The sequence below is a fragment of the Triplophysa dalaica genome, chromosome 8, assembly GCF_015846415.1.
Source record: "Triplophysa dalaica isolate WHDGS20190420 chromosome 8, ASM1584641v1, whole genome shotgun sequence".
Classification (NCBI taxonomy): domain Eukaryota; kingdom Metazoa; phylum Chordata; class Actinopteri; order Cypriniformes; family Nemacheilidae; genus Triplophysa; species Triplophysa dalaica.
This window is the reverse complement of record NC_079549.1, coordinates 14,596,023-14,668,111: the sequence shown is the minus strand read 5'-3', so window position 1 is coordinate 14,668,111 and position 72,089 is coordinate 14,596,023. Positions and strand designations below refer to the sequence as shown.

Here is a 72,089-nt window from a genome sequence, read left to right as displayed (position 1 = left end):
TGGATAAAATATGAAAATATTTAGAGGTTTTCTTAACCATACACCCATAAAAAAAACATTGATTTTGAGGCAATTTGAACCGGAAGTGCTGAAATGCTAACTTGTTTCCAATACGATATCTCTGCTATAATCTATAAACAGTTATCACATTCCAGGAATTCTTACCAGATTTAGAGCATTGTAAACTTTACTGTTAATGTGTGGGCTTTTTGCTTTATTATGCAAAACACAGTTTAAGAGGGCACAGCATAGCATTACGAGATAGAAGCCAATTTCATATAGGCTTTCCTTTTTAAATATACAGTAGGCTTTACTTTAGCTTCAAAAGATTCACTCGCAGTGGTGAAAGGTAACACAGAAAACATTGTTTTTGTGAAGTGAAAGTAGGTGAAAGAGAAGGGTATTTTGAAAGGAGAATATACAACTGCCTTTCTGTTTTCCGCAGTATTCCATATGGCATGCATGTTGTAATTTTCTACTGAACCAGGGTTCAGATTCAGTCAACTTCTGTATTCTCACCCCTTCATGACTCAGGAAAGCTACAGTAACACTTTAAATGTTAATTACCATCTGTTAATGCCCAACAAACTTTTCTTGCTTTTGTTTTTAATTGTATAACAAATTGTTGGATTTGCTCAGACAGGTCTTAAAGAGACTCCAAAGATGCATTTTAAAATAAAATGCCACCCTACAACATATTTTACAGATAAATAGATAGGAAGAGCAATACATTTTAAAAGAGTTTTATCCCCTGACAGGCACGTCTAATGACAGGCACATCTCCCACCGTGTTCCATCTATATTCTAGAGAACAGACAGATTTGGGTAGTAAAGTGATTGAATGTAAATTAACTGAAAAATCCATTCTATGAAAGTCATTACTGACTAAATCAAATGGTCACGGCAACAAATGCCAAATATTAAACCAATATGTTATGGTAGCTGTAATCTGTAATATTTTCCAAATATAATCATCCATCTGTTACTGAAAAGTGCACAATATAACTACAGACATGCAGGCCAAAATTCTGAGGCATGGTGAGCCGGAAAACACAACACAATATGGGATAAACTATAAATGAAGTTACAAATGGCTCTTCTGGCACTGAATAATAGCTTTCCTGTAGCTCAGTGGTAAGAACATTGCGTTAAGGTTGTGGGTTCAATCCCAGGGGATTGCAAATACCTATGTAAAATGTATAGGATAATACAATGTAAGTCGCTTTGGATAAAAGCGTCTGCCAAATGCCTAAAATGTAAATGTAAATAATAGTGATGGCTTTAACATGCAGTCAAGCAAGAGGAAAAGTGAACAATACACAAAAATGACATGATTTTAAACATGAAATCTGAAGAGTTTAGTGTGTGCATTTTAACACCTTCCCTCTAGATCAAATAATTGATGTGCGATGACATATTTAGGAAACATCATACATTGTTGTAACATCCAAGTGGGTGCCGAACACCACAGGTAGGTAACATCCAACAACAGGTCTCATCCACTGGTGAGTATGTCTTAACAACACGTCACATCCAGCGGTAGGCAAGTACGTCTAAACAACAGACAAGTGCGTAACAGGCAAGTGCGTAACAGGCAAGTGCGTCTACACAACAGGCAAGTGCGTCTACACAACAGGCAAGTGCGTCTACACAACAGGCAAGTGCGTCTACACAACAGGCAAGTGCGTCTACACAACAGGCAAGTGCGTCTACACAACAGGCAAGTGCGTCTACACAACAGGCAAGTGCGTCTACACAACAGGCAAGTGCGTCTACACAACAGGCAAGTGCGTCTACACAACAGGCAAGTACGTCTACACAACAGGCAAGTACGTCTACACAACAGGCAAGTACGTCTACACAACAGGCAAGTACGTCTACACAACAGGCAAGTACGTCTACACAACAGGCAAGTACGTCTACACAACAGGCAAGTACGTCTACACAACAGGCAAGTACGTCTACACAACAGGCAAGTACGTCTACACAACAGGCAAGTACGTCTACACAACAGGCAAGTACGTCTACACAACAGGCAAGTACGTCTACACAACAGGCAAGTACGTCTACACAACAGGCAAGTACGTCTACACAACAGGCAAGTATATCCGCGGCAAAGCATAATGCAACTAGACTTAACCAACAACACAAGAATTGACATGGAATATATAGTGCCCTGGGGATGAGGTACAGGTGTGAGTGCAATCATGGGATGATCGGTTACAGGGGATTATGGGGAGTGTAGTCTGTAGTGTTAATTATTTCATCATTTAGGCCTACTCATGTCATTCAAAACCTGTATGACCTTCTTACTTCTGTAGAACTCAAAAAAATATTTTAAAGAATGTTGGTTACCAAACTACACTGACACTTCTCTTATGTTCCACAGAAATATCATAATTTGAATGACATGAGGGTGAACAAATGATACTTTATTTGTGGTGAACTGTCCCTTGAAATTTACACTCTTATGGCCAAATGTGAAAACTTTTAAGTGAATATCTCACTTTAGGGTATTGATGAGATTTGGCCATGCCTCTCTATATCTCTGTGACTCTCATTTAATGGAGAGTATTAAAGTCATTTAACATGAAATAATCCCATTTTCCCTTTGTGCAAAAAACAAAAGTTTCAAACAAAAGACCACGAGAAAAGCCTTTCTGGGGTTTCTGCCAGGGTTTGTTTGGCACAGGTCATCACAGTGACACAGAATGTCTTGCTTGAGAAACTACAATGAAACAGCATCACTAGACCAGCGCCCAGCGCACCTCCTAACTGCAACTCCAGTTGGCCGTAACCCAGCTAACATCTGTAAGGAACTCCTGTGAGGGAACTGAGATTAATGGACCTGACTGCACAGGCAGGAATAATGGTAATCCAGCTCCCATGTGTAGCTCGTAGCTTTGTTGATTTGGCAACACCAGCATACCAAGAAGAGAGCGTTTTTGCGCGATGATGTGTGTGTCTGAAAATAACAGATGGAAAAATAAGATCATGATGGAACCCAAAGGCTTGTAGTCATGATCCCTGCACAGTTGCTGCTCTTCTATACAAGCCAGAGGCCCGGGTTCACATATGAGCCAATTCATCTGCAGTGTTGCTAAAATGTGAGGAACAGTAACATGATGATGAAACAACACCTGTTTAAATAAAATCCATTATTCACCTGATGGAAACAAGAAAGAAAACCCTGAACTAATGCCTTCAGTTTAGACCCATAAATTAGTAATGCAGTGCACATTATCAATCAGCTTTCCATCGGCACAATAGTGTCATATATCACTGTTAGCGATAGAGGTGAGCAGCGTTGTGATAAATATTCATGTATGTTATTTGGTCCAAAAACAGGCCAGAGACCTCCCTATTGAGTTTCATATCAAAGTCTCAACAGGTACTCCAACTCATGCGGTTTCACATATAAAGTCCTATGCAAACAGGAAGAGAAGAAACCACCGATGTGGTTATGTTTTCATGTTTTCATGTACCATTTATTTCTTTTGTATATACACCAGAATTATATGATATGAAGTTTTCCTTTGTCCTTTTGTGTTTGTGTTATACATCGATTATAATATAAAGCTGAAATAATATCTCAAATGGTAATTTCATATCTGTATTTACTCTAAAAGATACAATATGATTATGTGAAGTACCAAACATTTCATGGTGTGTAAATTTTGTTAATCCTTCAGTACTATGATGTTAGTTATTTATGCCATCAGACAACAATGATACCTTTGCATTACTTTTTTGTAAGCCTAGAATAATCATAGAACTATGGCTTCCTGCAGCTGGTAGAGTGTAAAACTGTAGGAGCAGCCAAGGTCATGGTATTAAGTGCCAGAAAATTGACATACTGAGCAAACTTACTATGCACAGTATAAAATCAGCAACTAATTACTTTTAATTAGCTAAATATTTTTGCTAAAAAGTTACCGTAATAAACACCTGTACTAAGCCAAATACCAACTGGAATACAGCCAGCAACTCTCTGTAAGCATCTTTCCCCAGTGACGGACAACACAAATGTACAAGTGAGTTGTGATAAGTTTTTCGCAACCTGATGCAGAACGTATCATAATATTGCGCATGGAACTTCAAAAAACAAGTAACAAAGACCCAAGGGAACAACCTTATGCAGTACAGCATATTTAAAAGCCAGTTTCAGTCTTCTGAAAACAAAGGGAACAAGCAAAAGAAAGTAAATTCTCAAACACAATTATTATTACGAAATTGTTATTATTTTACCTTACACCATACCTGCATACTTTGTACACACATCTTAGTTCAATACATTTACCTCATTCATGCTTTTTTTGTACATCTACTTGTTCTGCAACCTGCGCTCACAAAAGCATTTCAATGTATACTGTCACTGACATCTGTACATGTGACAAATAAACATGAAACTTGAACTTGATAATACATACAGTACACTGCTATTTAGCATGTTTACCCTATGACCCAATACAAAAGCACCCAGGTTTGTACAAACTTCTTTTTAAAGGGTCATGAGAACAATTAATTACCTTGTAGTTTATAGTTTGCACAAGTGCATTCATTTTCCATATTGAACAAAAGAGGAATAGAGAATGAATAATGAGCAAAGACCATTGAAGCTTTTATGTGGGAGGAAATGCGAGCCAAAGGCAGAACCGTTGTGTGGCTTCTGTTTGATGAAACAATAGAGGAGGTCAAGGGTAGTTTTTATACTGTAGAACAACAAAGGTATAAAGGTGGATGCATTCGCTGCAAAGTAAAGCAGATGAGATTACCTCCAGCTTCTCTTGAAAGTATAAAAAGAGATCAAATTTTACGTTAATAAGTAATTTGTCTTATTTAAATAAACTAAAATTGACAACATACCTTTAGTTATAAAAATGATTTTACACCACATTTCACAATACGCACTGTTTTAAGGCAGCTTCACAAAGATAAGACTAGCTGCATATAAAGTTGCATAAGTAAAAATGTGATGACATCTTAGAGCTGTGTCAGCCATCTGTGTTAGCCATCCAAGTGCTTTGAAAGGGAGAGATGGAGTGAGCCAATGGTTCGAAATCTCAGCTCTAGATGCCGCTAAATTTCATGAACTAGACCTTTGAGTGTTTTTTTTATATTGTATCGGCGGACAAAATGGTATCTTTTCTAAACCATATTTATAAAAACAATTTATTCACAAATGCCTTTGCTTGTTAAAAGATCATTCAATAAAATCAATGAATGTGAGTGCTAATGAAGAATAATGTGTTTGTTAACTTATGCTGATAAATCCACTCACATACACATTAAACGCAAGCCTACAATATTCTCCAAATGAGTAAACAATCTCCTTCGATTTGTGGATACATAGATTTAAACAGGTTAGTGTGAAGTCTGTATTGAGCATTGAGAGCCGCTCGATGGTGAGAAATGCATCAACACAGATATGAAGTGGGAGTCGAGGTGAGAAGGACAGAAAGTTGACTGAGCGATGAGAGTTATCTATTTCCGTTCTAGACAGCAGCTGTCAGAAAGACAATATTGCAGAGCATTTCCTGATTACCTGCTGATACACGATACAAGTCTCATCAGGAGACAGGCTATCAACCATGAAAGAAATAAACAATTGCCCAAACAAACCATGTATGGGGGATGATCCATGCGTGTGTGTGTCATCCAGAATTTCATAATGCTTTATTGATTTTATTGACTGCTTGCGATTCACATATATTTTATTTATTTTTAATTAAGCAAATATACTTTATTTGAATTAAAGCAATAGAGAATGATAAGGGTGTATTCATGTTTTATAGAAAGGGCACCGGAAGCTATATTGGTATGTTGTTATTGTGCTAAAATGTGAGGGTTTTCACATTCCAGTTCATAATATAATGTTATATATATATATATGTATATATATATATATATATATATATATGTATATATATATATATATATATATATATATATATATTCATCTATAATTGCCTATCGTCTCTGTCCTCTCGAATCCTCGTATCTGATTTCGTAAATATGTAATCTCCTTCAGCAAAGAAGCAAAAACACGATGACATCTTTGTCCTGTGTAAGCCGTCGTAGTCCTTTGAAAGGGAGGGGTGCGCGGCGTGAGCCATTGGTTGCTATTCGCAACCTTACCGCTAGATGTTGCTAAAATCTCCACGTTGTTCCCATTTCCTGAAAAACAGCAAATTTGGACATGGTTTCAGTTTCGGAACACAAGATGCTCTAACACAGATCTACAAAGGCAACACCACTGTCTGTCCACAATGCAGTGAAAACCACTCGAGAACTGCATGCACAAGGACTGGATTATATAAACACCAGCAAGAGCACCTGACAACTAACTATGTGAGGTACCACGTTATTGAGAGGGTCTCTCACCCATTACTAGTGTTGACAGTATGGCAAATCGTCAAGGTTCCCCCGACAGCAGCCTGCATTGACAGTGCCACTGTGATGGTCCCCGAGCACACGCATTTAAATGCATGAAATCCCCACTCTAAATCTCACTGAGCCGTTGGCAGGTCTTCAGAGATGTGGCAGCTCTTAGGGAACCGTAATGAGGCGTCTGTGTGTAGAGACCTCAATTATTCATTGGTGGAGTGTTAAAATGCAATAGCAATCGTGCATAAAGAGTTCTTTGAAAGGAGGGAGATAGAATCACATCAAGAGACATCACAGCGCATCTGTACCTGTGTGTTATGACAGCCTTTACCACAATGTCATACTATAAACTCTAAATTCTAACCTAATTCTGTTATTCCAACGATAACACCTGCAAAATAAGCTAAACCGAACAAGATGAAATGCAATTTTCTTATAGCTTAATGGTTATTGAGCCATGCTGCTTATGTGAGGGTCGCCAGTTCCAACCCGTTCAGGGAAAACCTTTGATATATAAGGGGTTAAAGAGATTCCACTACTATGCTACAGTAATCCAAGAGTGCCATAGCACTTATGTAACTGTTCAAATGCATGCAACGGAAATAGGCCAGGTAAGAAAATACAATGTTGGCGCTTGGCAGCACAAGAAGTTCAGCATTAAACAGCAGAATCTCCCTAACATGACATTGCAATTAGAGGTTTTCTTGACATGTTTTTTTTCTAATGAAGAAGAACAAGAAACCTGTGAAATGAAAAGAAAGACACTAATCTTCTGTAAGACGAGTGAGACGGAAAGGAGTGGGTATTTAAACACACTCTTCTTGAAGATGCAAATCCAGACATAAATCAAATATTAACTAACTGGTTTCAGTCTCATTTAACTGTTATCATGACCGTTTTTGATCTAAAGAGTAGTAAAGAGTGTATAAACAGTATAAAAATAAATTCTTTCATTGTTTATTCACGCTCGTGTCATTCCAAATCTTTATCACTTTCCTTCTTCTGCAGAAAACAAAAGAAGATATTTTGATGAACATTGGTGATCGTGTTACACATTTTGTTTGAGACGTTTTAAAATTTCATAAACATGTGTACAATATAACTTTGTGTCGATTATTTACATAATTTACAGACATGCGTTAGATATTTTTCAAAACGTAGATACACTTCTATCACTGTACTGTAGGGATGGAAAAAAACGCGTCATTTGCCATATGTGATTTTGCCAACATGTCACACAGGACCACCACTGCAGAACCAATCCCCAGGGAGAAAATTATCGCAGTAAAGATGGTGGGGAATATTGTAAGAAAGAGCACACAGAAAACTGAACTGAAAGAGCGTGTTACCACAGCACACAGTACAAACACGTAAAGACAAAGATCTGAGAATCAACCCACTACAGACAGAAAACTGCACGGTGGGACAGTTATGAGAGTTAATACCAGTAAAAAACGCATATGGCCACCTAATGTACTGAATTTTCACAAGAGCTTAAATTAATTTAATACTAAACAGTACTTAATGAGGTGTGAAACATGATTTATTTTCCTTTATCCACAATATGCTGATTATACTGTAAGAATGTAAGGACAGTGGGGTCGGCCAATAATTCTGCAACCTCTGCATAATAACAAAAGCGAGAGAGAGGAATTACATTACAAAGACTCTGGAAGGTGTGGATTTAGGAGGACTATAATAACAATGGACATAAGAGGGTATACGTCTGTAAACACTCACTTTATAGCTGGTTGGATTACTATTTTTTGCTTATGAAGAACACAGTTGCTAATCTTTATTATTCAGATGTTTCTATACAATTAAAAGAATTCCCGTTTGGGTTTATTTTATGATATTGACTAGACTTTCAGTTTCAGCAATAATAAAGTTCAGGAGAAAAATGCCAAAGCCTAAAGTTAACAAATACACATACTCTGAAAAAAAGGTTGCCTTCTCATGTTTTATTTAAAAGTACATAGATCAGTACTGAAATTTGGTAAACAAAAGTTGACAGCTCACTGGGGTGTGCAAGCCTCCCTGAAACTATCACATTTTGTGGAACAAACCTCAGTCAGCGGGTGCCTCTCGAGACGATTTGAATGTTTAGATGTCTGCTGTAAACAACCTTAGCATAAGCAGCATATGTTGTAAAACCTGACCCAGCAAAGACCCCCTCGGGAGGAAACAGTGTCAAGAGAGTTTCTTACTATAAGACAATCGATGACCCAGGAGTCCCACATTGTGTTCCACCCTATGGCGATGAAGGTGAGCCATATAATGTTTTGTTCAATAAAGTCCCTTATTGTTATAAAGTACACTCTTACATACATATAAAACATTTTCTAGGAAATGAAAAAAACAAATGCTATAATCAAATGCCACATCAGTGAAAATCTCTAGAGCCTGCAGGCAAAACATATGACTGGTCCACAAGATTTGCATTCCCTTGGCCTTTCAGATACAGGCTTAGTAAAAATACTCATAAGACTTCATATTAATGTACTTCTGGACTCTGGGTGGAAATAATGGCATATGTGAAAAATATTTGCTGAAAACAGGCAGATGTGAATATCAAAGAGGTTACAGAAAAAATGTACAAACGTTCATCATTGAACTCCCCCAAACTAAACTTTATACAACTAAACACTGTGGCATGAACAGCATTATCGGAGAAAAGATCATGAATTATTTAGTGCCAGGCTGAGGAGTTACAATTTACTGAATAAACATTTTGAATAATAATTTTCAGCTGCAAATCCTTTTCAATCAAGACGGCATCCAGGAAACCAGTCCTGAAGACTTTGAAAATCTGACAGAGAAAACTTCACAGATATAACACAACCCAGAACACACAACAAAGCAAAGGTGGCAAAAGAATCAGCTGGAAATGTGAAAGGACATCTTGTCAAGACATAGACACTGAACTAGATGTTGTCATGCCAAGTGATAAGAGCAGATTTAATCGGGGAGTGAGATAAGAAAGACAGACACCGGCATATCATATAATATCTGAACTTTAATTAGCTATACAATTTATTGAATTCCAAGAAACTATTTTAATTCTTGCTAGTAAAAAATGTGTTCTCCTGTTTTTTTCCTCACGACGTTTGCATCTGCTAACTAGAAATCCATGACCAGAATAAGAAATAAGAAATAGAAGAGGGATCAAAGGCACAGGGCAACCATCTCGCCGTGCAGTCCTTCCTTATAGTCTTGTTATGAGGAGACATTGCGAGATGAGATCTCAATAAAACAACTGTAGAAGATGTAAGAAGTATCTTCTTTCTGAATGCGACTCCATCCAGGAATCCATTTAACTGCTACCTGCTTTTTTGCCACTAGAACAATTTTACTACGTCCTTTAAACAAGATTTAGGTTTAAATTGCTTGTCTTGTAAACTTGGCAAGACATGGAGAGAGTGTAAAACGTGATCAAATAATCCTTTGTCCAGGACAAAGTGCAATTTGAGCTCCAACTATGAAAGCGTTACCTCCTGCAGTGATGTTTATTGAAGTATTTTTGAAGCTTTTCTGGCCGCAGATGTGCTGGTTAAAATGCTGACACTGCGGAAATATGCACATGAGATGAAAGTTTTTAATATGGAAATATGAAACTTGTTGAAATTGCCTAAAGACGTAAAGAGTGTCACAAAAACTCTTGTCACTGAAAAGAGCCTGACATCTCTAGGAGATATTCATGTGTGAAAGCTTCATCCATTATCAGTTTATGAAACAGTATAACAGCACAGACTACAAAACTACACATTTTCTGGTCATTTCATCTCAGTTTTAACAACAAACAACTTACTGCTCTAAATTAAGCTGAAAAATCTTATGGTACATTAAGCTCATCAGGTAATTGACCTTTTTTGCAACTAAATAAAATGTAAGTTCTGAAACCTGGTGAAAACACTGCCCAGCCAATACAATAAAAAGTATAATAAACTTTACGTTGACTTTATTTATCTGGCAATCATTAACAGATGCAGACCAGATTTCATATAGGCCCACCATACAAACTATACTGTAGTTGTGTTCCAAATTACATATTATGCACTTAAACTATGCAGTCTACCATCTACTGTATAAACAAATTGTCCCAAATGGAAAACTTAATGGTTTCATACTAACCAGAGGTACAGGTGATTTCCCAGACAAGGGCAAATTACATCTATTAGGTCTACATAACACAATGCACATCAGTAAAAAGAAATATGAACATCGTACTTTAAATGTTATTTTTATCTGTTTTGACTGAAAAGACCTCAGTCACCATCAGACTGAAGCGTAATCGTTTAAAGCGGAGGAATCACACACAGTTTCGTTTCTGCCAATCACTTGTTAATCTTGAGTACCTATAGAGAAGTGTTGCACTCATTTATTCATAGAGTCATAATACATTTATTACCGAAACGCCGTGAACAAAAATAAAACACTCGCATAGCTGAACTTCCGTAACCTGAACAAAGCACATTGATGGGTGTGCTCTTTCTCTCGCTCTCGTTCTGGTTGATGTGTGTGCTGTTTCGGGGGAAATCTGTTACGTAACTAAGATCCACATTTGAAAAAAAACGCTTTGAACTTGTATGAAAGCTGAGGGGTGTATTTGGCATAGAAATACTATGTTATGCGTCCATTTCGATTTATGACACTTTGCCCATGTGAAAATCCAACACGTTTAACAATGTAAAGAAGTCAGAATGCATGAAACAGCATTTCACCCCCACCCCTTTAAACAACCATACAGATCTCAAGGGATTTTGTAACTGTTTTTCGAGGTTGCTAATTTGTACGTTGTGAATCATACAAATTGAACGATTACTAGAAAAAAAGCATCACTGAAGCCCCACCCCTAACCCTGCCCCTAAACCTGACGTCAGTGGCGCAAAAGCAAATCGTACCAATGAGATTGTACGAATTCATACGGATTAACCAAAATTAGTCAATTCATAAAATATTAATGTTTATGCCTCTGATTTTAGGGAAAAGTTATGGTTAGGGTTGATGTTTGGTGTGGGTTTAGGTTTTATTTATAAAATATTGTTCTTAGGTCAACAAAATATGTTGTTCTAAGGACATCAATCACTTGGCAGAATCAGAGTGTAAGAAACTGCATCAGTTGAGTGTGTAAAGTGTTCCAAACTTCATATTTTTTCGTTATTTTCTTTATCCAGGTAGGCTACTTGGACTTTTCAATATAAACACACTACTAAACTTGCACTATTTACAGAATAGTGAATGAATGTGAACCAAGCTTCAATTAATGCTTTGATTCAATGTTTTAAAATCTGTAATCGCATACTGTTGTTAAAGCTACAAGTCACAAAGGAACCTATTCACAATAAAGGTACATTCTGGAAAAACCTTCTACAAAAATCATTTCTGAGAGATGTTGCACAACATACAAACAACGAGCGTCAACCTCTCTTCAAAATTTCATCTATAGTTCATTGTATAAAAACAAAGTTTTTCAGGGTAAGAAATGTAAATCAATACAAATCGATATCAACAGATTTTTTATTATTGGGTGGCCTAACCTGCCTAATGTGGAACAATAAAAAAAGGAAGGCCATGCATTTCTTGGCAAACTGCATCGTTGGGTCATGTACTGGAAACCCTGACTGAACTCTACCAGACAGTGTGAGGAAAAATGAGGCCAATGGACAAAGACGAGTAGCTCTTAACAAAAGCTTGATTAACTGTCACCATGTTTGTTACCCCACAAAAGTTCATGCACCCACCAGCACACAAAAAAACTAGTATGTTTATGAAATAAAATTAAAGTTAACAGAAGGTCACACGCAGAGCAGCAACAGAATGTAAGTGTTGCTATACGTTTCTGACAAGCACACAATAATGTGTTTGTGTAGCACTGGGTGTGAGAATTCTGCATCAATGTGTCATTATTATCTAGTACTAGAGCTTTTGTCTCATCTGCCACTGGAGATTAGGTTATTTTTAAAGACATAAACAACTGTAGACAAACAATACAAACAAATTCGTAGTGTTGTCGGTTCACAGAAAGTTGAAAGTTTTTCTTACTCAACACATCGTTATCGCTTGGTCAAAAATTACCTCAGCCGTATGAGAGTGGAAGTGGCTTAGCTGGCTGAGATTTTAGCGAAAGAACATCATCGCCCTGTGTGCATATACCTCATTGTTGGTTGCCAAGGAACTCAACTAATTGGTAATTTTGTTCATATCATATTGAGACTTTCATTTAGCCTAATGCATCATTAATCTTCTTCAGAGTCAAACTTCATAATTAAGTCTGGCTGATTTGATAGCCCCCTGATTGGTTAAATTAATCAGACTACAAAAACAGACATAATAACATTATAATGTTAACGTTATAACCCCTGCCAATTGACAAATTATAAACGTTGCTTAATCTGAGCAAAATGCTTGTGCTGTAAACTGCCTAGATTCCTCCAAAAACAATGCTACTTTTGTTTTATATTTGTTAATAAAATTATTTTTATCTACTGACACCTTCTCTAGATACTACAGACTAAATGTGGCAACTCCAGGGGCGTTGAAGGCCTTGCTGGTAGAATCTTCAACATCTGTGTAAGGTGAGGGGAAACCTCCTCGTGACCTTACTGTTATGAGTCATCCAGTAAGAAGCACTGCCTCTCGGGGTCAGTAAGAACGAAATGGAATGAGAGTTACTGTACGTATGTAACTACGGTTCTATGAGTTCTGGATCACCACTAGAGTGCTCTGTCACTGAGTCTTGAGAGCAGTTTGCCGGATGTCACGGGATAAATGGGTTTGATCCCAATGTTATTCTGGGTCATGTATGACGTTGTTGATATAAGCATGGAGCTGTGCATGAGCAAAGAGAGAAAAGATTCAGTATGAATCACTGCCACTGGTGGTCATCTTGAACTCGTAGAACCATAGTTACATGTGTAACTCTCGTTTTCCCCTGTAAACCCCCCTCTTTCTTGTAAACTTGTGGTCTTTTTCTGTAATTTTACTTTTTTTAAGCATATTTCCAAAATACTGTTACAAAAAACAGTACAGTTTTTTTTGTACATATTTTACATCTTTCAACAACTCGGCCTTATTGACTGATCTGGGATGAAAATGTTCAACCCACATTATTAAAATGTGGCGTGTGATGGGTCACTCAGTGTGTGACACTTCAATGTCAAAGCACAGACAGAAAGAGGTGAGTACAGTATGTTCTGTGAGAAATGTCTTATTAAGCAAAATCTGATTTTCTCTGCTCTGAACCATGGAAAGGCAGAATTTGAGAAGACTGCTGAGAATTGTTTCTTTGTACAATCTTGCAAAAGCAAAACTGAAAAGGCCGGCATTTCTAGAGTAATGTCAACTGAATCTGTGAAGCACTGTCAATACGACTCAACCCTTAGTTAATAACCATGTGCAGCATTGCACTTGCAGTGTAGTGGATGTCTATGAAGCAGGACATTTTGGAGGATGTACTATTTGTTAAAGCACATTTTAATTTTCTACGAAAATTTATTTGAGCTGTAAAAGAGTAAATAGTAATTTTAGCATTTACTTTGTTAGTGTTATACCACCAAAGTAACAATGTACATTTAAACACTTATTCTGGTTCACTACTGTGGCTTCTATTTTCATTCTCATTACATTTATTTATAAATTTAATGAAATCATTAAAGAGATATCAATTTATCCACATTATTGTGTCGTGTCACCTATCATCTGCATCACATATGAGTGATGGCACTATATTCTCTATAACTCCATATATATAATCTAATGGGAATTCAAACCTATTTACAAAGTGGCTCATTCATGTAAATTCCTATTTCGAACAATCTTATTTCATGTTTTGTTATGATTTGACTTTGCCCCTGTTACGTTAGTGATTACCTCAGGGATCAGTTTTAGGACCCTTGCTGTTCTCCATATACATGCAGCCCCTTGGACATTATTGGAAAACATGGAATTAGTTTCAACCGTTATGCAGATGAAACTCCGCTATATATCTCATCAAGACCTGATGATTCCTTTTAGTTATCCAAGTTGGCAGAGTGCATCCAAGATATAAAACATTGGATGACTAGCAATTTCCTTCTCTTAAACTCCAGTAAAACAGAAATATTACTTATTGGACCATAGCCACGTAAAAAGGATATTTCTGATTATAACCTGTGAAGAGAAACCTGCACAACAAATACAGTTAGACCTAGATGTTATATTCGACAGCAACCTGTAATTTGGAAATCACAAATGTCACAAAAAACACCTTATTCCAACTCCAAAATGTTGCCAAATTACAAAATATTCTATGTGTTGTTGACACAGAAAAGCTTATTCATGCATTTGTGACCTAAAGACTTGACTATTGTAAGTCACTGCTTAGTGGTTGTCCTGCACCATCAATATACAAACTACAGTAAGTTCAGAATGCAGCAGCCAGACTTCTTACCAGGTCCAGAAAATTTGATCATATAACCCCAAGTTTATCATCCCTGCTACCCATTTAGTATCGTATTGACTTTAAAGTTATATTAATTACTTATAAAGCCTTAAAAGGTTTACCCCCTACCTACATAACAGGGGTTCTATTACACTACAACCCATCACGTTCTCTAAGATCTCAAAACTCCGGACTTTTGATAACACCTAGAAAAACTAAATCCACCAAAGGGGGTAGAACTTTCTCATACGTAGCACCTAAACTCTGGAATAGCCTTCTCAACTATTCGAGGTTCGAACCACTCCCGAATGAGACTGGTTTCTGCCAATGTTCTTTACTCCTTTTATTTATCATTGGAGTTTGGGTTCCTCGCCACAGGGCCGTGTTGCTTGCTTACTGGGAGACTGCTGATATTACATTTACATTAAGTCATTTAGCAGACCTTTATATTCAAAGCGACTTACAAAGAGTTTAGGGAGCAATAAGCGATATGTCATACAGGAGCAATAATACAATAGGTGCCAATACAAATATAATATATTTATAGAATGATCTTGCTTGTTCTATAAACACTATGTGCTGTGCTGTCTTTTACCTTTTCTGTGTTTTTCTTATTTTCTCCTGTAAAGCTGCTTTGGAACAATGCACAATGTGAAAAGCGCTATATAAATAAAATTGAATTGAAACCACTAACACACTTTACACCCACTTCATAATCCAGCAGAGCATTATGTTGAAATCTCTGTTGATAAAAAACAGCATATGTTGGTTAGGTAGGTTTTGAAGCATGGTAGCTGGTTTGTGCTGCTTTAAGCTGGTCATTTGCTGGTTTTAAAATGGTCATGTACTGGTTTAAGTTGGTCCTAAAATGGTCATGTGCTGCTCAGGACCAGCTTAAACCAGCAAATCACCAATTTAAACTAGCTTCTAGACCGTTTAAACCAGCACAACCCAGCCACCATGCTTCAAAACCTACCCAACCAGCACATGCGGTTTTTATTTAACAGGGTTCCCAAATACACTTGTAAATTATGAGAGAAAAAGAAAGTATTACATCATATTTTGATTTGTGTACAGTAAACAGAAAGAGGATTTCAAAACAAATGTGGTAAACACAAAAAAAATTAATGTTTACACATAAATGTCTTTCTCAATTTTTTGGGTCTCTCTGTGTGTTATGAAGCTGTGTGAGCCTGTGTTTAATCACTGTACCATGGAATTATTATACATCAGCACACATGGACAGTGTCTGGCAACCTTAAATGGTGAGGAGCCCTACATGCGCAAGTCAACACTGCACCCTGGTGGATGAGAGTACAAATACATTTCAATTATTGTGACTCATTTAATCTAAATACAACACGCAATTTAATCAGCAAATGACAAGATTATTGATACACATTTCAAAATCAAAATGATTCACATAACAAACATATTTATATGTTTAGGTTAGTTGTGGCATGGTTTAAACTGCAGTAAAAAATATTGATAATAATTCGGAAGAATTCACTATTCACCATTCAGTCGGTTATATGTGATATTAGTGATATCCAGTTTGCTTTACAGAATATTTGCTAATGTTATCTTTACTGTTATCTTTACTGATTTGTTGATGGTGTTAATAAATAAATCAACAGTGAACAAAATCTTTATTTTAAATCAGGTGATTATTATGAACACCTAAATAATATATAATATTTTGTTATGGTACTGAGTTTACGCTGAGCCGGAGACAATACACAAAAAGCAGTCAATCGTCTGCAGGTTTGCAGCCAAGCAGATAGAAGTATTTCACTCCCATGACAACCTCTGTCTCTAATGATGTCACACCCATTGCACGCAGCAGTCTTTATAAGAGAAGAGGATTAGAGAAAGGGAGAGATAGTAAAACACAAAAATATATGGCATGGATTTAACATTAAAACCTTTAGAAAACATTATAATACCTCTTTGTGATGTCCTGTGAGAGCCGTCTGGCCTCTTCAGGATCTTTTTCTAGGAGAGCCTGGAAACTCGAAAAAGACTCCACCATGCCAATGTAGCCAGAGAAAGGGACAGCTTTCTTCACCCAAAACATCTCCTGCCTAAACACAGAGCATTTTTTTCTAGTTTCTCTAACACCTGTTTAATCACACATTCATCAACAACGTGTTTAAAGTATTTTTCTAACAAACCAGACTTCTGTTAATTTTTAAAGAAGCAATATATGTTTTGTAGTTCAGTTTTCTTACCATTCTTTGACTGGATACTGAAGAGAGTTGTAGGTTTGTTTGTAAAGATTAAAAGAGCTGGGACCTAGGTAAGGGTTCCGGTATGGCAGCAGGGCAGCATAAAACTGTAATAGGACAGATATAAATAATTCATGGAGACAAAACTACTGTATATGCTTCTAGATTAGCACAGAGTTCCTTCACAGACTTAAAAAACAAGTGTAAAAATTATCCCCACCTCTTTGCAGATGAGGTTTAAAGCCTCTGAACAGTCTCCATAGCTAAGTTCCATGTCCATAGTGTAGTTAATAAGCGCGAGGCAGCCGTGAGGCTTCAGGACTCTGTGAGCCTCTTGAAGGAAAGGTGAATGATCAAACCAATGAAACGCTGACATGGACGTCACAAGATCTATGGAGCCATCTTCAAAAGGCAGTTCCTCGGCTGGACATTCCCTTTGTGTTGCAGAATAAATGATGATGTGAAAACAGTAATGGGTACATACACATTCATCTCTACATGTAATGAGTCTAGAACATGTTCGGGTCATGATTAGAAAGATTGAAACATTTTGCATTGTGGCATTATTTCCAAAACTCTCTTTACATTGGTGCATAAAGATGGTAACGTCTTTATTGTGAGGAATTCCAGTGTAAATTTGGCCTCTACATATTCTTGAAAAGCTTTATAAGATTCGCCCATATACAGGGGCGGACTGGCCATCTGGCGCTCCGGGAGATTTCCCGGTGGGCCGCTAATGTACGGGCCGGAACAGAGGCTTGGGACGCTCAGACGGATGTATTATAAATGCAAATGCACGCAATGCGAATGCAGAAGACACGTATGCATGCAACCCCCCCGGTTGACAGACCCAATTATGCCCGCCCCCACTCCATAGGTACAACGGTTGAATTAATGTAGTGCTGATATAAGAGGCCCAGATGAATTTTAAGTCATAGGGCCTACATTTTAAAGCTAAATGTATATGGCCCTCTTTATATGTATATGACACAGGAAAAGGTGCCACTGTTGCTAAATGTGTGCAATGGTTTAATAACTTAGTTAATTAAAAGGTGGGTGGCAAATAAATAGGTAAACTGTAATATGCTGTTCATGTGATTTATTAAAGGAATCAAGCTCATGCACAGTAGTAAAAGTCAGGTTTGCCTACCTGTATTCGATATTTGTGGAACTAACATGCTTCCTTGCCATCTCCAGTTGAGCAGGACTGATGTCTGTCCCCACCACATGAGCAAAATATGGTGCCAAGAGCAAGGTTCCTTGTCCTGACCCACAACCAACGTCCACTGCCAGGTCATAGGGTGACTCTTTCTAAGAAGATACAATAAACAGAGGTGTAAACCTTTAGTTGGACTATTCACAATATAAACTCAGCAAAAAAAGAAACGTCCTCTGACTTTCAACTGTTTTTACTTTCAGTAAACTTAATATGTGTAAATATTTGTATGAACACTAAAAGAGTCAACACCATAAGACATAAACTAAAAAAATTACAAGGGGGTTGCATATCAATACAGGGTCCTTCCGTTCGGACTGTCTCTAGCTCCTCGCACTTTCACGAAGTGCATGGAAGCGGCTCTATCCCCTCTCAGGCAGACGGGAATCCGCATTCTGAACTACCTCGACGACTGGCTTGTTCTAGCGCAGTCAGAGGAAGAGCTAAGGTCCCACAGATCCCTTCTTCTCAGCCATCTAGAATGCCTGGGGCTAAGAATCAACTTTGCCAAGAGCTCTCTGTCCCCCAGCCAACGCATTTCGTTCCTGGGGGCAGTTTTCGACTCGAGTCGTGTGACGGCCAGGATCGCGCCAGACCGCGCCCTGGCTATACGGCGGCTCACGGCTTCTTTCACACTGGGAGCGTCTCGCCCCCTAAAGTCGTTTCAGAGGATGCTGGGTCTTATGGCCTCCGCTTCTCAAGTGCTGCAGTTAGGCGTTCTTCGGATGCGTCCACTGCAGTACTGGCTGAAACAAAGAGTTCCGCCACACGCTTGGCGTCATGGACGCCTACGCGTCCGGTTGGACCAAATCTGCATAACTGCTCTAGCCCCATGGAAGGATCTTCCTTGAATGGAGCAGGGTGTGCCCCTGGGCACATCATGCAGAAGAAAGGTGATCACGACAGACGCCTCCAACACGGGTTGGGGAGCGCTGTGCGACGGTGCACCGGCCTTCGGCCACTGGTTGATTCAGGAGAAGGGGCTGCACATCAACTACCTGGAAATGCAGGCAGTATGGCTGGCCCTTCGCTACTTCCTGCCGGTCTTACGGGACCGCCATGTCTTAATCCGATCAGACAGCATGACAGTGGTCTCCTACATAAATCACCAAGGAGGCCTCTCCTCAAAACGCCTTTTCTCCCTGGTACTTCGCCTCTTGGAATGGGCGCAGTGCAATCTGCGCTCACTGAGAGCAACTCACGTAACGGGCAGACTGAACCAGGGAGCAGATATGCTATCCCGGAGCAATGTCCCTTCAGAGGAATGGACGCTCCACCCCAGGTCGGTACAGAAAATCTGGGAGGTCTTCGGCAGGGCAGAAGTCGACCTTTTTGCCTCAAAAGACAACTCTCATTGCCCAACCTATTTTTCGAAGGACAAGGACGCCTTGGCCCACAACTGGCCCAACCGGCTCCTCTACGCCTTCCCCCCGATCGCTCTTATACCGCAGACGATCAGGAGGATCACGGAACAAGCGCACACAGTGCTGTTCGTATCCCCACTCTGGAAGAACCAGCCTTGGGTTGCGGAATTGTCTCAGCTGCTCGTAGCAGCCCCGTGGCCTATTCCCCTGAGACGGGACCTCCTCTCTCAGGCAGGCAACACCATTTGACACCCCCAGCCAGAGCTCTGGGCGCTGCACCTTTGGGCACTCGACGGGGGCCTACGATTCTCCCCGAGAGTGTCATGAACACAATATCACAGGCTAGAGCGCCGTCTACGAGACGACTCTATACCCTTAAGTGGTCTGTCTTCTCCGCCTGGTGTGTAACTCGCGGCACAGACCCAGAATCCTGTGATATATCAATAATTCTGTCATTCCTGCAAGAGCTGTTGGATAAGGGCCGCTCCCCTTCAACACTCAAGGTATTTGTGGCTGCAATCGCAGCTTCCCATGCCCCTATAGCGGGCCAAGGAGTGGGAAAGAACGACTTGATTATTCGTTTCTTGAGGGGTTCAAGGCGGCTACGTCCCCCTCGCCCCCTCACCGTTCCTATATGGGACCTACCTACTGTTTTGAGAGCTCTGAAGGGTTCTTCCTTCGAGCCTCTACAGTCCGTAGACCTCCGCCCCCTAACACTAAAAACCGCACTGCTTCTAGCGTTAGCATCGGTAAAACGTGTGGGTGATCTACAGGCGCTCTCTGTGAGCCCCTCCTGTCTTGAATTTGGGCCTGATGACTCTAGGGTAGTCCTAAAACCAAGACACGGTTATGTACCTAAGGTGCTTTCTACTCCGTTTAGAGCACAGGTGGTGACATTATCTGCGCTCCCCCCCTCCGAGCAGGACCCGGAGCTTTATCTGCTCTGCCCAGTCAGAGCGCTAAAAATCTACATTGAGCGTTCCGCCGCCTTCAGGAAGTCGGAACAGCTTTTTGTCTGCTTCGGTGACCGCACCAAAGGGTCCCCGGTCACCAAGCAGAGACTATCTAAATGGCTAGTTGAGGCTATCGCGCTGGCATATTCTTCCTTGGGCCTTCAATGCCCCACGGGAGTAAGGGCCCATTCTACTAGAGGCGTTGCCTCTTCATGGGCATGGTCTAGCGGAGTCTCCATAGCGGATATTTGTGCGGCGGCTTGCTGGGCCTCGCCTTCCACATTTACCAAATTTTACAGTCTGGACATTCCGGCCTTACAGACCCGGGTCCTTTCTGCTTAAGACTAGACTGCTGGACCGTGGTTGCTCTCAACCACACTGGCATCTGGCACATTCTTAGGACGATTAACTGGATTAAGCCACCTATTAGCCTGGCTTTTCCGTCTTCTACAGGGCTTCCCTGCATTATACAAATACTCGAGCTACGGCTCCGGTATTATATGATGTTTTTCGTTCTACTTGTGGCACGGCGGGATTATACTGGTTCCCCATAGCGTCCTGCTACGCAGTACGAGTGAAGTATCGATAGGGAAAGTAATCGGTTACTAACGTAACCTCGGTTCCCTGAGATACGGGAACGAGTACTGCGTTCCTGGCCGTGCTCACAAGCTGCATATGGTCGTCGCTTCAGTCGAAATAACCTGAGGTTCCTACGGCGATGTGTCTGCTTATATAGCCATAAGCCCCGCCCCTTTTGGCGGGCGCCATCGCCATAGGCCCGTGCAGCTTCGCTGCCATTGGCGTAAAGTTTTACTTTACACGCACCAATGGCCGTTCAGCATTTTCGCTGCGTTATTATAAAGCTTCAGTCATCGGAGAAAAGGAGTTTTCCCATAGCGTCTTGCTACGCAGTACTCGTTCCCGCATCTCAGGGAACCGAGGTTACGTTAGTGACCGAGTACGATTATTACAACATTATTGTTGAAATACACAGTCCTGAAAAGGGACGTTTCTTTTTTTACTGAGCTAATATGTTTAAGATTTGATTAAAAGGATCAAAATCCTACAATTGATAAAGCTTTATTGTTTTGAAATTAATAGTTTCTTGTTACTTGTTGTAAATCTGTTCATTAAATCGTCTTGAGTGGTAAAAAATAGTTGTATCTCTATCTTTAAGAGTATTTCGACAATGGACAATAATTTTCATTTTGTTGTGAAAATGTATTTCACGTTCCTTTTTTATTCCTGAACCTTGCAAAATTAAAAATATCAAAATATTGCAAAATTTAACAAAGCATTCAAATGACTTCATATGGAGTTTTGATATTTCTATTAACTAAGTTGAATGTTAAAAATGCATGCATTTCACCAGTGTGGATGTGGGTAAAATGAAAAGATGCTAGTCTTACATTAGTCATGAGAAACTGCATAATCTTGCTGATGAGCTCTTCAGAAGGAGATATCCTGTTCTTCCAGTATGAGGACGCATGTTCTTTACCCTCAAACAAACGTACAGCCATTTGCAAAAAGCTGTGTGGCTTTTCTACCAAACAGGAGATTTTAACTGTCTGCAAAACTTCTGGGAGGGAAACAATGGGAGGAGCCAGATCTGTTTTTTCAGGCTAGCCTGTTCCTTCACACACACGGAGACAGCATTCTACAAAACGCACAACTCTGGTCAGTACATTCACTTGGGTCAAACCGTAATGTGCTTAGTGTGCTAATGAGGACTTTGGACTCGCACAAAGAGGTTTCTCATTCACTGTGGAGTATAACTGAAATTCTTTCCAAGACCAATAAACATCTCCTGGGCAATGGGCAGAACAGGGTCGAAAGTTTTTAGGCTAACCGGACATCATGCTGGGAGGAAACAATGTCCCAGTGATATTTTGGCATGGACAATGGCTTAATATTTCCTTACAGTAATATTGACACAGTCATCTCTGTTTAGTGTCCAAACATGAAATCTTTTACAGTTACAGTTTAACAGCTGAAAGAGTCTGGAGTTACAAAGTACAGTAATAATACTCAACTGATCTGTGTACAATAATACTGTACTCTGCTGGGAGTGAACATGTTGACTTTACTAATGAAGAACAGGCGTACAGAGTAAAGAATGCCATATTTAAATATGAAATGTTTGTATAAGATAAGATTTATATACATTTTACAAAACCGAGGCAGACTACACATTTCAGTGGGATTCAGAAAACGTTTATTGAATACAAAATTAAGTGCAAAATACAAGAGGATTCATTTATTTACAAAATTAGATTGATGCATCTATGTTTATGAGTGATCATTTATAAATTAATATTAAGCCATGTAATACGCATTGATTTACATGATTTTGCATATTTCACTACAAAAACTATGGCTTTTTCATAAAATGTATACTTTTTATTAACAAATTTATTAAGATAATTAACAAAATAGCCGACCAAAGGTGACAGTATTTAAAGGAATGAAAATTTTGTCATCATTTATTTACCCTCAAGTTGTTGTTCTTTGTTCTGATGAACACAGAGAAAGATATTTGGAAGAATGCTTGTAACTGTAACAGTTCTTGGCCACCATTGACTACCATAGTAGGAAAGATAGCTTTATAAATATATTTAATAAATGTACTATATAGATGTTTTAAAAAATACGAAAGCAAACACTTTTAACTACTGTTTAATTGAACCTACTAATTTCCTACAATGGATGTCAATGGTGGCCAAGAACTGTTTGGTTAAAAGCATTCAAATATCTTTCTTTGTGTTCATCAGAACAAAGACATTTATACAGATTTGGAACAATTCAAGGGTGAGTATTTAAATTTTTGAGTGAACTGTCCCTTTAAGGTGTCAAGTGAAGGTAGGTCATGTGTCAATGAGGTTTACACGCAAGCACACAGTAGTACTCCATGCTCAACTCAAGCTCGGCATCTGATGATGAAACCTTCATCTCTTCCAGAAAACTGTAACAGAACAACAAGGAATTACTGCAAAGCACATTTTCTAAAAAAAAAACAGGCATATGAGAGCATTACGAGGAGAAATGAATACACAATGCATACAAAATGTATAGTATGATTGGTTTTGCAAGAAATAAACTTTCAAAGAGGGTAAATAAATGTAAAGCTATGTTTCATCAAAATTTAAGTACTTACCGTGATGTTGCTTTCTCAACCAGAGCTTTTGCAGCACTAGGCTCCGCTCTCAGATAGGCTTGATACATGGAGAATGTCTCAAAAAGCCCAATTATGTTTGTGATAGTGCTCTGCACCTTTACAGGAATAACTTCAATCCTTTCAAAGATAAAACAGATTATTAGAAAAACGAATATCAAGCAATTTGTTAAGAATGAAATGGTGATAAAATCTTCATTACATTGCATTGATCTGGTTTACCTCTCTTTGTCTGGGAAGGGAATGGCTTCATATAAATCTTGCAGCTTATTGTTGGCCACAGCTACCTTAGTGCTTGTGAAGGGCAGCAATACCTGCTTTACCTAGCGCAATGGATTACATTAACAATGAATTAATATATAGATGGCCTCAGTTAATCTTCAGTGAAACTGACTCCAATTGGTAACCAAGTTAAAATGAGTAAATTACAGTAAACCTTTGGAATCTAAAGATGACTGTCAAAAACATGCATTATAAAACTGTCATCATGGTAGGGTCACTATCAGAAAGGTGCACTGCACAAGTTTCATTTAGCAATTGTTAATATTCTCTGCTATACATTTCTGTCACTAACATACTGTATACACAGCCGCGGACAAAATTAAGAGTCCATTCCAAATTTTTATTTATTCAGCATTTCTAGATGTATTGTGGCCATTTCAGTCCAGTGTCTATTTAATTTCAACAAAATCAAACCTCATTAGACATAAGAGCTGTCATGTAAGAGCAATCGGAAAGACTGACAGTAAGACAAATGAAAACTGTGATACAATTGAGATTATCACATTAAAAATAATTTGTAACTTTTCCTAAATACGCCTACAAATATTACTGTTGAATTTCTTAAAAGTGAACACAAACTTGTTTTCTTTGCAGTATTTGAGGTCTTAAAATACAGACCGTCTTTTCTGTTATTTTGACTTGTTTCTCCAATTTTCATTTTCTGCAAATTAATGCAAATAGAAACAATATTTTTATTTAAAAGTTGAGAGAAATATCGTAAGTAGTTCAAAAAGAAGAAACAAAAATTATAATTTTACCTAAACACATACCTATAAATAGTAAATTCAGAAAACAGACTTTTTTTTTAAATGGTCTCTTAATTTCTTCCTTGGCTGTATAGCTAAGCCATGAGCTTACATCCTCATATATGTTATTAAGTCGATCACCACAAGAACCAGAGTGGAATTTAAAACTGTCTCGATAACCAAAGAAAGCCAAGCAGCCAAAGGGCTTCAGGACGCGCACAGCCTCCTTTAGGAAACTCCCAGGGTCAAACCAATGGGCTGCAGAGGCAGCCGTCAGCAGGTCCACTGAACCATCTGGGAATGGCAGCTCCTCTGCTTTGCCCACTCTGTGCCAAAGAATAACAGTAGTAATATGTTAGTTAGACCAGACAGTGCAATATTGCATGAGAGTACACTCACCTAAAGGATTATTAGGAAATCTTGTTCAATTTCTCATTAATGCATTTATGGTGGTGGTGTAATGGTGTGGGGGATGTTTTCTTGGCACACTTTAGGCCCCTTAGTCCCAATTGGGCATCGTTTAAATGCCACGGCCTACCTGAGCATTGTTTCTGACCATGTCCATCCCTTTATGACCACCATGTACCCATCCTCTGATGGCTACTTCCAGCAGGATAATGCACCATGTCACAAAGCTCGAATCATTTCAAATTGTTTTCTTGAACATGACAATGAGTTCACTGTACTAAAATGGCCCCCTCAGTCACCAGATCTCAACCCAACAGAGCATCTTCGGGATGTGGTGGAACGGGAGCTTCGTGCATCCCACAAATCTCCATCAACTGCAAGATGCTATCCTATCAATATGGGCCAACATTTCTAAAGAATGCTTTAAGGACCTTGTTGAATCAACGCCACGTAGAATTAAGGCAGTTCTGAAGGCGAAAGGGGGTCAAACACAATATTAGTATGCTGTTCCTAGCAATCCTTTAGGTGAGTGTATGTTACGCTTAGAAGACCACATGTTTGGTTTATTTCAAGGCTATGTAAAGATCATATAATATAAAGGTCTCATTTGTATAAAAATAAGAAAATATGGTTTTATATTTCAATGTTGTATCCTTCATAATATGCATTACTGACTTGTAGCTGAGGTTGGGAAAGCCCTGCACAGCTCTTGCCTCCTCTAACTGACATTCACTGATGTCCATGCCCACCACCTGCTGAAAGTGTGGTGCCAACAGACGAGAGTTCTGTCCCGTTCCACAGCCTAAATCCACAGCTAGCTGATGGGGTTGTCCTTTCTGTGAAAAACATTTGCAGTATCAACATATTGTGAGAATCATGTTCAGTTATTCATTAAATAGAAATGACTATGTCAAACAACCACAAAAAAGAAGTCATACAATGACTACATTATAATATGCACATGATATAAAAGTTGAATACATATAAGTAAACACATTTAAGTTTCCACATTTGCAGTTATTGACTTTACTATCACTGTACCATGGTACAACCACAGCTTGTTTGCACAGCAATCTACGTACTGTTACAGTAACATTACAGGGAACGTCAGTAATGTAAATACAGTACGGTATTACTGCAGCTCTTATTAGTAATAGTAGCAATATTAGGTTGCACACAACATGGAGAATCCATAAATAGCTATCGGACAAATCTCACCTTTTTCTCTAGATACTGTAGAATGATCTCTTTTACATCATCGGGTGGATCAAAGCGATACTTCTGATAAAGGGAGGCATGATGTTTCCCTTCGAACAGTCTGTGAGTCATTTTCCCTTCGACTGCAAAAAAATGTCAGATCGTTACTGTATTACATAAAACAGGCGATGTTCAAAGTATCGTTGACCATATGAAAGGTCTGAATATGATAACGTTTGGACATGAGCAGTATTGTCGTCATGGGTGGGAGGGAACAAAACGCTTCTGGGTCAGGAAGTGGATTGAGTGTGGCGAGTTCAAGGCGAGGTAAACAGAGTCAGATTCATTGCCACGAGTCGGTTCTGTTGAATTGATATAAACATGGTTCACATCCACACTCGATGGGAGAAACGATGCTTTTTTTAACCTTTCATTCAATTGAACCAGTTGCTTCGCCACTACTACGCCAAATCGTTCGAAACACCGGCACGCTGAGGACATCTGCTGGACAGTATAAAACATGTTCTGTAAATGCAGTGGAAAGGCTCAAGCTGAAAATACACGATGCTTTCAAAATTACTATCATGTTTTTTAATAATAAAGAATTAAATCGAACTTTTTGCAGAATAAATGAAACAGTCAAGTTGAAAATTGTCTTATTAATATTACAAAAAGCAATTGACGGTGCAGAATGGTTAACTCAACTCAACTCAACTCAACTTTATTTATATAGCGCTTTTTACAATTTTCATTGTTACAAAGCAGCTGTACATGAGACACATTGAATACAAGTATGAATTCTAAATTCTAAAGCAGCCCCCCCGGCCAGGCAGATAGTGCAAAACAATATGCAAACGGTGGTGAGGAACCCAAAACTCCCATCGAGAAAAAAAACCTCAGGGGAACCCAGGCCCAACCAGGGGATTCCAGTTCCCCTCTGGCAAAAGCTGCAGCCTCTGCACAGGCTCAACAGTGCTTGCACAACAAGGCTTAATAAAAATATAAAAAGTAAGGATTTAAGATTATCATTAACAATCTAATAGCATTTGAAAGGTTGTAGGAAAAACAAAGTTGTTGCGTCCTTTATCCAGCTCTATCCTCTTAGCTCTTGTCAGGTCACCGCTTCATATTCTCTTGAAACAGGTTAAACTGTTTCAAGATCGGTTATAGCGCTGACACTGGGTTGCTTGTTTTTCTGTATGAATAACCAAACTGCACAGATCACGTAACCTACTAATAATATGCTACTAGGCATATTATAACTGTTTAATTTTGCTATATGGTAAACCATTGGCCACTTGAAAAAAAAGGGGCTTTTCATTTTTGAATACCAGGTGTTTGTGTGCTCTAAACTTTCCAGTTGTGTGCATTTAAACACTTCTCCTTTTTATTTCCTCATATTCAGAAAAACATCTCACAGTTCTCACTGACGAGACACAATGCATACAATCATATTTCTGATTATAATACTGAGCAGTGGACTTTGTCATAAACGTGGTGAGAAGAAATACATTTTCATAATTTTGCTTTCTTATATTGTTAATCTTCCTACAAATTATGGTGAGAACTAAACAGAAATCTTTGAATTGTTTATCGCAAGTGTATAATGCTGTTTGATTTTAGGAATATTTTTTGCAGAAAGATTTACAATTTTCTTACAGCCAAGATACAAGGACATGTATCCAATTATCATCAGTTAATAGAAATAATTAAAACTTAAAAAAAGATTAAGTAATGTAATTGATTAAACATTCTCACCATTAAAAATCTGTAAAGACCAATTTAATTTACTATGCTCAAATTTTGCTGACTCTTTGTCTGGATTTTTCTTTTCTCAAAGTCCAGCGAGGATCTGACATAACTTTGCAATGTGATGTCCCTCACATTTCTGAATCCTCAACATTAATGTGGATTAAAGAAACAGACCAAACATCAAACACAACATTATTGTACAACAACTCTGCATACATCATCTTACACAATGTTGATGAAAACAGTGAAGGAATATACTATTGTATATTACAGAAAGATGGAAGAACAACAACTATCATTAATCGCACACTTAGTGTCACTCTGTGTAAGTATATTTTATTGTTTTGTAATTGAGTTTTTCTCGATCAGAGTTTATGACAATATACAACATAAAAGAGTGCAGATAGAGCAAGATGCAAAAATGAAAATAAAAAATTACACTACTGTAAAGTAATCTTAAATGAAAGTAGATGAAGTACACGATCTTACAAGACAAGAAAAGTTAAAAAACCAAAGAACAATACACTCATGCAACACAATAAAGATAAATAAATAACATTAACATTTAGATATTTAGCAGAAGCCTTTATCTAAAGTAATTTACAGAGAAGATAAAGGAAACAATAAAGCGGTTTGTCAATAGGAGGCCATAAATACTGCAAATATGGGATGCATCCTCTGGACCTTCACACAATTTCATAAAAGTATACTATAGCAGGTTTTCTTTACTGTATCTCTGAGTTCCACAAAAATAAGGAACTTGACAGTCACAAAATTTGAGTGTAAACATCCTACAGTTTCTCATAAAAAAGTTTTAACTTTGTATTGTAATTATACTGTATGTTTAAAGTAAATTGTTAACAGCCCTGTAGATGATTCTAGGATGTAATTTCATCACTTGTGCTCCTATTAATTTATCCTGAGATTCTGATTGGTGTGTCATCTGTGCTATTTGAGTTTACATTGTGACACTTCAGTTCATTATATTATATGTTTTCTGAATGAGATCATGGTTAAACCTTTGCAAAAGAAAGTTTTTATGTGTGTAGGGTTTTGCAGAAATCACTAAAGAAATTGACATGTGATTGAAAGCTATTGAAATGTGTTAAATGTTTTGAGAAATTTGTCATTTTTTTTCAGAACTGAATGAATCGTTTTGAAAATTGTGCCAACTGTATCATTTTTATTGTGTAGCAATCGATTAAAAACGTGATAAAACTCATCAAACTACTCTATAAACTGTTTTCTTTTTTTCAGATTCAGAAAGTAAAAAGCTTATCATTTACAGACAAAGCTCCAGTGACAGTGATTTATTACTCATTTGCAAGTCTAAAAAGAAATACCACAGGTTGATGTGGACCTTTGAGTCGAGGCCTAATTCAAAATCCACATTGATAGCTGTAGAAAAAGGAGGAGAAGTTCAAGTTAAAGGGCCGATCGAGCCAGGAGTAAAAACTTCTACCACATACGACAGTCAAATTTTTGTCCTACACATCTCATCTGTAGAGTTCCAGTATAACGGAACATACAAGTGTATTGTGGATGATCAAAATTCTTCCTACACAGCCACAATCCTACGCACCATTAGAGGTTTGTAAAAAAATCACTTTTCATGAACAGTATTCCATAACAGAGAAATATATATTTTTTGCTTTTAAAATAATATTTCATTGTAAATAATTAGGCTCAAAATACAAGCTGTTATGTTGACATGCCCTCAGTTTTCATTACTTTTTCCTGTGGTCTACTTATATTTTTAGTCAAGGCTGACCATCAAGCAAAAGTAAATAAGCAATGGTTTAGCTTCTGTTACATTTTAATTGAATTTTCAAAAATGTTACTCATGCTACATTGTCTATTTCAGTCTATGCAGAGCCCCCTGGTGGTCTGTTGAGAAATCAGTCAGTTGTTCTTACCTGTGAGGTGTCTAATGTGTCTGATTCAGTGAAATTGGTCTGGCTCAGGATGCAGGGGAACAGAACAGTGCTGGTCAAACAGCAAATGCTGAATGAGAAGAAGACACTTCTCACAGTGATTGTGAACAGCCTTCAGTCAGATCTGCTGCACTGGCAGTGTGCTGTATTTACTGATAACACACTCAGAGCCGTGGCCCCTGTAACAATCAATCTCATCTCATCAGCTACAAATGCTCCAAAAATATCAACAGAAACCTCCGCTTTACCAAACCAAGGTAATATCTTTTAACAAAGACCAGGTTTTGGGTCGGTATTTGTAACACTTCTGGTGTAATTATTAATTTCATATGTTTTTGCAGAAGACACCTTAACACAGGAGAGCCACATACAGACCCTGATCCTCGTGGCCTGTGCTGTCACTATCATTGTTCTGCTTTTCCTGGGACTACTGGTTTTTAAATGTTGGCGAAAAACATTTATTAGTGGTGAGTGCTTTTAAACTAACTAGAATATCTTTATTTTTTTATCAATTTAACCATACTGCATGTTTTCATTTACTAATCGTTTCAACGATGAAGGTCACGACACTGTGCTGAACTCCCAGAAGGAAGAGGAGGAACTTCATTACGCTTCAGTGACTGTAACCGGATGCAGTCAGGGTGACACACATTAGCCCGATTTTTTGTTTTGCGTAGGACCTACGCCGCAGCCTCCACGCCGTGGCCTATGTGTCGGTTTTCATTTATATTTCTACGTCGTTGTCCGCGATAAAAGGGAATGACCACTAGGGGTCAGTGTCCACGCGTGTGTTGCTTGTGCAACAAAAGACAAGACCCGAAGAAGAAGCGGCTCCGCGTCTCAATAAATCCTTGGTGTTTCGAGTCTGACGTCATCACGCAACCGTCGGATGACCAAGGATTTAGTGAGAGCCGTGTGTAAATCCTTGGTGTTTAAAGTCTTATAAAACATTGACCCTTACCCACACCCTAACCCTAACCTACTCTAACCATCTAGACTACCTTTGATTGTTAAAATTGCAAAAAAGACGGTTGCGTGATGACGTCAATACTCTAAACACCAAGGATTTAGTGAGAGCCTTTGAGGCATCACATTGATAGCGGCAAGAAAACAGTCACTTTTGTTGCAGATTTTAGATGTTTAATACAGAAGCACAAATATTTTACATTTTTGGAGAGGCCATGGTATGTCCTACGCACGACTATAATTAGGCTAGGTCCAAATACCCCCACTTCTCGGTCTTTGCACTTTACCACTTGACTACTTTCATAACGTATTTCCTAGTGGACATGAAGATCGCAAGTGAGCATGTAGTATTTATAACCTGATGGGACACACTTAGCAAGTGCAAACATATAACGTCAGTTAATTATGGTGTTTCTAATTATGTGATAAAAAGCACTTTTACAAAATTCCTAACTTTGAAGTTTTCACCAATAAAATGTGCAACACTAACGTTACGTTTTACGAAATTACATGTAATATCTAATTATATAGTCAAGTCAGATTTATTTTTATAGTGCTTTATTTGTATTGTATCAAAGCAGCTGTACCCCCCCCAAAAAAATACAAAACAAAGAAAAACACACATTAGCAATAGAAAAAATTAAGACATAACCTTAAAAAAGTAGCATAACTCACTGTGGAAAGGTTTCCGCAACATCTTGGTGTTGTATAATGGGATAGTTAGACCGCTTAGAAGTGGTATTCAAGAAAGTGTGTGTTTAGAGTGCGTTAAAGGCACTGCACTTTGGCGTTTTTAAGACATTGGACAGACTTGGGCACTTACTTCCTGTCGCGTGAAAATGGCCTCTCAAATGGCTAAGACCGGCAGTGGGGGTATTTGGATGCAGCCTTTTACAGTATGTTTCCATTACGATACTTATTTTGTGCAGAAGCAGAATTATATGTAAAAATTTAATTTTTAGGAGCTGAGAGCTGGTCGAAACCCAATGCAAGGTCAAAGGTCAGTGGAAAAATAAACCCATTCATTCATTCAAAAAATTCATTTTGATACACTCATAATGATTGTTCTGTCAAGTTGATGAATGATGTCAGTGAGACAATGTTTTTTTTTGTAAGAGTACTTTTTAATGTTTTATTTCTTGTATCTATTTATAGGTGTCAGACAACAGTTCTACAGTCATCTACTCTGCCATTAAAATACAATGAGAGACATGTTTCTCTGAATTCTCGCTGTTTTTATTCATAATTATATGGATGACAAAATGCACCTAACTGATGATAAATTATGTTCTGTAAATAAAAGTATGTAAAATACAGCTATTCATTGATTTGTTATGTACTTAAATACCACATTAATGATCTCATATAAACATATAAATAGCATTAAGTCAAATTTTGTCTTTTTCTATGCATGCTGTTGTAAGAGGCCTACTCTTTTAAAAGTTGTATCTTAATATCTATGTTGGCCAGCAGAACTGCTGTGGTCTGCTATCAAAATACTACGAGATTCGACTGTCACACAAATGACTTCTCGGAACTCACTGTAAATTAACATTGTTTTGATTTGAAATTGAATGGATAAGAAAATGACTTACAAAGTACTAATAAATAATTTTGTGTGACTAAAACAATATAAATTCCAGATATTCCAGATTTTTTTGCAGATAAAAACAACATTACTAAACCATGTTTAATCCTCAAAGTGCATTTTGTGTTTGCTAAATCAGTAATGTTCTTTACATATGTATGAACATTTGGATTAAACCTATTTTAAGTACTGTATAATCACACTTCAATCTGTTTGATGCATGCTAGTAAGAAACCTCAGTGGTTTCATGACACAAGACTGTGTTAAAATTAGAACTGTATTTCCTGCTACGGAAAGAGTTTACACTAGCTAGATCCAGCTTTGCAAAAAAACTTTAAACATGTGATCAGAATGCACAAAATAATTGTGATTAAATTTCAAACTTGTTATGATATTATACTGTATAAAAAAATGAAAACTGTTATGGCTCTGTAAATGTAAGTCATGAAAGAAGTCAAATAAATATGTCCCAATATTACGGAACCCAGAAGTTGATTATTATTATTAGAAGTACTTCCCATTATTGAAATATGTTTTTTAATATTTAGATTAATTTAACATATCCATTATCAGTATAAATAAACAAAGTGGATTATTGTCATATTTGTTCAATATGACCCTATTGAATAAAAAATGTGGAAATTAGAATAATGTCCCGCTCATATTGTCACAGGAGATCAAAATTCAGTCATTTGATTTTTTTCTTTGAATAATATTGAAATGTATGCATTTATAAATACACATTAAAACGAAAATGTAACCTACCTTATTGAGTTAGTGAGATTGTAAGTTTAGATCACTTAGATTTGTGTGCATAAAAGAAACTTTAAGATGGTTAAATTCAACACTGAATTTCCTGCTCTTATGCAAAGTTAAAAGGAGCAAAGATTTTGATTCTAAACTACACCAAAATTCATTAAAAAAATATTTGTGGGCAATTTCATACATGGCATATATCGCTAATGCAAATCAACGTAAAGTAATCAAAAATCTATTTCATCAAATTTGAAAAATGTACAACTATTTCTATGACATTTTTTATTCTGTAGAAGTTACACTGCTAATGATAATATATCCTCGATTTTACATTGTAGTATTTTATTAAATACAAACATTGTTTAACATGACAGACTCATGCACCGCCCAGTAAATGTTTCTGCATTAATCTTGTGTAAACACAGTATATTGCTCCACTTCAGTCGAGGGTACAGATTAACAAATCATGCAACTCGCATATTTTAATGTTTTGATAGTGATCTGTGGATTTTGTTCCAGACTTCAGACTATATGTGAGTCTCCCTTTTAAATGATCATATATAAAGAAATGTTCTTTTGTATACATTTGTTTTAATACCTTCTTCTTCTGTGGTTAAATTTTACTATAAACAATGTATCTATTCATATGAACAGAGGGAATTAACAATGGATAAACTATTCTGGCATTAGTTTAAAGCAAACTAAAATTATTTTAAGATTCAAGAATGAAAAGTTCTTAGACTTATTTCTCTTCATCAAACACAGATTATAAATTTATTAAAAGGTGAAAACACCTTAATCTTCAAAAAGAAAAATTATAGAGATAAAATATTTTGTAAATGAGGAGAGAAATAACACTTACACTAAATTCTGCTGGTGAGTGATATCACATACAGATAGAAAGATAAAAACATCTAGCCCCTTTCTGTTAACAAACCTGACAATGAATACATATGTATAGACATTAAGCCCTTACCTGATGAAGTTTATTGCTCTAAAAGGTGTATTATGTCTCAAACTCTCCAATTTCTTCAATTCTTTTAATGCAGTATGGGCCTGTCTTATACTCAAAATATTGTGTTTTTATTGAACAGCATATTCAGGAAATGTTAGGGCTAAAGATACAACTTAATTTACAGTTTATCAGCACATTACAAATGATTTTTGCATATTTGCAAAAAATGTATGCATATTCTCACACTTGATTGTAACTCATTGTAGCCAATCACACAGTCCAGCAAGGATCTGATGTGACTTTGCGATGTGATTTTCCTCTACTTTCTGAGTCTTCAACATTACAGTGGATTAAAGACACAGGACAAACATCCAACACAACCCTTGTATATAACAACTCTGCCTACATCATCTTACACAATGTAAATAATCACAGTGAAGGAATATACTACTGTAAAATGATTGAAAATGGAAGTGTGGACACTGTTATTAATCACACAATTAATGTCACTACATGTAAGTATGTTAATTTATGCTTTCATTTACTTTTGTGTTCCTACAAACCATGTTAATGTCTGATATTTTCATTTAATAGGGAATATATGTTTAAGGTGCCGAAGGTTATTTATCCAAGAATGTGAAAAAAAATATAGTTGTTTAGAAATATGTTTGGAGTGAGATTCACAGAAAAACATCTGTTCCCCCATGTTTGACACATTTGAAATAATATATTTTTCGTGTAATGAATGTTGTTTAAGATAAATAGACTAAAACCAACTGATATTCTAGATACAGAAGGTAAAAAGCATACCCTCTACAGACAAAGCTCCAGTCACAGTGATTTATTACTGATCTTCAAGTCTAAAACGAATTACCAAAGGCTGAAGTGGACCTGGGAGTCGTAGAAAAAGGAGAAGTTCAAGTTAAAAGACCAATTAAAATGGGACAAAAAACGTCTACCACATACAACGGTCAATGTTTTGTCCTTCACATTTCACCTGTTGAGCTCAATTATGAAGGGACGTACAGATGTTTTCCTGATTCTAATGCATTTCCCTCCACATCCACAATACTTCACACCATCAGAGGTTTGTTTAAAAATATCCTCACTCATATTTAATTGACAGCCTTTTATCAGTATAACTTCATTCATTCCTTCCTCCTGTGTTTAATAAGGAAATCACATTGTTGTCTATTTCAGTGTCTGCAGAGCCCTCTGGTGTTGTGTTGAGGAATCAGTCTGTGATTCTTACTTGTGAGGTGTCTGATGTGTCTGATTCAGTGACATTGGTCTGGCTCAGGATGGAGGGGAACATAACGGTGCAGGTCAAACAGCAAATTCTGAATGTGGCAAACAACAAGACACTTCTCACTGTACATGAGAGCAGCTTTCAGTCAGATCTGTTGGACTGGCAGTGTGCTGTTTTTACTGAGAACACACTCAGAGCGGTGGCCTCTTTCGGTTCTATCTTATCAACAACAGATGCTGCAGGTACAGTACATACAAAATAAATGTCCATGTTCAACAAATCCTTTATGTCTTTAAACTAAGACCAGGCAAGTGAATCCATCAGTTATTTAGTGGAAAAAGTCATTATTTGACAAATAACTTTTTTAGTTCTCAGCAAAGCTGGAAAGATTACTGTGGTCATTGTTGTGACTCTGTTTGCTGGAGTGCTGCTGGGAGTTCTTGTGTATTACTGGTACAGGAAACAAGTGTCAGGTACAAAAATAATGTTAATCATTAATCACTTACACATCGTCCCAACATCTTTTGAACACATCCATAATTTCTTTCTTTCTTTCTTTCGCTCAATGTCTGAGGAGTGTGAACAGTCTGAAGCAGTGTATATGAATATAAGTAAAACCATGAACGACTGAGGTATCTTTTTTATTTACTTATTTACATGGGTTAAGGATCTACTGTATGTAGCTATCAGTTTGACTTAAATGTGGCCCACTAATGATTTTCAATAGTTATGGATTATGATTGGACACACTTAGCAAGTGCAAACATATAACATTAATTAATGTGGTGTTTCTTATTATGTGATAAAAAGCTGTTTTACAAAATACATAACATTGAAGTTTTCAGCAATAAAATGAGCAACACTACTTTTTACTGCAAAATTACATGTAATATATCTGATTATACAGTCAAGTAAAGTCAGATTCATTTTTATACTGCTTTTTTGTAAAAAAAAACTAAATCAAAAGAAAAACACATGTTGGCCAAACATAGAGTAAATAAAGATATAACCTTAAAAAGTAGTAGTATAACTTAAAGTGGAAAGCATTCCACAACATGCATGATGGGATAAACTTTGCCCTGAATTCCGCTCAGAAGTGGTATTCAATATAGTGTGTGATTAGTGTTTACTTAAGAGAAGTTAACACTGCAAGTGGGGGTATTTGGACGCAGGCTTAAACAGTAGTGTTCGATTACGATGCTTATTTTGTGCAGAAGCTGAATTCTATGTGAAATGTTATTTTTTAGAAGCTGAGAGCGTGACAAAACCCAATACAAGGTCAAAGGTCAGCTCAAAAATAAACCCACTCATTCATTCAAACATTCATTTGATATGCTCATAATGAGTTTTGTGTCAAGATAATGAATGATGTTAGTGAGACAGAAAGTTTGGTTAATAGAAGTACTTTTTAAGGTTTTATCTCTTGTATCTATTTACGGTTGTTGTCAGACAACAGTATACAGTCATTTCCTCTAGCATTGAAATACATTTTGAGACATTTTTCCCTGAATTCTCGCTCTTTTTAGTAATAATATTGATGACAAAATGCACCTAATTAATTCTCTATAAATAAAAGAATGTAAAATCCAGTAATTCATTGATTTGTTATATACCTAAATACCACATTAAGGATCTCATAAACATGCAACAACTTAAATCTTTCTTTAAGAATGATCAGCCTTTAATCAGTTTACATCCCAGCCTAAAAGAAACCTCAATGTGGTTTCATGACGCATGACCGTGTAGCACAGTGTTTCCTGCTTTGAAAAAAGCTTTGCAAAAATGTTTCACCCAGCATGCAGAAAGATACAGCAGACATTTTATCAAAGCCAAAAAAATGGTCAGGCAACATGACTATTCACATAGCTTAATTATTAATTTCTTGTTCTTGTGTTCTCAAATAGTGGTTTTGTAGTATGTTTATGTTGGTACTTAAAACAGTTGTAGAATACTGTCCCACTGTTGAAAAATGTTGAAAAAAACGAATACATGTCCAAACTAAATTTTTATCTAGGTAATAATGGGGTTACATCTTGTTTGTATGTGCTTATAAAAAATGACTTTTAAAAATAAAAATCCTACACTCTCAAAAAAAGGAACAAAACCTGTCAATGGAACAGTACAGATGTGTTATACACATGGGATCAGCATGTACCCTAGAAGTACTATGCACTAAATATTGTACGTTCAGACCACCGCCGTGGAGAGCGTCAAAAATCGCTCTCTGGCCCCCTTGCCAACAACGCTGTAAAAAGAGTATTGGGCGCGCTGACGTTTTGATGTAGATCGATATCTTATCTTGCATTTAAAGGGGCCGCAAACAAGCTTGTTGATCTTTTGCAGACTGTTCACAAGAAATTGATCGGTGGAAAGAACTTTATTTAAGTTACACGTTTCCTAACGAAATAATATTCTTGAGCACAACGCGTTGTGCATGCCCTGCGGCTAAAGTTAGCATGAAATTCCTGCTAATTTACAGACAATTTATAACGTTAATGTACATCGTCATTAACTCACCAACAACACAAACAATCTCAGACACCTTGGTACACGCATCATTTTTTTTCATTTATGTCCCTGTACGCAAACAGGGACGCATCGTGTATGATTGGGAAACCCGCCACAGCAATAATCATCGTCTCCTCCATTTTGCTTGGTAACAAATGTTGTCGGGACCACAGTTTACAGGGCAGCATTCTCTGGAATCCCCTCAAGCGGAAGACTCCTACATCCCGATCGGTTGCCGCTTATCCACGTCATAGCCCAATACCCTAAAGTTAACCTTATTTCAACTCTCCTTGATGCCCTCAAGGTCCAAAACGCGCAGCGATGCTCCTTGCCTCGGCTCACAATATTGTTTTTCAGCATTTATTAATGCTTGTTAATGTAAGTTTATGTCACTACAGAACCTGCAGACTTAACTGTTTTCGAATTGCTTACCATGTGGATTGACCTCCATGTTTCCATGCGATCTTTAAGTGATCTCCCAGTGATCTCCCAGCAATCCACCAGTGAATTTGTACTACTCAGTGTTTCTTCGTGGCTCCCAAACAAAGAAAGGACTCTGGTATCTCTTCGTGCTTCACCCGCTGGCTCCAGAACATCACCCGTCCACCTACTCCTGGTAAACGAGAACGGTCATTGAACATCTGTTTGTCTGCTCAAGAAATGTAAGCTTCCACGCAAGTTCTATCAGGAAGACTCCTCACATCATAATTAATTACCGGTTAGCCTATCATCCCTCAGCACGTAGCATAAAAGGATGGTACTTACCCTTGCATGAGTGACAACGCATGAGTGACATCGCTGTCCCGCGTAAATTAAAGCAAACTGATCATGTCGGAAAAACCTCTAGTCGATTGCGACTTCACACATTCGGACGACGATCAACCTCCTAGTTCCCCCGCAAACGTACTTCCCGCATCCAGAACCGGGATCCCATTGGGCCCACGGAAAAAATGACTACCACTTTGGAGCTGCAAGGCATTCCTGTAGATAAAGAATTGGAGAGAGAGGATCTTATACTGTTGGCTTCTAACGCCCTGGGTAATCCTGCTGTCCTAGCTATGGACGTTCCGGTAATCTCCACGACCATACCTCTTCAAACGAAACAAGGCGGCAGGAAACGCGCAGCCAAATCTTCATCTCTGAAGTCAGCCAAAAGGCCCAAGCCTTCCACGTCGACTTCATCGCCAACTCACAATCAAGCGGAGGTTCATAACCAGCTCCTGCAAATAGTACAAGGACTGTCCGAGAATGTTAAAAGCCTAGGGAATAGGCTGGGGGTCTTTGAGAGAGCTATCGGGAACCCCGCTTCCAGTTCTGCCACAAGTACAACATTTGCCTTATCCCTGGGATTTCCCAACATACTCGGGTCGATAAATCCCTCGACATCCTCAGCTATATCCTCAAACGTCCAAGCGACGGCTCCAGCGATGGTGCAGACTCCAACTTTTGTCGAGCCAGCTCTGAGCGGTAATGAGTTTAATTTGTCTACGGCAACCGCTGCCCAAAACTTCGGCAGACGATTCGTCCCACCAGCTACGGCTTCAGTTTCGCACCAAATACGTTCCAGCATCATTGAAGGTAAGGACGTTAATTTAGCTTCCCTCCTGACGCCTTTACCTGCGTCCGAACGACAAATGGTGGACTGTGGTGACGAGGCGGTTTTCCTCAGAACGTCAGATTCGAGGATACAACGCAATTTATCATTTTCTGAGTTTGTAAACGCTTTCGGAGTTTACAGAGACATCCTCTGCCAAAACTTCCCCGAGGGCCGTGAAGAATTGGACATTTATCTTGCTATGATGGCGGACTTTTACCAGAGATACGGAGGCACCCTTTTCTACGAATATCATAGATCCTTTTCCGCTAAATCTGCATCATTCGTCTCATTGTTCAACTCATGGCTGGACTGGTCCATCGTCGACACATAGTTACTGGTTCGTCACTTCGGCGGTCAGAAAACTTTGACCTGTGTCGTATGCAGCTCGCATGGACACTCTGCTTCACTCTGCCCGAAAACTCTCGAGAGGCAAGGTCCCGTTGCTATCCATGGTGCCGATCCTGTATGCCCAGCTTACAATAGACAATAGAGGGCGCTCAAATCATAAACTCGACAACTCTCGGATTCGTTTCAATTTTAATGAGTCTGTATGTACGTATTCTAAATGCATATTTTCGCATGTTTGTAGTTTCTGCAAAGAGCCCCACCCGAAATAAGTCTGCCCACGGAGATTCAGACCTGCCAGACAAGGAAAGCCCCCGTTCAGGAAAAAGTTCTAAGAAGCCACCCTTCCACTCCAGTTAACATTCACACGCTAGCTAGTTACTTGTCATCCCACCCTGATCCATCATTTGTAGATTATCTAATTACCGGGCTGGCCCAAGGGTTTAGGGTAGGTGTTTTATCCCCCTTGTCCTTCTCTTATGTCGCAAAAAACCTACAGTCAGCTTTAGCTGAACCAGAAGTGGTTTCTGCCCTCTTGGGAAAGGAAGTCAATAAAGGTTATGTCATTGGGCCTTTTAAATCTCCTCCTTTTTCTCCTTTTCGAGTTAATTCTCTCGGTGTGGCTACTAGGAAATTTTCGGTGAAAAAGCGGTTGATTTTTGACATGTCTTCACCACATTCTAATACTACAGCGAGTGTAAATGAATGCATTCCCCTAGAGCCCTTTTCTCTCTATTACGCTTCAGTGGATAACGCTATTCAGCTAATTAAAATGGCTGGGCAGGGTGCTTGGCTAGCTAAGGCTGACATCACAGATGCGTTCAAGATTATTCCTATTTACCCTGCAGAGTGGGCTCTCTTTGGCATTAAATGGCAGTCAAAATTTTACTTCGCAGTCAGACTCACTTTCGGTTGCAGGAGTAGTCCGCACATATTCAACAATCTATCAGAGGCACTCTGTTGGATCTTGCTTAACGTCTGGAAGATTCCATTCGTTCTGCATCTACTCGATGACTTTCTATTGGTTGATTTTCCATCGCACAAAACCCCCATCCTAGATGCACTTAAACACATTTTTAGTTATGTGGGAGTTCCTCTGTCGAAAGAGAAGACACTTGGCCCGACAACTGCTCTCGAGTTTCTCGGTATACGGCTGGATACTGTTAAGATGCAAGCTTCTCTTTCTATAGACAAACTTTCGAGAATTCGTTCTTATGTTGGTTCGTTTATAGGTTCACGATCAGTTACTAAACAGGAAATGCTCTCATTGCTCGGCCACCTCAATTTTGCCATGAGCATTATTACACAAGGCAGGGCTTTCATATCTCGATTGCTTGACCTCGCTCACTCAGTAGCCAATTTAAGTGACATTGTGCACCTTGACGATGGATGCCTCTTAGATCTGACATTCTGGTCCCACCTGCTGAACAGCTGGAATGGTATCTCCTTTTTCCCTAACGACACTCCGGAATCTTCCGTCGCTCTTAAACTGTTCACAGACGTAGCCCCTTCTATAGGCTTTGGAGCTTTTTTCTAAGGTCAGTGGTTCGCCGAGAGGTGGCCGGATCAAATAGATCTCGCACAAAATTCCGCCTCGTCCGCTCTCTACGAGCTTTATCCCATAGCGGTGGTTTGTGTCCTATGGAGTTGAGCTTGGTCTCGCAAACATATTATCATGTTTTGCGATAACGAAGCAGCAGTCGCAATTTTCTATAAAGGTAGGTCACCTTGTTTAGCTATCATGTCAATCATGAGAAGAATTATCTGGCAATCAATTATGCACAGTTTGACAATTAAAGCTGTACATATTCCGGGGCACTTTAACGAAATCGCAGATGCCCTCTCTCGCTTTCGCTTTCAGACTTTCAGACGCCTCTGCCCAATGGCCAACCCGGACCCAACACCTTGCCCGAAACCTTCCAGAATCCTCCTACATTAGATCTGTACCGTAAACTGTTAAATTCAGCTAGCTATTTTATTTCTAAGGGCATCACATCTTCCACCTTTAAAGCCTACAATTCTGCTTGGTCCTTGTTCACAACGTTCTGTTTAGCATTTCACGTCAACCGTTTCCCTATCCTAGTCTCGACTGTCTGTGCCTTTTTGGTTCATCAATACCAATTTCGCAATCTTAAAATATCCACTTTACGCAGATTACTCGCAGGTATCCAATTTCATGCCAGATTACATGATCCCGGTTATCCGAGTCTATTTTCCACGCCCTCCATACGACTGCTACTGAAAGGTATTTCTAAAGATACGCCGATAATTATGGACAAACGCCTTCCTATTACAATTCACATTCTAAAAGAACTGCTTTACTCACTGCGTAAAGGGTTATTTCCCGTCTATACTAACATTCTCTTAGAAGCCGTGTTTTTGCCTTCTATGGCTTTATGCGGCCAGGGGAATTTACTAATGACTCCCGAAGTTTCGACCCATAAAGAGACTTAACCTTTTCAGATATCACTTTCTCACCAAATCACTTCACTATTTTCCTTAAACATTCAAAAACCGACACACCACGCGCAGGCATTACCATTACTATTTCACGTTCTAACAGAGATATTTGCCCCTTCACTTCCATGATAAGATACCTCCAAACTCGCCCCGGTCATCATAAATTATCCCCCCTATTTATGTTATCCAATGGCTTCCCCATAACAAAAGAGTGGTTCAGGACTCATCTCGCAGCAGCATTGGAGAGTTGCGGCAAGTCTTCACAACTTTACACCGGGCAATCATTTAGGATCGGCGCAGCTACTTCTGCAGCCGCCCGTGGGATTCCAACATCTTCTAATAAGGTCCTGGGCAGATGGTCATCTATGGCATTCGAATCCTACATAAGACTGGATTCTAAAACCATCCTGGATGCTCAGCAGGCCTTCTCCAAAAGCTTAAGGTACTCACTCTACAATTACTGGTGGTGGTGGAATAAGTATAGGTTACTTATAGCACGGCTTTGGCAAGCCTCATATCAGCCTCTGTAAGATTTGAGTTAATTCTTCGGCTCATGCAAGCCCATTCAGCCTGTGCCGGCTTCCGGAAAATCAGTTGGCTTGTGCAAGCCCATTCAGCCTGTGCAGGCTCTTGGAAATTATGTTGGGGGAAATCATTGGCTCATGCAAGCCCTTTCAGCCTGTGCAGGCTTCTGGAAATACGTTGGGGAAAATTTGTTGGCTTGTGCAAGCCCATTCAGCCTGAACAGGCTTCTGGAAATTCTGTTGGGGAAAATTGTTGGCTTGTGCAAGCCCATTCAGCCTGTGCAGGCTTCTGGAGAATTTGAAGGCTTTTAGAAGCCCAATTAGCCGGTGCCCACCATCAATAGAAGGCAGGTATAATGTTACTTCATGTTTCAACCATGACTAACCTACACTTACTTTCTCCTTTAGGAACTGCAAGGAGACACATCATCCGGTGGGTTGATTTTGTTTACTTTCTCTTTTGGGGTAGGCTAATCTTCAGGCAGGAACATCGGAATCATTTTTCCATGATTCATTCATTGGACCTATGCCCAAAAATCTTTAACATTATGTTTAATAAATATTATTTATCGTTCTATGTTTCCTGAGTCTTTCTGGTAGAAATGTAAGCTTCTGCGCAAGTTCTATCAGGAAGATTCCTCACATCATAATTAATTACCGGTTAGCCTATCATCCCTCTGCACGTAGTATAAAAGGATGGTACTTACCCTCTCTTTTGTTCGCAGAAACTATGAGTGAATGAGTGAATCCTCCATCCTCCCCACCACCACCACCAGGTCAGGGTCCCGTCCTCAGTCCGGTGGTAGGCTCCGCCCCTGCCTTATCTTCAGGCAGGAACATCAGAATCATTTTTCCATGATTCATTCATTGGACGGGGCCTATGCCCAAAAATCTTTAACATTATGTTTAATAAATATTATTTATCGTTCTATGTTTCCTGAGTCTTTCTGGTAGAACTATATTCAGTTGTATCAATACTACCCTGTTGTTCACTTCTCATAATTGTTAATAAATACATGTCTGGCCTTGAACCTCTGTCTCTGAGTCTACTTCCTGTTACAACAATAAAATAAACATATCAATAGCTTTAAAACCTGTTAGCTGTTGAAGCCCTTTTTAAGCCTACACATAAAAACGTATGTTGGAACTAAAATAGCGGTAACTCATGAATTCTTTGGAAACCAGACTAACGGTTGGTCTCGTTTGAAAAAATAAAATTAGACGATCAATGCTAAGAAAAAAAAACACACACACAGTCAAAAAAGTTATAGATTTAATGTAATCATTTGATTAAAAAATACATAAAAAAACAGATCGCAAAAGGATAACAAAAAATCTAAGCACACTCTTTATAAAAAAGAATCAATTACTAACCCTAACCCTAAATAATATTTTTTTTTAAACACTAAATCTTTATTCTAGAGTCTTAGACCTTTTCAATGATATATAGTTTGTCATGATTACATGCATTAGAAATTACATGCACAATATTGACGCAAACCTAGGTGTCCCGCATACGGAACGGCTGACAGTTAACAGGCTACGTCAATAAGTCAGAAATGTTGTCTCTTTCTATAAATATTTTTGATTGTCGTAAGTAGGCCTACTCTTTTTAAAGTTGTATCTCAATATCTAAGTTGGCCAGCAGTACTGCAGTTGTCTGCTATCAAAATACAATGAGATTCAACTGTCACACAAATGATTTCTCTGAACTCACTGTAAATTAACATTGTTTTGATGTGTAATTGAATGGATAAGAAAATGACTTACAAAGTAATAATAAATAATTTAGTGTGACTAATAAAATATAAATTCCAGATATTCCAGATTTGTTTGCAGATTAAAACAACATTACTAAACCATGTTTAATCCTCAAAGTGCATTATGTGTTTGCTAAATCAGTAATGGTCTTTACATTTGTGTGAACATTTGGAATAAAGCTTTTCTAAATACTGTATAATCGCACTTCAATCTGTTTGATGCGTGCTAGTAAGAAACCTAAATGGTTTCATGACACACGACTGTGTTAAAATTAGAATTGTATTTCCTGCTATGGAAAAAGCTTACACCAGCTAAATTAAGCTTTGCAAGAAACTGATGTGATCAGAATGTACAAAATAATTTTGATCGAATTTCAAACTTGTTATGATATTATGAAAAAAAGAAAACTGGCTCTGTAAGTCATGGAAGAATGATATATAAATAAATATGTAACAATATTATCGACACCAGAAGTCGATTATTAGTATTAGAAGCACTTGCCATTATTTAGAATGACTTTACATACATTACCAGTATAAATAAACAAAGGGACTTATTGTCATATTTATTTCATGTGGCAGACACTTTTATCCAAATTAATTTATAGGTGATTAAAAAACTTTAATACATTCAGAGCACATGAAGTACAATACTGTAAATAATTAATCAAAAACAAAGATATAGTAGATAGATTTATAATAATAATAAAAATGATGATGAATTGAAATTTTGGACATGAAATTTATAGTGTCAAAAGAGAAATTAATAGGTATGGTAGAAGAAATAAGCAGGTAGAAACAAAAAAAAGGAAAAGTTTCTCTACTGAGGTTAGTTGTCATACCGGGCCATACCTTAAGAATATGATTTAAATAAAGAAAGACGTCTTATTTTTAAGCAGTAGTTTTGTTCAGTAGGACTGTATTATAATATTATATTATGTTTATGTTTTATAAATTAGAATAATGTCCCGCTCATTGTTCACAGAGAGTCCACATACGGTCCTTTGATTTTTTTCTTTGAAATAATATTGAAATGTGTACCTATATAAATACACTTTAAAACGAAAATGTGACCTACCTTACTGGGTTAGTGGGATTGTGAGTTTAGATCACATAGATTTGTGTGCATAAAAGAAACCTCAAGATGCTTGAATCAACACTCCATTTCCTGCTCTTGAGAAAAGATAAAAAGTGCAAAGCTTTTGATTCTAAACTAAACCAAAATAGTTTTATTAAAATATTTTACTAAGTTATGGGCAATTTTAAAATGTATTTATGCTGTAAAAGTTAAGTAACACTGCTAATGATAATATATGCTCGATTTTACATTGTAGCATTTTATTAAATACAAACATTGTTTATGACAGACTCATGCACCGCCCAGTTAAGGTTACTGCATAAATCTTGTGTAAACACAGCAAATTGCTTCACTTCAGTCGAGGGTACAGATTAACAAATCATGCAACTCGCATATTTAATAGTTTTGATATTGATGTGTGGATTTTGTTCCAGACTTCAGACTATCTGTGAGTCTCACTTTTAAATGATCATATATAAAGAATCTTTTTTTGTATACGCTTGTTTTAATACCTTCTTCTTCTGAGGTTAATTTTACTATAAACGATGTATCTATTCATATGAACAGAGGCAATTAACAATGGATAAACTATTCTGGCATTATTTTAATGCAAACTAAAATTATTTTAAGATTCAAGAACGAAAAGTTCTTAGACTTATTTTTCTTCATCAAACACAGATTATAAATTTATTAAAAGGTGAAAACACCTTAATCTTCAAAAAGAAAAATTATCGAGATAAAATCTTTTGTAAATGAGGAGAGAAATAACACTTACACTTAGTTCTGCTGGTGAGTGATATCACATACAGATAGAAAGATAAAAACATCTAGCCCCTTTCTGTTAACAAACCTGACAATGAATACATATGTATGCACATTAAGCCCTTACCTGATGAAGTTTATTGCTCTAAAAGGTGTATTATGTCTCAAACTCTCCAATTTCTTCAATTCTTTTAATGCAGTATGGGCCTGTCTTATACTCAAAATATTGTGTTTTTATTGAACAGCATATTCAGGAAATTTTAGGGCTAAAGATACAACTTAATTTACAGTTTATCAGTACATTACAAATGATTTTCAAAAAATGTATGCATATTCTCACACTTGATTGTAACTCATTGTAGCCAATCACACAGTCCAGCGAGGATCTGATGTGACTTTGCGATGTGATGTTCCTCTACTTTCTGAGTCTTCAACATTACAGTGGATTAAAGACACAGGACAAACATCCAACACAACCCTTGTATATAACAACTCTGCCTACATCATCTTACACAATGTAGATGATCACAGTGAAGGAATATACTACTGTAAAATGATTGAAAATGGAAGTGTGGACACTGTTATTAATCACACAATTAATGTCACTACATGTAAGTATGTTAATTTATGCTTTCATTTACTTTTGTGTTCCTACAAATCATGATAATGTCTGATATTTTCATTTAATAGGGTTAATATGTTAAAGGTGAAGAAGGTTATTTATCCAAGAATGTGAAAAAAAATTACAGTTGATTAGAAATGTGTTTGGAGTGACACTCAGAAAAAGCTCTGTTACCCCCATGTTTGACACATTTGAAATAATATATTTTTTGTGTAATGAATGTTGTTTAAGATAAATAGACTAAAACCAACTGATATTCTAGATGCAGAAGGTAAAAAGCATACCCTCTACAGACAAAGCTCCAGTCACAGTGATTTATTACTGATCTTCAAGTCTAAAACGAATTACCAAAGGCTGGTGTGGACCTGGGAGTCGGCGCGTCATTCAAAAACCGAACTGATAGCTGTAGAAAAAGGAGGAGAAGTTCAAGTTAAAGGACCAATTAAACTGGGTCAAAAAATTACTACCACATACAACGGTCAATGTTTCCTCCTTCACATTTCACCTGTTAAGTTCAATTATAATGGGATTTACAGGAGTTTTCCTGATTCTAATAAATCTCCCTACACATCCACAATACTTCACACCATCAGAGGTTTGTTTAAAAATATTCTCACTCATATTTAATTGACAGCCTTTTATCAGTATAACGTCTTGGTTACGTATGTAACCTCAGTTCCCTGATGGAGGGAACGAGACGTTGTGTCGAGAACGACAGATGGGGTTCGCCCTTGAGAACCAATCAACTCTGACTACTATAGAAAAGGCCAATGAAATTTGGCGAATGCAATTTGCATGCCGGGCTCCGCCCCCGGAAATCCGGTATAAAAGGAGGCCGGCGTGCAGCATTCACTTACCTTTGTTCTGAAGAGCCTGAGACCTCTCAAACTGCAGCAGAATACGATACGTGTTCGTGGCATAAGGGACACAACGTCTCGTTCCCTCCATCAGGGAACTGAGGTTACATACGTAACCAAGACGTTCCCTTTCTGTCGGTCTCTCGACGTTGTGTCGAGAACGACAGATGGGGTTGCCTATGGAAAACGCCACAACGCTGTATCGCGTCACAATCTCTAGCGAAGCGACGGTAACAAGCCTGGGCGTGTCATCTCGAAGCTTTCGTGAGACTGTAACCTTCCAGTGTGGTGGTCGGGGGGTTCCAGAGCTTTCTTGGAGAAAGATGGGTACAGCCCTGACCGGTAACTTTCACGGACGGGGCCTTAGCTCTCTATAGGCGAGAGGCCGTCCAGATCAGTTTACACCGGGTAAGCGCGACTCTTAATCAGAGAAGCGCTACAGAGGCCACCTCCTACCCGTGGGGAGGAATATGGTGGATATAGGTATGGTCTCGTCCTTGGAGGAGAACGCATGGAACGTGCGGACTGAGTAGTTAACCGCGAGGTGGAGGCCCACCTGGGGAAGCTCATGGGTTACCAGGAGTGGGAACCATTCTCATGAGGATACATCAGACGGAACAGCCCACGGAGGGGGTGTTACAGACGTCCGGTAGCACTAGGTCCGGTTAGAGCTATCTGTGATAGCTCACATGGTATCCCGGCCTAAGGGGGAAGGCTGCTCTGCCCAGCCAGCCCCCAGGGGGTGCTTGTTTGGTGATGGATGGAATGCCTATTCTTAACCAGTGTCTGGGTAAGAAGGGAGGCTGGTGAGGTACCAGTTTCTTAGCGATGTGTTCGGGTAAGAAGAAAAGGTAAATAGCACACTGACCCAACCTGTTAGAGGGTGGAAAGGTGCTTTCGCAGGCATACGCCCCCCCGGATGCCAGTCCTACATGTCGCCACGCAGGACGTGGGCTGACACCGGGTTTACGCGAAGGTTGTTAACCCTTGCGAAGGTGTTTGGGCATAGCCCAACCCGCAGCTCTACAGATGTCTGCTAGAGAGGCGCTTCTGCCAGTGTCCAGGAGGTGGCTAAACTCCGTGTGGAGTGAGCCCTCACTGCCAATGGGCATGGGAGATTCTGAGATCGGAATGCCGTCGTAACGGCGTCCACGACCCAGTGCGCCAGCCTCTGTTTGGAGACAGCCTTCCCCTTCTGCTGTCCTCCAACAGACACGGAGCTGGTCAGAGCTTCAGAGCTCTGCGTGCGGTCCAGTACGTACTGGACACAACACTAATCGGGTTGGGTCTTCCTCCCCTATGGGGAGCGCCTGCAAGTTCACCACTTGGCCCCGGAGGGAGTAGTGGGAACTTCTTGGGCACGCACCCGGGCCTGGGTCTCAAGATAACGTGAGAGTTTCCAGGGCCGAGTTTAAGGCAATCCAGGGACACGGAGGATGCTCTGTGGTCCCCTACCCTCTTGAAGGAAGTGAGCGCCGTCAGGAGGGCCGTCTTACTCTATGAGGAAGATCGGAACCTCCGAGGGGCTCTTTGGGGGGCCCTGAGGCTCCCCAGGACCACTTAGGGTCCCAAGAGGGTATGGAGCGGAGATGAGGCGGATTCCGCCCTCTCGCTGCTTAGGAACCTGGTGACCAGGTCGTGTTGCCCTAGAAACTTTCCACCGACTGAGTCGTGATGAGTGGCAATAGCGACTACATACACTTTCAGTGTGGAAGGGAGATGTTAGTCTCCAGTCTCGTGAGGAGGGGAACACAATCCTGATCAAGCACCTCAGTGGGTCTTTCTCGTTGAGAAAGACACCAGGACGAGAAGAGGCACCGTCTAGAGGCGTGTAACCGCCTAGTAGATGGGGCCCTAGCCTGGGTGATGGTCTCAGCCGTATAGGGGGAGTAGCCATCTTAGGATCTTCTCGTCCCGTCTAGAGACCAGACATGGGTGTTCCAGAGGTCTGATCTGGGATGCCAGAACGTGTCCTTCCCCTGAGAGAGCAGGTCCTCTGTCAGGGGAATGGTTCAGGGGGAGTCGCTGTCCAGAGCATCGGCTCTGAGGCCAAGTGCGGTTAGACCGGTGTGGTGTAACCAATAACACTTGGTGCTCCTGCTCCCTGACCTTGCACAGAGTCTGTACAAGAAGGCTCCGGGGGGGAAGGTGTGCTTCCGCCCATCCCGCGGCCAGCTGTGCGCAAGGATATCCGTGCCGAGGGCAGGGACTATCAAGCGGGCAAATGGTGGTGTTACGGGAGGTGAACAGGTTTTACCTGGGCCTACCCGAACAGCCTCCAAATGAGCTGGACTGCACGGGGGTGGAGTCGCCACTCTCCACGAGGCATAAACTGGCGAGAAAGCACGTCGGCTGTCTAGTTCAGTTTGCCCGGGGTGTGTGGCCTGCAGGGAACGAGTCACCTGTTGACTCCACCGGAGGAGGCGTCGAGCAAGTTGTGTTTAGCTGCTGTGTGCGAACGCCACCCTGACGATCTGTATTCGCTACAGCTATAGTGCTGTCCTCGGAACAGCACGTGTATGTCTCGCACGAGAGGCCGTAGCCTGCTCAGTGCAAGTAGCATAGCCCACAACTCTTGGCAATTGATATGCCAGCGCAGGCGGGGGTTCGTCCAACACCCCACCTGCGTGCCCGTTGCACACTACACCGCACCCCTGCAGGGAGACTTCAGTCGTCACCACGACCTGCCTCATAACCTGCTCAGAGGGACCTGAGTCCGTCGAAAAAGTCATAAAGACTAGGGGTTATGGTGCGTCGGCAGCAGGGCGGCATCACCATGCGCCTGCTGCCGGTGTGCCACGCTCTCCTCGGAACTCGACTCTGAAACCAGTGTTGGAGCGGTGTCATGTGCATCAACTCGAGGGGTATTAGCCCGCGAGGACGCCATGTGTCCCAGGAGCCTCTGAATTGTTTCAGGGGGACCGCTGTCTGCCTAAAATGTTCATTTCAGACAGTTCAACACTGGTTGGGCACAACTGCGGACAGGTGTGCCGACATGGTGACAGAGTTGAGTTCCATACCGAGAAAGAGGATGCTCTGCACTGGGGAGAGCTTGCCCCTCTCTTGGTTGACCTGGAGTCCCAATCGACCTAGGTGCCGGAGCACCAGGTCCCTTTGTGTACATAACAGATCTCGCGAGTGTGCCAAGATAGGCCAGTCGCTGAGATAGTTTAGTACCCGCTCGCCTTCCTCCTCTCAGGGAGAAAGGGCGGTCAGGGACAGACCGAAAGGGAGGACTCTGTACTGATATGCCCGCCTCTCGCACGCGAACCGTGGGAACGGCCGGTGTCGAGGAGGATCGAGACATGAAAGTAAGCGTCCTTCAGGTCGATTGCCACGAACCAATCCTGACACCTCATAGATGTCAGGACGCGCCTCTGTGAGAGCACCCTGAATGGCAGCTTGTGAAGGTGCTCTGTTCAGGGTACGCAGCCTTTGGGGGCAACCCGCCGTCTTTCTTGGGAACGATGAAGTGCGGGTGGTGACCCACTGAACATCTTGGTTTTGAGGGACGAACTCGATGCCTGTTTTGCCAGAAGGGTGGTGACCTCTACCCGAAGTACGGAGGCGTCCCTGCCTCTGACAGAGGGAGAGATGATGCCCCGAAACTTGGGTGAGTCTCTGGCGAACTGGATCGAGTAACCAAGACGGACCGCCCTCATTAGCCAGCGAGACAGTGTGGGCAGCTCTCGAGCTCCCAGGGACTGTGACAGGGTGACCAAGGGGACGGTCTGCTTCATCATTCCCACGGGGGGTGGTTCGTCGGCTGGCAGAGCTAACCATGTCGCGGGGAGTCCCCGGAGGGAAGGTTTTTGCTCCGCCTGCTTACCTGCCTGGCGGGACAACGGCACGCACTGTCGGTTTGAGAGTGGTGACGGCTGTCGTATGTGTACGACCTCACGCCTCGCCAGGGTGTGAGGTCGGTTCGCCGAGCACAGTCCAGTGGAGTGTGCGATCGGCTGCAAGTAAACCCGGGGAGAACAGAAAACTCAGTGAGTAAGTGGGCGCCAAGCCCTAACAAGGGCCCGGCTTTGGTGACGAGGCAGGAGTCGTCCCGTACCGACCGATCAGAGCCGTGGCTGTGAAGGTTCGGGCCCGATGTTGTTCTCCCTGGGGTCTTCCCGTCAGTGTCCCTTCTCGCGAGGAGGTTGCTGACGGGGTGGAGGTTTCCCCCTCGACCTCTGCTTCCGGGGTGCCGCCTGTGGGGGCACAGGAACCGGAGCCGATGTCGAAAGGGTCCTGGGTTGCAGGGAAGCAGACGTCACGTGAGATCTCGGAGGCCTGTAGGCGGCCGAGTCGCGGCGTGAAAAAAATGTGGTTAATTGCCACTGTCTGCTTCGCCGTCAAAAAACTGCTGAGCGCAGTCCTCGACGGTGTTACCAACAACCCACCCTGCGAGATGAGTGCATCAAGAAAGCGGACTTCCTTGCTGTCACTCTTCTGCACAAGGTATAGCCGGGGGTGTCTCTCCTGGACCACTACCGTGGACATCGTCCGACCCAGGGCCCGTGCCGCCGCCTTAGTCGCCCGTAGAGCGCTGTCAGCGGTGGCACGGAGATCCTGCATTATACCCGGGTCGGCCTTACCCTCGTGGAGCCCTCTCAACGCCCTGGCCTGGCGGACCTGCAGGATGGCCAAGGCATAGAGAGAGGAGGCAGCCTGGCCCGCAACCTCGCAAGCTTTCGACACCAGTGATGCCGAAGTCTTACGTGCTTTGGACGGTAGGAGTGGTCGATCCCCCCCCAGGTGGTAGCCGTCCGCGGCACAGGTGCACCGCAGGCGGACGTTCCACCCGGGGGATCTCGACGCAGTCCTTGGCTGCCTCACCATCGAGGGAAGTAAGGGAGCCGGAGCTGGTTTCACTGGAACGGTCCGTGAGTGGAGCGTTCCAAGTTTTACACAGCTCCTCATGCACCTCCGGGAAAAACATGGCACCCGGGGTGGGCGCGGTTTGCACCGCGCACCGACCTCGGGAACCACGTATCCCCGGGTTAGCACGGATGACATCACTTCTGCTTCCTCCTGAACTCGACCGCTGGGGGTGGAGTTTGGATTCGGCAGAGTCGGATGCCAGTCTCCCTCCGATGCTGCGAGCGACATCTCATCTACGTCACACATCGTTTCCGAGTGTGTGCGTGAGGATCCGGACGGTATGCCACCGCCGGTTGGGGAACGTTCAGAAGAGCGAATCGGGGTGCGATCGGCCCGTGAGCACTTGGCTGGCGGGTTTACGTTCGCAGAGTTCCCCGTATCACTAACGCTGCTAACGTGGGTGGTCATCGGGGCCGTAGCCACAGATGTCACAGCCCGGGTAGCAGACGAAATGGTGGCTGGTTCCCGTAGGAAGACAGCCACCCGTGACCGCAACTTCTGAATGACAATCTGCCCGCAGTGCAGGCAGATGTGTCAACGAACGCTGCTTCAGTGTGCTGGACGCCCAGACACCTAATGCAGCGATCGTGTCCATCCCCCTCCTCGATGAGGGTGCCGCACCCAAGAGAACAGCGGGACATGCCGCGCTGGAGAATGCTCAGTCAGTCCTGAAAAGGACTTTTAGAAAAAATCTCTAACACCTCCGGAACCGCCGAGACGCCCAGGGGAAGGTCGCTGCAGGAAGGGACGATCCGCTGTAACACGTCGTAGCACCAGCGTGTAGTTGTAGAGGATTGAATCCTGAGTTGTACTCATGAGCGATGGCTCTGAAGAACAAAAGGTAAGTGAATGCTGCACGCCGGCCTCCTTTTATACCGGATTTCCGGGGGCGGAGCCCGGCATGCAAATTGCATTCGCCAAATTTCATTGGCCTTTTCTATAGTAGTCAGAGTTGATTGGTTCTCAAGGGCGAACCCCATCTGTCGTTCTCGACACAACGTCGAGAGACCGACAGAAAGGGAACTTCATTCATTCCTTCCTCGTGTGTTTAATAAGGAAATCACATTGTTGTCTATTTCAGTGTCTGCAGAGCCCTCTGGTGTTGTGTTGAGGAATCAGTCTGTGATTCTTACTTGTGAGGTGTCTGATGTGTCTGATTCAGTGACATTGGTGTGGCTCAGGATGGAGGGGAACATAACGGTGCAGGTCAAACAGGCAAACAACAAGACACTTCTCACTGTACATGTGAGCAGCTTTCAGTCAGATCTGTTGGACTGGCAGTGTGCTGTTTTTACTGAGAACACACTCAGAGCGGTGGCCTCTTTCGGTTCTATCTTATCAACAACAGATGCTGCAGGTACAGTACATACAAAATAAATGTCCATGTTCAACAAATCCAACAAAAAAATAAAAATTTAGACCAGGCAAGTGAATCAATTATTCCAAAGGTCATTATTTGACAATTTATTTGACTTTAAATTATTTGACTTCACATTATTAACTTTTTTAGTTCTCAGCAAAGCTGGAAAGATTACTGTGGTCATTGTTGTGATGCTGTTTGCTGGAGTGCTGCTGGGAGTTCTTGTGTATTACACGTACAGAAAACAAACGCCAGGTAAAAAAATAGTGTTAATCATTCATCACTTGCACATTGTCCCAACATCTTTTGAACACAAGCATACTTTTGTTTGTTTCTTTCTTTCTTTCGCTCAGTGTCTGAGGAGTCTGAACCAGTGTATATGAATATTAGTAAAACCATGAATGACAGAGGTATCTTCTTTTATTTACTTATTAACATGGGTTTAGGATCTACTGTATGTAGCTATCAGTTTGATTTAAATGTGGCCCACTCATGATATTCAATAGCTATTGATTAATTTATTTGATTTATCATCAATATTTTATAATATTATTGTTTATTTTATCATTTGCCCACCCACTCCAACCACGCTACATAGACTGGCACCCACTTTTTTTTTGAAAGTGTAAAATGAAAGGTTATTTTTTCATCTTCCAGCACAGAGATACAATACAGTGGGTAACAGAAATCCAAGACCAGAAGTTCGTTGTGAGTTAAGTAAGAACAGATAATATACGATAAATTAGTTTTACCCAGCAACATCTATTTAACTCTGATTTCCTAATGACTAATTATTTATAATTTTCAGCAGGACAGATGAACATAGTTGGAAGAGATGAGGTAAGTGCAAATGGTTACAATATGTTTAATAAAACTTATAGTATATGGGCCTAAATGTTTAATTTCATTTGTCAAACACTGGTTTTTGATACGCTGTTAAAATGTCTCTTTATAGACACCTTTTACATCGGACAGCGTGACCTACGCAAGCATTTATTTTAACAACTCTAGGTTAAAGACTTCTCCTCACGTAAATAAACGCACAGGCTAACTTCCCAGAACTATAATGAAAGCCATTACAATGTTTTGTTTTCAAAAAGAGGGTGATTTATTTCTTTGGACAGCAGATGGCAATGTCTGATCACAGAGACACAGACCACTCAGACTAAGGTGTTATGTTGTGTGGGAAATGTTCATAACTGCTTTTTTTTAAACTACCAAATAACCATAGTTGTCTAGAAGTAGACACTTGCTATCAGATAAATGGAATATTGTTCTTAGAATTTTGCAGTTCTTTAATTTTTTTAGCTGACTTTATGCATGCTGGTGATATGACCATTTGATGGCACTGTTTGAAAACATACTTGAAATGTAATTTTAAAAATGTAAATAATAAAGGCTAATTCAGTTACACCTGCTCTGTCACAGTCTGAATGTCTATCGCTTTTCACCTGTCTGGAATCCATCCAAAACACGCTCCAGTGTACTTCAATCTAAATCACAAAATTGAGAAAATAATGTGTTTTGATTAGGATTTCTTTATGGACAAAAGATAATGCTCCTCACTAACTCAAGGTTGCTCTGCTTTGTATAAACGTGTCTTTATTTAAGTATGTTGACAGGGGATTCTAAAAGCCTGGTCAAGGTCTGCTGTGAACATCCGTTGAATGATGAATCAAAATTCTCATTACAAAATGATGTTCTGATGTTGATAGAATAGGAGGTGTGTACAAGAAAATTACCAAGGTTAACACACTGTTTGCTTTATACCTTTGTCTCTTAAATGTAGACTTCAGATGATCTCCTTTATTAAGCGACTGAACATATTAGTAAGGAATACTAGATATACAGAGAGCAGTCAAGATACAGGACTCTTTCGAGGAGTCTTAATTTTAAGTCCTGACGATCACAGACCCATTTCGACTAAGCAAAGCTTTTCTGCTTGGGTTAAACCCCATGATTTTGAATTAAAAATAATCTATTTCATAGTAACCACTATTTCTGTTCATTTTTCCAAACGTTTCAGTAGTTCACCTCTGCTATTAAGAAAATAACAATAGATAAACAAAAGGTGAAAAACTGTTTTAAAAAAGCAGTTTGATTCAAAGTGATTTGTTTAAAGAGACATTTCAGTGGGTATTTTCAAGCATGCTTTAATGTGATATGATATGCATTAAAGACAGCAGGCACATGTTACAATATAGCTAGTTAAAATGAATGTGCACCATATGACTTAACACAAATCTAATATCGTTAATCATTCACAAATTTAAAGGAGACATTCACTTTCCAAAGTAAATTCAATTCCTATTTTGCAAAGTGAATAGAGGCAAATTTTGAAGCAAAAAATGTATTTAAAAAAATCAAATCATGTTTATTTAAAACTCTGAATTATGTAATATTTATAGCACATACTGTATACAGGCTATAATAAAAGTCCTGACTGTTTAATCCGTTAAAACTATTATTCCTCATTATTTTGAACAAAATCTTGAGGTCATCCATGTTTTGAATAACAATGCGTTCGTCTCAGGAATTTATTAACAGAATATGAAAAATTGATATTCAGAAATGCACAGCTAGTCACAAACTAGATTCTCAACAGCCGAACAGGGACTTAGCTCTGCTTTACCGTTTGCTTACGCCTGATAAGGTTCGCCTTGGGATGTCTATGCCACCAGATGTCTGTTGTCTGGCTTTTTTACATGGAGATACATTCCTGGGGCATGAATCTTGAGTATGTTAGAGGAAATGTGTCCTTGTGAATCTATTATTCTTTTGTAAGTGCCTTGTCTCTAAATGAATGTTGTTCAGGGGAATAGGAAGTCTTTTTTTTGTCAGAACTTTGCTAACGTGTTCATTAATGAGGAAGCGGAAAAATTGTATGAAAACGGAAATCCACATCAGATCTATGACATTAATCAGACGCATTGCAGCATTTTGTTAGTGTAAATAATGTCATGCTGCATTTCAGCAGTTTTTTACAGCAGGTAAAATTCACACCTAAATTATATTAGTACTGATATTAAAAGTGACTCTAAACAGTGGCTTTCGGGGACCAAACACACAGAGCTTAAGTATGCAGTGAAGTGTGGCTTATACTGGCAGTCGATGCAGAGAGTGATGGAGTGAATGAGTGCACATGGGATGCTGGGATACCAGGACTCAAGGTTGAAGCGTTGATGGACATTGCCGACTCTCTCTGAGCTTTAAGGAACAGCACATTCTCTGTGGAAGGGGGAAGCAGGAGAGATACTCCAGAAAGATCATTCAGGTTTGCTTCCTGTTCAAAGAGAAGGGAAAAGGTGTCATTGATGCATACGTTTCTGGCTTATGCTCTTTAACTCTTTCATGAAATTACACCATTTAATCATTATCAGCATCCCATATCAAAATCTTAATTTAAAACAAGGAAGGATAGTTTAACAAAGGGCACGTTTGCGCTAATGTATTGTGTTACTGAACATGAAAAGGTCAAAGTGGCCATTGTAACATTTCATTAGCAGTTCTGTTTTTAGAATATTGGATTTTAGGAACCACATTGGCTAGACGGTGAATACACCGAGTTTTGCTTATTGCTGCATTGTCATTTGTTTCATGAGAAACAGTATTTTGGATAATTACACCACATATTTCTTCTGTAATATCCAGTTCTCATAAGACTACACATATACTTCAATTGAGACGGAATAACCTTAAAGGGACAGTTCACCCAAAGATGAAAATTCTGTCATGATTTACTCACCCTCAAGTTGTTCCGAATCTGTATAAATGTATTTGTTCCTACATTCTTCAAAAAAGATATTTTATGTTCAACAGAACAAAGAAATTTACAAATACTGTACATTTTTCCTAGGCAATGGGGGCCAAGAACTGTTTGGTTTCAAGCCTTCTTCCAAATATCTCTCTCTGTTCATCAGAACAAAGAAATGTATACAGTTTTGGAACTACTTGAAGTTGAGTAAGTAAAGACAGAATTTTAATTTTTGGGTGAACTGTCCCTTTAAAGTAAGAATAAGCCACACAAAGGAATTTGAAAATATCAATCATAAACACATTGTGCATTATTGCAGTATCTGTACCTGTCTGTCTTTTTGGCATAGTGTTTTTTCCATCATACATTACCTTATCCAGATATGATAAATATGCTCCTATATCTGTCAGGTGGTCAAGGCTGTTTAGCCCAAAGCAATTGCATGATAAATGATAGGAACCATATCACCAGTGTTAGCAATTTGCCGGTATACCAGCTCCTGCAGTTCCTTTTCCTTTACCGGTTAAGCTAGGACACAGCGGGGTTCATGGCGTGCAGACTCCAGCAATGCAACACAAGTTTGAATACCCTAGTGAGCTTGTTGTGTAACTGGGTCTCTGAGCTGCAGTCTCAAACCTGGCAAGACCTACACACACACATATCACCATTGGAACTCGACTTACTATTGTGTGCCTCAGTGCACTCGCTGTGAGGTCACTGCATTTTACAGTATACTTTATATAATGCGTCAAATTCACTTCGTTAGTATTCCATTCCAGATATAGGGGTACTATTTACATTTCATTATTTCATTAATTTATGTGTTCCATGTTAATATATTTTTTATAATTACTTCATTTACTTCTGTACGTGGGTGGTTGACACGTGTGTCCTGTGCTAAAAAACAATGATGTTAAATCTCTCTTATGCTATTTTATATTATAAATGATAAAATTATATATGATTAACAGCTCGTTTTCTAAATTTTTGCTGTCACACCATAGGACACATTTACGGTTTATTGGTCAAATAACCATATACTCTATGCACAGTAACACTGCTTTACAACATTACAAAATTGTGAAAAGCCCATTGTTTTCGAAATTTGTATGCAATTTAATTTTAAAATTATCGCACTGTGAGGGATTTAATTAAAGATACATTTTGAAGAAATCGCCGCTAGAGGGCGCACGATCAAAACAACAACAATCGCGTAGCCTTATGACGCTGTCTAGAAGCGTGGAATGATGGGATATGTTGTCTTCAACTCAACCGCTGATGGTAACGCTGATGCATCAATCAGACAGGAATTCTAGACATCATTTTAGCAGAAGAGGTAAAGTAATACATTTTTATAAATGTTGCGTTTGATGAAATAATTTTAATGCATTATAATGAATGAGACCCGAGTTATGTTTTTATTTATATTGGAAGTCATAGATGTAACAGTAATTGTCCAATTCGATGGTGTGTTAACACTGCGCAGTTTTAAGTTTTCAAATCAATCATAGAAAAAGTTATGTTAACATACCCACATCGTTTGCAATAATGCTAGACCGACCTACTGTACAAACCACTTCCGCATCTGTCTACGACAGTGTCATGCGGTAGCTACGCCAGTAAAGGCGGTAACAAAGTGTAACGCGGATATGACACCATTGACAGGCGACTGAACAGCCCCGGTTCACTGTTTAGATTTTCTCAGGATTTTAAAAGCACTAGATTTTTTTGGGATATTGTAAGTTCTCCCAAAATATAACATAGGCATAGTGGTTTTTTGATATTTTACTGCAAATTTTTTACAAACTGTACCTTTAACATATACGTTGCATTGTGAATTGACTAGGACATGAATTCAGCACTTCTGAAATGATAATGTATATATAAGTACTGCTAAATTGGATGACACATTGTAAGCCATATTATATTAGTAACAGCGGACATTCAAATGAATGTTAACTTGATAACACGTCATAATGGACCAATGTTAACTGTAATTACAGCAAAAATGAGGTGAGCGTGTGGTCATGACTATGATGGAGTCTGTAGCATAACCTAGTCTGCCGCTTTCCTCAATTCCGGACTTCTATTATGAACTCTCTGGGGTGACAAAGGTTTATTCACTGTACAGGCAATACGCTGGACAAAGAAAGGGTGCTAATTTTAGAGAGACTTCTTATCTTCCACATTTGCAATTTCATTTGAATTTAATGAATTCGCTCATCCTCATCCATCAGTATTAAAAAATACTTAGTCTTCACTTAAAACTGATATGTTTTCTCTTTGAACCAAAGCCTGCTTTTAACAGCAACTGAGATGCTTTATTCTGTTTTGGGTTGTTTTATGGTTCAGCAGCTGCTGTGTATTTGCCTGCTGGACAGCGTTCAGATGCTAAAAGTGAAAGTATCTGTTCATGGCTGCCGTCTCTCCAGTGTCCTGCTGCTGAGGCTGTTCTAATGATCAACTGTCAAAGTGATGACGCAGCTTACCGGCATCTCAAGAGGAGGAAATGAATATTTAATGCCCTCTGCGATGTGGCCACATTGTGGAATGGAACTGTTTGCTGTTAAGTGTTACGGGTCTATTATGTGTCATTAGGTGCAGGACACTCTCTCCCTATTGTGTTGTCGTGTCCCGGGAGAATTTCATTCTTTCTTCCTCACATCAATCTGGCCATCCTATCTGTGCCTTCAACATCTCCGAATGTCCCATCCGTCTGGCAGATCTGAGAATCATTGTCTTTTTCTCAGTTTTTCTGTTCATGTGCACCATCGTCTTTCTTGTGGTTGCTTCTTGATAAATGTTCACCATTCCTTTTACCTTATTTCAGTTTCCCGTTATATATCCTCTCGTCCCCAGAGGAAAATGTTATTGCTCAGAGGTTGCTCTTTTAAGCTCCAGAGACTTTTTGGAGATCACAGTTCTCATGTTTCATTTAAGCATAAACTTTATGTGAGATATTTCTTCTAAAATGCTTTGGGAGGAAAAAAATTATAATGTTTCTAATGAGACAGTTTCTAATGTTCAATAAAGATATAAACTTTGTGTCAGTAGAAGAGAAACATCATTTGATCTTGGAAGAATTTGATAGGAAATGATATTTAAAATCTTGTTTTTATCTAGCGTTGTTGTTAAGATCTCTTCCAAAACTCTAGAGGCAGACACGTGAGATTAGAGATAGAAAATCTTTGTATTTCTGCTTTTATCTCATTGTTGTCTGCGAGAAACACCTGAGAAATTTTGGCATTCTTTTCCTTTTCTCTCAGCATAAACGCTTAGTGTTTCCATCTCCTATTTCTCTGGTTTTCTTGTTTTCTCTATTCGGAAATATCTCTTTTTCTCCCTTTCTCTCCGTAATGGATTTTTTTTGTCGGCAGAGCCTCTGTTTCTCCTGAAGAGACTGCAGCAGACATGCTCTGTGGAAATGACTGGAAATTGATTTTCAGTGCAGGCTTGAGCACAGCCAGCTATTAAACAGGAACAGGATCCCTCATTAACATGAAACCTGAGAAAGTTAATGTGGAGCGAACACTGCGCGAGCGGGCAAGGGCGAGCTGCTATGAACGACGTGATTGGAGAATATTGTGTTTGCGGCGCTGAGAGAGAGTTTTGCACGTCCGTGTCTGAACGAGAGGGGTTTACGCGAGCGCGCTGCTAAAATAAACCAGCTTGAGGTTTGACAGGACGACATGACCGAAAATGAACACTAATACAAGAGATAATGCATGTGGGAGAAAATCACGAGTCTGCCTTCCTGCTTTTGTGCGTTTATAAGCCTTCTGCTAATTTGATTTTCAGAATGAAAAGCAGAGAGACAGATAGAGAGAGAAAGTAGCCAGGAGACAGATAGAGGCAAAGATCGAGAGACTCTAAAGAAGCATTTATAATTGCCACTGTTGACAACCTAAAGCCTGAATCGACAATAACAAATATAATGGCTTTTTGCGGGCCGCTGTCTAAAATACAACCAAACATTTTTTTCCTTCTTTCTCATATACTTAATTTGTTGTTTTTTTCTTTAATTCTACGACTAGAGGCTGAGTCATGATTAGACTGTGGCGAGGCTATTGTTAGCCGCAGGAGGGGTGCATGTACCACGCTGCTGTCGCCATGCCAACACACACTCCACGGCAACAACAAGCGGCCGGGAGATCGCTGTGGATGCTTTTTGATGATGAACCTCAGGGGCCCCCTCACTCCCCCCCCCCTTACTCACTGAGCTACATTAGTGGACAAATTTCATCAAATGCCTCGTGTGTTTATTCTCTCGCAGCGGCCTGTTATAAATCTGCAATGCTGATATCTAGGCTTAGAGAGGGGAGCTCTGGGCGCACGGTGTCTGTTAAATACAACCCTGCTTAAGTATTCATTGCTGTGATATATGCATATTGGAAAGCAGTTTGCCAATTAGAGGGAGGGGGATAATAAAAACTGGAGCTAGTATGCCTGTGACCGGTCCTGTCACGAAGTGGAGGGTTTGGCTGATTGAAGATCAGAGTTCAAAGATTCAGAGTTGTGTGTGTGGGGGATATAAGGGGGAGGGGGATTGTCAAGCTTTTATTTCCCCATCCGTCACTCAGCCACTGATCAATAACCCTCTTTAGACCCCTCTGTTCTCTGTGAAATCCCACCTCGTGGACATACAGATGCGTTTTTTTTATCTCTTCCTTTATTTTGAGAATACTCGTCTGGACCCCCATTCCAAACCGAAACTGTGCCGTTTATTGCACAGATCAACCCCCCGTTGCCCGCGTGTCTCTGGCAAAGAGGAGGTTTCAACAAAGCACACGTGTGATAAATATGTAAAGGATTGGCTAAGGAGTGATGCATCATGGGATATGAGGTAATGTGCAAGTGATGTGATTAGAATAGATCATTTGTGCTCAGGCAAGGTGGGGGGAAGGAAGACGCACGGCCCCCACCGTCCTGCAGATGAGGGGGTCCCGCAGCCATCCATCCTTCTCGGTAAATGAGTAGATATTATTACTGTAGATGGATATCAGAGCGAAGGAAGGGATTGGACAGAACAGCCTTATTCATTAAGCCCTCACAACAGACTTCATCTGTTTAGTGTGGCAGTTGATGCAAATTGTGTCACAGTCAAGTAGCAAAATGGTATGTTTGCGTAACCGGAGCAGACAGGTTCCCGTCTATAATTTAATAAACGGCGCATGTGCATGTGAGAGACACAGAGACATACCTCATCATTTATGTCCTGGTAAAAGATTACAAGCAGTTGAACGTCAGTGAAGGCAGGAAAATTATGCACTGGCTTAATGATCACAACCTATAGGGAACAGCATGGGATAGCACATCTTAAAGGAAAAGTTAATTCAAAAATATTATTATTATTTTAACCATAAAATTGTGAGAGGCATATAACAGATTTCTATGAGAAACTCGTTACGAGTGGTATAACAACCTTTTAGAGCTTTAAATATGTTTATGTCCTTGTACTTGTACTTTATGTTTGACCTTTTAGAGTTTGACAAACCGGTTCTGTATGGAATAACATTTTTTTTATTTATCTATTGTGTTTCACAAAAAAATAATATGAGTTCAATAACATGAGAGGTTGTAAATAGTGACAGAATATTCGAAGAAGTGGTTCTCAACAGGGGGGCCGTGGCCCGCAAGGGGACCCCAGCTGACCTCCTAGGGGGCTTAAAGATTACTAATACTTTAATATTAGACAAAATGAGCAAAACAATTAATTTTAAAACAACTAAAAACAAAGATGATTTGTATTATTAGTCATATTAACACGTTTCCAGTTAATATATTTATTGAATAGAAATTTAGATTTTTTGCGAGTAGTAGGGGGACCTTTGAAAATTGTTGAATAAAATAGGGGGGGCTTGGAGTCAAAGGACCTTTAAAGGACCAACCAGGGAAATTTAGCGGCATATAGCGGCGAGGTTGTGAATTGCAACCAACAGCTAATTCCACTCCTCCCCTCTCTCTTTCGAAGCACTACGGTGGCTGACACAGCCATAAGATGTCATCACGTTTACACTTCATTGCAGAGGGAGGGGATGCGTATTTACAAAACTCATTCTGTAGATGTGTTTGTCTGTTTAGTCTGTAAGAAAATGGCGGCGCAACATGTTGAATTCTGAGGGCACTTGCTGCAAATGTAGATGGCTCATTCTAATTAAAACATAACGCTTTGTTATGTAAGTTCTTTATACACCTGTGAAGACAAGCTATGCATATTATATTGCATTTCTATCAATAGATCCTCCTTAATCTTACACACTGGTCTTTTTAGAACTTCTTAACTTGTGATGAGCTTTTAATTACGTTATTTGTAATGTTGTGCCAAAAGGACAGTTGTGCACTATATTGTTACATCATTGTGCATACCAGCAAAACCGCTCACAGATCAAATATACAGTACATAACAAAAGAAGTTCACCAGGCAGTTTACAAATTAAAACCCCATATCCCCCTATTGAACAGGGCTGAAATCGGATTTTTTTATGTAACCAAATACCAGAAGATGCTAATCACTTAAGTTCAACGTAACCAGGTTTACACCAAAACCTGAAAACAAGATCACAATGTATATCACAATAATGGTTTAAACAAAAAAAATCCCACAGCTCAGCCGTCGCTTGCCCCCGCAGAAGCTCACCCACAAAACTGAGTGATGTCCTTCGCTGTTGCGTACAATGTCAACAGGATGTTAGAACGCACCCACTGCAATGCCAGCAAACCAATTCTAAAAAGGTTAATTAAATCAGAGTGCTTAATATATTGTAATTAACCGGCTGGTGGAAATGACCGGAAAGCATTCCCCGTGTTTCATCAGAGGAGAGAAAGAGCAAACGTCAAAAACAGACAAAAACCTTGAGTGGGCAAATGCTGCCTAGATCATTTGTTGGTAAGCAGAATGGCACCATGTTGGCACGTCGCAATTATGAGGAGAATGAAAGTCAGCACATGAAAGAGAGTGTTTGAGAAAGTGTATGTGTGGGCATGAAGGATCCGTAGGAGCTTCACATCGCGTTTGGTGTATTTTAGTATTATAGCATTTTCTTTGTGCGTACGAACATAATTATCTCACTACAAAGCATGGCAGCAAACAAGGGAGTTTGTCTTCTTTCAAGACAACCCCATTAAAAGGCAAAGCACATACGCAAAAGTGAGCTCGCAACAGCAGCCCCCTCAAAACGAACTCACTCTCTCATTTTACCACAGCACCCCTATTCCTTGCTCTCTCGCCTCTTTTTTCACGCTCTGCAGATTATCATAAGTCGCTGCTGTGGAGTTTGGGTGTGAACACATCACTTGACCTCAAAAGCCTTTCATCCTCTCTTGTAGACCAAACAAACCGTGGCCTTCTCTCATTCCCCAACACGGCGAGGACTCCAATGATCTCCTCCCATAAAAGGAAACAAAATCAGCAGACGGGGGCCAGGCAGGATTCAAACAAATCGGATTCAACATACTTCAAGCTGTCATTTTTTCAGCCAGACTGTGCGAGACAGTAGACGTACGTGACTGTGCATGATAGGTTCTGAAACAGGTGGAAAACTGATGCGAGACTTTAAATTGTAGCTAATGATTCACAAATTTTTCTTTACACAAGAAAGAATATAAAAAAGAGATTCCTGTAATGTCTGAATTGTTTCTCCTATGGACCAAGCTGAGATTTTTGCATTGTAAGTTTTTTCCCAAATAATTTAAGCGAAATAAAAGGAGAATAGTCACGGGAAAAAAGATTCCACCAACGCTTCAAGCTGTGCTCAGATCTGCCAAGATTCCAAAACCTACCAAAATATAAAATTCAAATGTCTCCGAGAAAATCATTCCAACACCAAATAAGTTTTTGATGCCTCTCTACTCTTCCTTTCAATGTCAACAGCAATAAAATATGTTTTATATTATAATATTATAATTAGGTGTTACATTATTATTACATTATCTACTATTGGACTTTCTAAGATTCTTTAAACCTAATATAACAACTATAACTCCTAAACCACTTGTTTTCATCATGACATCAATTTACAGCACATATTTTAATACATTACGTTTAGATTCTTTTTGTTCAATCGTAACAAACCGCGCCGAAGTGATGCTCCCTGCTCTCCTTCAAGCTGACCTTGTTAACATATCAAAGGAGGATGATCGCGACCTTGTTAGACACATGGATTTCATTAACTTCACGCTCTGTGAAATGAACATCAGAGAAGAACAAAAGGGTCTTCAAGAAAACCTAAACCAATGTCACCCAGAGGTGGGACCCCCGTTAAAATGAGCAAGCAAAGGTTTTCGTGATTAAAGACCTTGTTGAGAAGAAGCTCTGTGCGAAGCGCGGGAGAACAGGCCAGCAGCGTTGTGCATAACTTCACGTGGGCCAGACAGCGAATAGACTTGTTCTTTCAGCGTAGCCATCAATCTTCGTAATAGCTTATCTGTTTTTATTTCTCCCCCACACATTCAGTACACGGCTCGAAAGTTTTTTTAATGCATTTCTATTAGGGCACTATTTCAACATACAGTGCCCACTTTAAAGAGAAATAGAGAAGTGCATGTGACGAAGAAAGAGAGAGAGCTTGCTGAGCCATGTGTGCCGCCACAGCTGTGGGAAAGAAGGAGAATTGATCTGACATTGATTTTCCATGCCTGGCTCACACTTTATTCTGGCGGAGAGGTAAGGTGCCGTACGTTCATGTATGTCTATGCGTACAGGGTTTCCCTGGGGACACGGGGCCGGTTGCTGAATCAGTGCAGCCATATTCACGTTCACACAGTCTAGTAATGGGGTTAAACGTATTTATACAGAACCGCTGACCTGCATCCATTCTTTCTTGTTAAGGGCAGATTGAAGCCCCAGTTACCTTTCTTCTCAACAGGGTATGAAGGAATGAAAAATAAAAGATTCCTAACCAGACCTAACCAGCAGTTTTCCTCCCTGCGGTCCTCGCACTCACATTCTCGCTTTTTGAAGCTCCTGAGAGTGGAAAACAAGGCATGTCCAAGACGCCGAGTTAATACCGGCATCACTATTAATAAATGGCAGCCATTATGCAAGCAAATGGACTGGCCGCTTGCTATTTACTCAAAGGACGGTGGGCTGATATTTTCTGCTGATAATCTGGCGGTGGAACACTGATTAGGAGCAGTGCGCCTTCTTTATCGCTTAATGAGAAAAGACGTGCGACTTTCTTTTCTCTCTCTCTCTCTCTCTCTCTCTGTCTCTCTTTTATATTTCTTTCCATTCTGTCCTGTTCTGTCTCCTCGTGCTCCCCCCAGCCTGCCTGGGTTGCCATGACAATGGAGCGTTGCTATGGCAATGGTAGGAGCTGACAGGTTGGTGTTAAAAGAGATACAGTGATATGAACATCCCTGGCTACATACAGTAGCCATAGAAATATAAAGAAATAACAGAGACAGGGTATTTTTAAGGGAAAGAAGGACTTTTCAAGAGACAAAAGAGAAGAGAGTGAAAAATAGAGAGAGATAAAAGAAGCTATACTGACATCTGAAGAAAGGGTATTGAGTGCAGAGAATGTGTTCCCTTTTGAACTGATGAAAATGGAGCTGAATTTGAGATTGCAGAACAGAATGAAACATCTGTCCAGCATGCACATCATATAAGAGTTTCTTACTCGCATCCACACCTCTTTCCCTTCATGCAAACTGCTGGTTTTGCTCACAATCTGCTTGTTTGAAGCTCTTATATGAAACAAAACTGGGAACATAATATTATATTTTGTACTGGATGTTAACAAAATGTTTAAATATTTAATTCTGATATATTTGATTCTGATATATTTGATTCTGATATTCTGTTTTAATTTACTCACCCTTGTGTTATTGTAAACCTGAATGACTTTGTTTCTTCTACAGAACACAAAAGAAAACATTTTGAAGAATGTTGGTAACCTGCAAAAGCGGTTCCCATTCAATTCTATTGTACAGACACAAAACCAGTGTAAATCAATAGGTACCGCTGTTGTTTGGTTACCAACATCCTACAAAATGTCTTCTTTTGTGTTTTGCAGAATAAAGAAAGTCTTTGAAAGATTTGAAATGACAAGAGGGTGAGTAAATGATGACAGAATTTTCATTTTTGAGTAAACTATCCCTTTAAAGTAAAGAGCTAATAAACAGAGGATAGCATACAGTATGTGAAACGGGGTGCCAAATTTTAGTTTAGTTTACTATTTTTCTCTGTGATGCTCAGAGGGAAGGAAGTGAACACACACACAATTCCCCTTGGTTCTAGCACCATAACCTTGCTGCACGTCTGTTGTGTAATCTAATCATGGCTCTGTCTCATCCTACACAGCAGAGATAGCAGTCCTCTCACCATCTGAAAGAGAGGAGACAAGAGGAGAGCAAAGTAAACTAATATTTGAAAGGGCTGGCCAAGAAAAAGAGAAGGATGGGAGAGAGAAAGAGGGATGAAGCAGAGAGAGATGGACTAGAAATATAGAGAGGACAAAGTAGCAAATAGGCAAAACAGTGAGGAAAAGTGAGAGAAGAATCAAAATCATTCTGATTTAGATTTCAGTTTCACCTCAGGTTTCAATTTCAATAACCTTTTTGTACGTTTGATTATGCAACCACTTTTAATAACTAGTTAAAGCCACAATATGGAATAATTTTGCTATCATATATCCAAAAATCACTTGCACAGTTTGATATATTTCATGCATTTGTATACTTACATTATCCCAAATGTTCCCAAGAATGTGCAAATCCAGAGAAATTCCCATTAAAAATCCTCAGTATCCTGTCGTAGAAACTACGGCAACACGCAAATGCAGAAGTTGTTATACAGCTTCTGGGAGGCAGCATCTGTTGTTCTGTTATTATGGATCACGATTTCTCTTTGGCGAGTAAAAATAAAAAGCGTAAATGTAGGCCAAATGAGGCAAGCAGGCTTGTGGACAAACAAAGAAATAAATCAAGGATTAATATCGGCGTGGCGTTTTCTAAAAGGAGAGAACTTCGCGACCAACTTGGACTCGACAAAGACTCCGCTGTGTTTTTTTTTTTGTACTCGAAAAACTCATGCACAGATTATTTGAATAGTTATGAATGCGTTTACCCTATGAATTACAGTATATGTCACACAAGAATATGTAGCCAGTAACGTTACTTGTAAATACTGTGGGTCCATTCAAATTTACTTTTTAAACAAAGACTGACTGTTTCAAACACATAAAACTGTATAGCATTATGCCCCCAAATCAATTGACAAATTTCAATATCAGTCGCGGGCTGACGTAGCATGAAATTCCACGTTTCTTGCGAGCTAATTCATTACGATGACATGAAATAGAATTCATTCATTAGCTCGTCTGTGAACATAATGGGCATCCATACGTCTCTGGATGGTGAAAACGACATGTCGCATAATTCCACTCTCCTACATGACGTCATTTCGCTTCGCCTTTTGTTGTTGTTTCAAAAGTGCATCAACTAGCGGTCCAAATATTCCATATTGTGGCTATAATATACTGGAAAAAATACTGGAACACTTTGTGTAGTGCAATAAAACTTATTTAAATACACACCACTACCATCAATCATAAATAACGAAAAACAATACTCATAAAAAGAATTTGAATCCAGGATTTTTTAAAAATGACTCTGTATACGAACTGATTTTTGATTCCAATCCCACCAATAGGAGAAAATAACAGAAAAAAAAAACATACAGGAGGACAAGAGATGGGTTCGTGTCCTTTTTGAAAGCTCTCAGTCCGGCCCTGTGTCTTGACCTTGAGTTCTGTGCTGACACCCCAGGAGCAGACGCTAACGTGGCTTGTGCAGATCAGCAATTCCCACATCACATCACTTAAAATCTGCTTCACGCTGACCCCAGCACAGTCCATGCAGCATCAATTCCCATTGCGCTCTGCTTAATACTGCTCCATCTCACTGACTCGAGTGCAGCTTGGTCCATCAAGTCCAAACATACAGAACTAACTGGTTTTCTTTTTCAATGAGTTCAGAGAATCCCAAATTGAGAAAACCCTACGAATAAAATATAAATGAAAATGCATTCATTGATTGGGAACAGAAACACCAGTTAGACCATTTGCCAATCTCTGAACAAAATACTTGAGGTGTCAGATACTGCTAACAGAAAATACAAATAACACAGAAAACACCATGTCTACATGAGTGTGTACTGAGACCTGACCATACAAATCTAGATACTATTGCAATCAAAAAATACCCTTTTTTAATAAACTAAGGTCGCTATTTTGCATTATGAATTACGTTAAGACTGCCTTACTAATTACAACAGCCTGTTTTGTGTACCTGTTGTGGTTTAAAGGAGATTACAAAAAGAAGAATAGATGGAATTGTATAATAACAGGGTGCTTCTGCACACATGCTGTCAACTCAATTTCTGGTAGATTAACATTTAAAGGGCATTTTCTGGGATTGCGGCCCTTTAAACAAGGTTTTAGTATTTAAAAGTCCAGTTTATGAAATTTAGCCGCATCTAGTGGTGAGGTTGCGTATTGCAACTGACAGCATACTCCACCCCACAACCCATCCTTTCGAAGCACTATGGTGGCTGACACAGCACTAAGATGTTGTCACGTTTGTTGTCAAAGAGATAATGTATTTATGAAACACGTTCTGTAGAGCAGTTTGTGCAACAGCAGTTTGAAACAACATGCGAATTCCATGTAACGGGACCCGCAGTGTATAGAAATAGCTCATTCTAAGGTAATAAAAACATAATGCTTCATTATGTTATGTCTTAATTCACCTCTGAAGACATTATTATGTATATTATATTGCATTTCTGTCAATAAATCCTTTACAACATTACACATTGAACCTTTAAAGTTAAATGCATCTATATACGGTAACAGTATAGCCTTTGCTCACACATTATAGCTCCACAGTTCTTTCAATCTACATTCACACATTCCTTTTTCATTTAGTGAGAATACTTGCTTAAAAACATATTCAGGTTATATTGCATTACACTTAATTCTGTTTAGTGGTGTACCTGGAAAGTATAGAGCGGCGGTTCTCTAGGGTTCCTCTCAGACATGCCCTCAACCTCGCTCTGCCGATCTCTGTTCCTGTGTAATCGCTAAGTAAAATGCAAAATAAAATGCACCCACGTTTCTGACACATCCAGTGATACGCAGGAGCAATTTTGTTTGGTTTATCAAAATTTGCATAGGCAGGTGGGTGGTTTTGAACCTGGGATCATTTATCTCATTTGTTGTTGTTTTTCTTAGGAAATATTATGTATATCGCACAATTGCAACAGGATTCTATTAAGTCCCATTTTTATTAACTTTTATTGTGTCGAAAGAGCACATATGCAAAATAAATGCAAGTCTGCAGATAAATTCAGAAATACAGATTTTTGGCGAACTGTTTCTTTAAGGCAAAAAAAGGCTTGTGCAGTGACACGATCACATTACATGTTTACCAATAAGAGCGAGAAAAATCCATGTTGGGACCTGTTGTGCTAAATGTGGAGATCAAAGTTGATTTCTGTTTGGTTAAGACGCTGGAAGCAGTGAATCAGCCTCACTGATGGTAGAAAAACTCCCAAAATCATCAATATTCAGAAGAGCTGAGGGGCAGAGATTAGTAAGTTGGATCACACACGTTGAGGTTTGCACACAAAGTGAGAAATGAGCAGTGTAGGAAAACATATGACTAACGGCTTTCAATCTATTGTTCTCTTAACTGTTTCTCCCTCGTTTTATCTCAGTTTTGCAAAATTAAACTGTTTTTAAAGAAATAAATGACTAAAAACACAACGCCTAGCATCTCTCGCTCTCTGTTAGAGTCATCACTCATGTCTAAATCTTTATTTCTCTCTGAGTTACCTCTTTTATCTTTATCATTCCCTCATATATCTGTTTGTGGTGTATTGTAGTTGCTTTATTTGTTATGATGCATGGTGTCACCAGGCTAAAGGAGATGATGAATGCTACATAAAGACTTTGAGCCTGGGGCTGTCCAACAGTAGTTTGCCACGTGCTTGCTTCCAAACGGAAACCATTTCC

The 72,089-nt window shown here is 39.6% G+C and overlaps 4 protein-coding genes across 4 annotated transcripts; 2 read left to right on the top strand and 2 right to left on the bottom strand.

Moving 5' to 3' along the window:
* Positions 1-15,325: 15,325 nt before the first annotated feature.
* Positions 15,326-22,201, bottom strand: zgc:162780 (uncharacterized protein LOC555377 homolog). The gene is made up of 6 exons (XM_056755197.1): positions 21,977-22,201; positions 18,185-18,345; positions 17,255-17,468; positions 17,038-17,141; positions 16,753-16,890; positions 15,326-16,653 (listed from the first exon to the last, which is right to left on the bottom strand). The coding sequence occupies exons 1-6, from the start codon at positions 22,085-22,087 to the stop codon at positions 16,557-16,559; spliced, it is 825 nt and encodes a 274-aa protein (XP_056611175.1). The 5' UTR covers positions 22,088-22,201; the 3' UTR covers positions 15,326-16,556.
* Positions 22,202-22,759: 558 nt separating this feature from the next.
* Positions 22,760-26,661, bottom strand: zgc:162396 (uncharacterized protein LOC555292 homolog). Its single transcript, XM_056755017.1, has 6 exons — positions 26,394-26,661; positions 25,851-26,011; positions 24,880-25,093; positions 23,962-24,062; positions 23,722-23,859; positions 22,760-23,529 (listed from the first exon to the last, which is right to left on the bottom strand). The coding sequence occupies exons 1-6, from the start codon at positions 26,502-26,504 to the stop codon at positions 23,439-23,441; spliced, it is 816 nt and encodes a 271-aa protein (XP_056610995.1). The 5' UTR covers positions 26,505-26,661; the 3' UTR covers positions 22,760-23,438.
* A 1,080-nt stretch (positions 26,662-27,741) lies between these two features.
* LOC130427699 (carcinoembryonic antigen-related cell adhesion molecule 5-like) lies at positions 27,742-33,090 on the top strand. The gene is made up of 8 exons (XM_056755314.1): positions 27,742-27,869; positions 28,213-28,449; positions 29,382-29,714; positions 29,989-30,315; positions 30,400-30,525; positions 30,619-30,699; positions 31,987-32,024; positions 32,180-33,090. The coding sequence occupies exons 1-8, from the start codon at positions 27,812-27,814 to the stop codon at positions 32,228-32,230; spliced, it is 1,251 nt and encodes a 416-aa protein (XP_056611292.1). The 5' UTR covers positions 27,742-27,811; the 3' UTR covers positions 32,231-33,090.
* Positions 33,091-46,219: 13,129 nt separating this feature from the next.
* On the top strand, positions 46,220-54,879 carry LOC130427756 (uncharacterized). Its single transcript, XM_056755398.1, has 6 exons — positions 46,220-46,292; positions 46,969-47,217; positions 47,491-47,823; positions 54,039-54,314; positions 54,468-54,572; positions 54,671-54,879. Exons 1-6 carry the CDS (start codon positions 46,226-46,228, stop codon positions 54,811-54,813), a joined length of 1,173 nt encoding a protein of 390 aa, XP_056611376.1. The 5' UTR covers positions 46,220-46,225; the 3' UTR covers positions 54,814-54,879.
* Positions 54,880-72,089: the final 17,210 nt, after the last annotated feature.

What these genes read in the sequence shown, in the direction of transcription:
- zgc:162396 (XM_056755017.1), bottom strand. Translation starts at nt 26,504, where the DNA reads ATGACTCACAGACTGTTCGAAGGGAAACATCATGCCTCCCTTTATCAG. An exon ending in TACAGTATCTAGAGAAAAAG is followed by an intron (nt 26,012 to 26,393) that starts GTGAGATTTGTC and finishes TGTTTTTCACAG; the next exon opens with AAAGGACAACCCCATCAGCT. An exon ending in GTTGAGAAAGCAACATCACG is followed by an intron (nt 23,530 to 23,721) that starts GTAAGTACTTAA and finishes GTTCTGTTACAG; the next exon opens with TTTTCTGGAAGAGATGAAGG.
- zgc:162780 (XM_056755197.1), bottom strand. Translation starts at nt 22,087, where the DNA reads ATGGCTGTACGTTTGTTTGAGGGTAAAGAACATGCGTCCTCATACTGG. An exon ending in TCCACAAATATCGAATACAG is followed by an intron (nt 17,469 to 18,184) that starts GTAGGCAAACCT and finishes TGCAACACAAAG; the next exon opens with GGAATGTCCAGCCGAGGAAC. An exon ending in TCACAGGACATCACAAAGAG is followed by an intron (nt 16,654 to 16,752) that starts GTATTATAATGT and finishes TCTCTTATAAAG; the next exon opens with ACTGCTGCGTGCAATGGGTG.
- LOC130427756 (XM_056755398.1), top strand. Translation starts at nt 46,226, where the DNA reads ATGCAACTCGCATATTTAATAGTTTTGATATTGATGTGTGGATTTTGT. An exon ending in TTCCAGACTTCAGACTATCT is followed by an intron (nt 46,293 to 46,968) that starts GTGAGTCTCACT and finishes AACTCATTGTAG; the next exon opens with CCAATCACACAGTCCAGCGA. An exon ending in GTACAGAAAACAAACGCCAG is followed by an intron (nt 54,573 to 54,670) that starts GTAAAAAAATAG and finishes TCTTTCGCTCAG; the next exon opens with TGTCTGAGGAGTCTGAACCA.
- LOC130427699 (XM_056755314.1), top strand. Translation starts at nt 27,812, where the DNA reads ATGCATACAATCATATTTCTGATTATAATACTGAGCAGTGGACTTTGT. An exon ending in TGGACTTTGTCATAAACGTG is followed by an intron (nt 27,870 to 28,212) that starts GTGAGAAGAAAT and finishes CTTTTCTCAAAG; the next exon opens with TCCAGCGAGGATCTGACATA. An exon ending in TGTAACCGGATGCAGTCAGG is followed by an intron (nt 30,700 to 31,986) that starts GTGACACACATT and finishes TTTAATTTTTAG; the next exon opens with GAGCTGAGAGCTGGTCGAAA.